The 72,089-nt window shown below is 35.2% G+C and overlaps 1 protein-coding gene, 1 long non-coding RNA gene and 4 pseudogenes across 5 annotated transcripts; 1 reads left to right on the forward strand and 5 right to left on the reverse strand.

Annotated features, from left to right (window-relative positions):
- Positions 1-1,142: 1,142 nt before the first annotated feature.
- On the forward strand, positions 1,143-4,993 carry LOC143543132 (pumilio homolog 2-like). Its single transcript, XM_077035525.1, has 9 exons — positions 1,143-1,558; positions 1,713-2,698; positions 2,793-2,934; positions 3,026-3,133; positions 3,208-3,420; positions 3,946-4,056; positions 4,135-4,329; positions 4,422-4,596; positions 4,685-4,993. Exons 1-9 carry the CDS (start codon positions 1,178-1,180, stop codon positions 4,744-4,746), a joined length of 2,373 nt encoding a protein of 790 aa, XP_076891640.1. The 5' UTR covers positions 1,143-1,177; the 3' UTR covers positions 4,747-4,993.
- A 683-nt stretch (positions 4,994-5,676) lies between these two features.
- LOC143543125 (L-type lectin-domain containing receptor kinase S.4 pseudogene) lies at positions 5,677-7,177 on the reverse strand (annotated as a pseudogene).
- A 769-nt stretch (positions 7,178-7,946) lies between these two features.
- Positions 7,947-8,345, reverse strand: LOC143543134 (L-type lectin-domain containing receptor kinase S.4 pseudogene; annotated as a pseudogene).
- A 12,474-nt stretch (positions 8,346-20,819) lies between these two features.
- On the reverse strand, positions 20,820-23,362 carry LOC143543126 (scarecrow-like protein 11 pseudogene; annotated as a pseudogene). Its single transcript, XR_013137022.1, has 2 exons — positions 23,329-23,362; positions 20,820-23,147 (listed from the first exon to the last, which is right to left on the reverse strand). The product of XR_013137022.1 is annotated as a scarecrow-like protein 11 pseudogene (transcript).
- Positions 23,363-44,637: 21,275 nt separating this feature from the next.
- Positions 44,638-47,387, reverse strand: LOC143543127 (uncharacterized). 2 transcript variants are annotated; one of them, XR_013137024.1, is made up of 6 exons: positions 47,053-47,387; positions 46,901-46,968; positions 46,753-46,780; positions 45,072-45,149; positions 44,876-44,988; positions 44,638-44,804 (listed from the first exon to the last, which is right to left on the reverse strand). It is a non-coding gene; the product is annotated as an uncharacterized LOC143543127 (long non-coding RNA). The 2 variants fall into 2 exon arrangements; XR_013137023.1 differs by having other exon boundaries at positions 44,638-44,988.
- Positions 47,388-63,823: 16,436 nt separating this feature from the next.
- LOC143543129 (aquaporin NIP1-1-like) lies at positions 63,824-66,551 on the reverse strand (annotated as a pseudogene). The gene is made up of 5 exons (XR_013137025.1): positions 66,239-66,551; positions 65,566-65,775; positions 65,285-65,482; positions 64,317-64,378; positions 63,824-64,229 (listed from the first exon to the last, which is right to left on the reverse strand). The product of XR_013137025.1 is annotated as an aquaporin NIP1-1-like (transcript).
- Positions 66,552-72,089: the final 5,538 nt, after the last annotated feature.

The raw sequence follows: 72,089 nt of genomic DNA on the forward strand, positions 1-72,089 counted from the left end.
TGTGCCCATTGAAGGTCTTGGGCAACGAATGTCGGCAGTTGAATACATAGCCATCCTTAAATACCGGCTCATGATTCCTATTTTCCCTCCAAACGAATCATGCCCCATCTGTAAAAAAGCCAGTTTGGATAAATTTGGTGAGCATGCCCTCCACTGTAAGGAATTGCCGGGGTTCAAGTATCGTCACGACTGGGTTAGAGATGTCTTATGGGATCTGCTTAGGTGTGCCTGGATCTCAGCCAAAAAAGAGGCACCTGTTAACTTTCTGACTGATACAAGAGATGGAAGATCTACACTGTGTTCTGCGGACGTTCTTGTGTTTGGCTGGGCAGGGGGTAAGCATGCGTGTGTCGACCTCACTGGGGTGTCCCCATTGGTGGGGCTGAGATACAGTGACTTCGTTCCGAGACAGGCGGTTTTGATGGCGGAATCTATGAAGGTTGCTAAGCATGAGACAGCGTGTTTGGAGAATCAGCACGTGTTCATTCCATTTTCCTTCGACACATTTGGATCCCTAGCTCCTGAGGCAGTTCGCTTTTTGGAGCGGGTGCAGAAGGTGGTCCACAGTGACTCGCAGAGCTCGAGGAACCAAGGATTGATATTTAGTTGAATAGGCTTTGTGATCCAAAATGGGATAGCGGCGCAGCTTGTTGCTCGCTTACCATTATCCAGATATAGTTTGGTTTTGTGTTTAATGAAAACGATAACTTATTTATATTATCTGTAAATTTTAGCATATGAAACACTACAAAAACGTATGAACACAACACAAAACAAAAAAAAAAACACTACTTGAAGATACTTCTAACATGTAACGGATAAACCACTTTATTTACAAATAATAATAATAATAAAATACAATAAAACAAAACCCTAGGTTCCCACTTTATAGACAAAGCCCGCAAGAAACTCTGATCTACGCCGTCAGCTCCCTTCATCCAACGGCTTAAATCACTCCATGCTTCTGCTTATCAACTCTTCTTCACTCCTCTCTTACAAACAATTACAATTTACAATTTACAATTCACATGCCCACAATTACAGATTTTTTTTTAAATCTTTCCTTAGTAAATAATTATGATCAGATGAAGTGAAACTAAACCCACAAATAAATAATTAAAAGATTATATATATAGTAGTAGTTTAGCTTAAAAAAGTTTTAGTTTTGAATTTGAAGATGATGTCTGATATTGGAATGCGATCGATGGGTTTAAACAGCGACGAGTTTAATAATATTAATATGTACCGGAGTGGGTCTGCGCCGCCGACGGTGGAAGGATCGTTGAATGCGGTTGCCGGAATATTCGGTGTGGAGTATTCGGAGGAGGAGTTGAGGTCTGATCCAGCTTATGCTTCCTATTACCATGCCAATGTTAATCTTAATCCTAGGCTCCCTCCGCCGCTCTTGCCCAAAGACGATTGGCGGCGTGGGAGTTCGGCTATTGGGGACATGAGGAAGGTCAAGAATCCTCAGGGCGTGCCCGAGTGGGGCGATAACGGCCTTATCGGCTTGCCCGGGTTGGGGAGTAGGCAAAAGAGCATTGCTGAGATCATTCAGGTTATAGTTTTTTACTTAATAGTTTAATTTGTAGGAAAGTTGTTGCCTTTATGTTTGTAATCAGTTTGTTGAAATATCATTCGTGTAGTAGTACTTGTAGGGATTGATTGATTGATTAGTAATAATATTATATTGGTTATTAAACACATTACAGGATGATATTAGTCAGGCTGCTTCTGGCTCCAGGCAACCGTCTCGTCCTGCCAGCCGTAACACATTTGATGAAAGTGTTGATCTTTCCGATTCCCATTTTGGGCATCTTCAGGGGATGTCGTCGTCTGGTTCGCACGCCTATGCATCGGCTCTGGGCTCTTCTATGTCAAGAACCACCACCCCTGACCCGCAGCTCATGGCTCGGTCTGGTAGCCCGCTGGTGCCTGCTCTTGGGGGAGGGACTGGTTTTTCCAATTTGAATATTTCAAATAATGGTATGGTGGATGAAGAGGCCCAGTTACAGGCGCGAGTTCAAAACGCTGCTCGGTATATGGGTAAAAGTGGCGGGCCGATCAATGGTCACGGGTCACCTGTGAATTCATACATGAAAGGGCCCACCAATGGTTCAATAGGGTCTCCTTCAAGTCCGTTTTTTTACGGTCTAGGTGGCAGCGGCGGTGGTGGTGGTTATATGATGAATCCTGCATCACCTACCTTGATGGCAAATCACGTTGGCGGTGTAAATATACCGCCTTTGTTTGACAATGGAGGTGGCTATGGTTTAGGACCTGATAGACTTATGGACCCGTTGTACCATCAAAATTTAAGATCAAGTGATTACGTATCGGCTTTGAATGATGCAACAATCGATCGGGAGTTACTAGCTATTCAGAAAGCTTACCTGGCGGGCCTGCTATCTCCTCAAAAGTCTCAGTATGGTCTTAACCATGGTTACTTTGGAAACTCTGGTTATGGGCTTGGAATGTCGTATCCTGGAAGCCCATTGGGCAGCTCACTTTTGCATAACTCCGCTTTTGGGCCTGGTAGTCCGGCCCGACATGGTGATCGGAGCTTACAGTTTCCATCCGGGATTCGTAATATAGTCGTTGATGAAAGTTTTGCATCTTCTTTGTTGGATGAGTTCAAGAGCAACAAAACCAAGTGTTTTGAGCTTTCGGAAATTGCGGGGCATGTTGTTGAATTCAGGTTCTATCTTGTTGCCTTTTTTATTTTTAGCATCTGATTATTACAACTTCTGTTTGCACATTTAAATGGTACACTTAAAATGTTTATTGAACAGTTCGGATCAATTTGGAAGTCGTTTTATACAACAAAAGCTTGAAACTGCTACAACAGAAGAGAAAGACATGGTTTTTAATGAAATTATGCCTCAAGCTTACTCACTAATGACTGATGTATTTGGTAATTATGTTGTCCAGAAGGTAGAGTATAGTATGCATATTTATTTTTAAGTTATCTTGTGTTTTGGGATAAATTAATCATTGATTTTTTATTTTATATTTTGTATTATAGTTTTTTGAACATGGAAGTGCTGCTCAAATAAGAGAATTGGCTGATCAGCTAACAGGGCATGTTTTAACACTTAGTCTCCAGATGTATGGTTGTCGGGTTATCCAAAAGGTAATAATTTTTTTTAACATTCGTGTTTTTTTAATTTTTATATGATAGATTGCCTTAAATTTTGTATCATGTAGGCTATTGAGGTTGTTGACCTTTACCAACAAACAAAGATGGTTACAGAGCTTGACGGTCACGTGATGCGCTGTGTACGTGATCAAAACGGCAATCATGTTATTCAAAAGTGCATTGAATGTGTACCAGAGGATGCAATTCATTTTATAATCTCTACTTTTTATGATCAAGTTGTAACATTGTCAACCCATCCATATGGTTGTCGTGTCATACAGGTAAAAGTTGATAATAATAAAAAGGGGCAATTTCATAGAATAGTAACCAAGTTTCAAAAGTGTTCCAATTAGGTCACTCAACTTTAAATAGGTCACTCAACTTTCATATTCTATTAAATTAAAGGTTTTAACATGTTCTTTTAATGCTTTTAATTTTTGTTTCACATAGAAAATCTTATCTTTTTTTTTGATGTTGACGTTGAGTGGCGGCGTGAATTTTATTTTTTATTTTTGAATTTTAATATAATTAACGTTTTTTAATTTTTTAAAAATATAACTACCTATATTGCAAATTCCGACCGCCACAGCTTATCCTCCATTTCTTTCTTAACAAACAAAAAAATCGGTGAGACTCGATTTGAAGATTTAGTGACCCGATTTGAGAAAAATATGCATGAATGACCTAATTGGAACACTTTTGAAAGTTGGTTACTATTCTATGAGATATTCCCTAATAAAAAATATCATATTTTCAATATTCGTGACTGGCTTATTTAATTTGATTTGGTTTGATTTGTGTGACAGAGAGTATTGGAATATTGTCATGACCCTAAAACACAAAGCTTAGTGATGGATGAGATATTGAAATCTATTAATATGCTGGCTCAAGATCAATATGGAAATTATGTCGTTCAGGTACATTTTTGAGATAAAACGTACATTTAAATATATGATAAAATTTGGTATATTTAACCACTGTTGATATTCTGACAGCATGTATTGGAACATGGAAAGCCACATGAACGTAAGTGTATTATAGATCAACTAACCGGGCAGATTGTTCAGATGAGTCAACAGAAATTTGCCTCAAACGTTGTTGAAAAATGTTTGACTTTTGGTACCCTCGAGGAACGCCGGACTCTTGTGACTGAAATGCTAGGCACCACTGATGAGAATGAACCACTTCAGGTTTGTCTTAAATTAAACAAAAACATTTCAACTTCTTGTTACATAAATTAAATGGCATTATATCCTCATTTTGATTCGTTTTGTGATGTCAGGTGATGATGAAAGATCAGTTTGCTAACTATGTCGTGCAGAAAGTTCTAGAAACATGCGATGACAAGCAACTTGAGATGATTCTTAATCGTATTAAGGTTCATTTAAACGCCCTCAAGAAATATACTTATGGAAAACATATAGTCGTTCGTGTTGAGAAACTTGTTGCTGCTGGAGGTACATGCATTATCTTTTGGTTTTTAACTTTTTATCTTTTAATTTATACATTTCGGATTTCTAACGAGCTCGTTTGATGACTTTCCAGAAAGGAGGATCGGGGCTATGGCGGGATGTGCTGCTGCTGCCGCCAGCGCAACTACTGCTTAATGTTACATGGAGAGTTGTATAGCTAACTGAGAGTATGGAGTATGAATGGTTTGTGTTTCTTGGTTCGTTTTTAACATCCAGCTGAGCGATAGAGAGAGATGTGATCTTTTGCAAATAAAAAACGGGTTGTAGCTATGAAACATGTACATTGTTAGTTTTGAGGATATATCATATATGTATACCTAGGACCCAAGTCTTTAGCCAAGGCTCAGAGGGTGAGACACACCCGAGGCCGCCCCTGTTGTCGTGACTGTACAAATATGTTTCCGGGTGCAGCAGAGCCTTATGGTTTGTTAGGTGTTTGCCTGAATTTTCATATCCTTTTGTATGGAACTTTATGATTATGCTGCAAAACTTGTTTTGTTTTTATTATTTGGTTGTTTTATCTTTGGTATTTCGTGTGGACTTGTAGGCATAAAAAAGACACACGGGCCGTGTGTTAAGGATCACCAGTCACCGGTAAATTACGCCAGTTGAAAAGACATTCGGAATGTATGATTTGCTTTTCATATGGGTCTTGTATGACACTTCATATCGTATGGTGTCTTTTCAGAATGTATGACTTGTTTTTTTGTACGATTCATATGGTCATTTTTCTCTGTCTTGTATGACACTTCTTCAAATCGTATGTTCCGCGTGGACCACTGCTTGTACGGCACGTTGGTGGTATCCCAATTTAGTTTGCTGTTTTAGAAACAATAGTTCGCGTTCCATCCAAAATATTTGTCAAAATCGACCGAAAATACATGTCAACATCCTAGTTTTGATTGTGCATGTATAAGTCAGATGTTTAAACATAACTATAACTTCAAAAAACATCAAAACAACTGTAAATATAAACTATCAACATTATCAACATTCTAGATATACCTCCTATCTTTATATACACAAGTACGACTACCTCAAACGCCTTGCTGAAACCATCACCCGCTAACCACTCACACCGACTTCATTTTCATCAACGAAGGCACAAACTCTTTAATCTCAACCACAAAACCACCCTTATTACCCACATCACACGATGGGCCTAACTTCTCCGGCAAGGGTACCTCCCCCTCCATATACCTAATCACCTGCCTCATACACGGCCTAACCGATGCCTCATCACTAGAACACATCAACCCAACCTTCAAAACCACCATAACTTCACTCTCATTGAACACCCCTTGCAACCGAGCATCCACCACCTCAAGCAAACGCCCTTCCCGCCACTTATCCCAAATCCAATCAACCAAAACGAGCTCCTCTGGTGACGCCTTGACCTCAACCGGTCTCCGCCCACACACCACTTCCAACAAAAGAGCTCCAAACGCATACACATCAGACCGTGTGGCGGGCTTCCCGGTTCGGGTCAGCTCAGGAGCCAAGTAACCCAATGTCCCCACCACTCCAGTAGTGATCGGGTTCGAACCATGGTCATACAACTTAGCCAAACCAAAATCAGCTAACCGACCGTTTAACTCGGAATCCAACAGCACGTTTCCGGCTTTAATGTCTCTATGAAGCACAGTTTGCTCCCATTGTTCATGCAAGTAAAGTAATCCAACTGACACGTCCTTTATAATCTTGAATCTTTGATCCCAAGTTAATATCTTCGTAGGGTTGTTAGAGCTATAAATATACTTATCTAAGCTGCCGTTAACCATGAAATCATACACCAAAAGCAACTCACCTTTATTTCTTGCCCAACCCAATAACTGAACCAAATTCCGGTGTCGTAGCCGGCCAATAGTCGAAACCTCCGACAAGAACTCCTTCTCCCCATGTTTCGATTGACGGGAAATTCTCTTAACCGCGATATCCATTTTCGAAACGGGCAGAACCCCTTTGTAAACCTTACCTGACCCGCCAAATCCAAGCAACATTTTATCACTAAACCCCTTTGTAGCCTCTTTTAATTCCTTATAAGAATAAGGGTGTGGCCCTAAATCATGCTCCCAATCTTCAACCACCAAAGTGTTGTTAAATTTCTTCGTAGTAACATAAACCGCAACGATGATGACAATAATACAAAAGGCCAAAATTATAGAAGCCATAAACCAAATTAAAAAACGTTTTTTATTCTTTTTAAATTGCAAAAGTGAAGGGAGGAGATCAAGATCCAAAGATTCTGCTGTTTGGTTCATGTTAAAGCTCCATCCGTATACATAATGCGAGCTAGCAAGAACACCCGTCGATGACGAAAACCCGACGTACATGTAATCTTGAAAAATAGGCGACAGGTCCACCGGAACAGACAAGATCGGCGTACTAGGTTTGTTTGAATATATCGAAAGTGTGACATCAAGTTGGTGTTTGTCAGCATCATAATCTATCCAAGCTTGAATCTTTTTCCCACTATGTAAACAGAGATCTTGTTTTGTCGAATTCCCATCGATAAAGAACCCGGCATTTGTTGAATTCACCGACTTCATCCGGTTGATGTTAACACCGACGTGATTATCACTAATATCCCCGAATTCCAAATCTTGAACTGTGTCAAACTCCACCGCTAAAAGATGATTAGACGCCTTACCTGTAAGAATAAAAATAAAGAATACGAGATACTTGATTCATTCATCATCAAACGGCACACAATTAGGACTGTAAACTAACCAAACGTTCGGCGGAAAGTTTGTTTATGTTTGTTCGTTTAAAGAATGAACGAACATGAACAACGAAAAAAGAATTTGTTTTCGATTGACTGAATGAACGAACACAAACAAAGGCGATGTTCGTTCAATTATGTTAATGTTTTTTCATTATAGCGTTTTTATTGACTTTTATAATCTTATCATATAGATTTAAGGCAAACCTATTAAATATAGAACACAAATATGTATATGTGTATTATGTCAATATTAATTCATATGTAAACTAAAATGTGAAAATTAATGTTAAAAAAACAGCAACACAAACTTAGTAGCCGAGCCAAACCTTTGACACATACCATTTTGCCAAATCAAATTAAACATTGTTTGTGTTCATTTGTTCTTATTCGTTTGTGTGCATGATCTGTTCACAAACAAGTTAATTTACTTAATGAACGAACACGGAAGAAATTCGTTCAGTCAGTCAGGTGTTCTTGAACTGATCATTTGTCCAACAAGACCTTATTTGGTTCGGTTCGTTTACAACCCTACATACAATATATATAGATATCGGAATGAAACCCTACTTACCAAATTGCACCGGTGAGCTCAATACTAATAAACCGTAATCTATGTTCCAATAATATTATTACCATTTAGGGTGACGTTGACAAGTCCGAGGTACTGATTAGGTTGAGCACCGACGAAATCTTTGGTCGGAGCAATAGTAAAAGCCAAACCATGACCACCAAGTTTTCGAAATCTCGGAACGATGGAGAAGACAAATGCAGTGGAGAATGAAACAACCATATTGGTATTAGGGTTTTTGAAAAGAATGGGATCAGGGTAGAATCCATGGCCGATGGCGTGAGTGCTAACGTTGGTGAGTTTAAGGATTCCATTGCCGGTGATGTCTGCGATGCCGTTTAAGGTTAAGTTGGGGTTGTGATGGTTGGGCTTGAAGGTGTTGTAGATGAAGGAGTATGAGAAGACGGGGTGGAGGAGAAGAAGCAGCCATGGGAGAGACATTTGTCGGTCATGAGAACGAAGAGAGGAGTGGTGAAGAAGAAGAAGAAGAAGAAGAAGATGATGATGATGGTGATAATGATAATGTGTTGGATCGGCAGAGAGTTAATATGGAGTTTAGAGTGAGATCATATGTTACACGTGTTTTAACACAAAGGTGTGTTGCAAGTGGGTGGGTAGGTGGACTTTCATATTGTCATGTGAGACAGAAATTTAAGATTGAGTTATTGACACGGATGGGCAGCTGTTTTTTTTTTAATAAGGGGTTTTCTATATGCATTGGGTATCCTTCGTTTTTTTTCCTGGAGGGAAATGTAACACAACTGAGTACCTTGTCCCCGGACCTGTGATCACTCGGCTCAAGTAGTATACTGGGCATTCCTTCCTATCGCAATGCCCCACGAGAAGTAGAAGTGAGATAAAGCTGCAAGGGAACCTTCTTAGAAAACAATCGAATCGAGGGTCCGGAGGAGAATTGGCCATTCAATCTTGTGAACTAATCGAGACCGGCACAAATTAAATTAACGTACTAATTGTAAGAATTAAGTATAGCAATTATGTATACAAATTACATAATTACTCTACTTGTATATATAATTACTCTATTTGATTATTACAATTAACACGTTAATTTAATTTGTATTTGATCCAAATCCTTTTCTAGAAAAGCGCCGGTCAATAGTCATGGAGAGGTTTTCTATAAGCATCGGGCATCGTGTTTTTTTTTTGAAGAGAAGTTAACATACAAATAAAATTAACGTGCTAACTGTGAGAAAAACAAATAGAGTAAGTATATATACAAACGCACGGGCGCGATAGGTGTGCAACACGTGCTGCGTCTCCGGCGGCTGATATTAACACGATAATTTAACTTTAATAATTAGAATAAACAAGCAAATGTAAACGATAATAAAACGTACCTCATATGTCTGGTCTGGATGTTCAACGTCCTCCGCATCTGCATCCACCATGTCCTGGATCTGCACCTCCGGTGCCCCAAATGGCGGAGGGACGACAAGTGGGACCGGAATGTAAGCAGGAGCCCCTGAGTAGTCATGAGACGGTCGTGCCCCTCAATCCTCCGGACTATGCGCATGCCTATGGCCCGAGTACGGTCCAGCATGCGCATCGCAACCAACAAAATCCGTAGACCAAAGATCAGCTCACCGTGACTCAAACTAATCGCAATATGCGTGATGTATGGGGTAGGGGTGTTCTTCGGGTTATTTATTCGGGTTTCGGGTTGTTTGGGTTTGAGCTCAAAACAAATTGACCCAAGAACCGACCCAAATAAGTTCGGTTGTTCGGGTTTCGGGCTATAAGGGTCGGGTTTCGGGTTTAACAAATTAAAAAAATTATCCACCTTTAACAAGAACTTAAATTATAAAAACCATATTCCAAGTGGTTATAAAACCATAATATATAGCCATATTCAACAATAACATATATTATTTAGCAAAACATGAAATTTATCATACAAGAATTCATTAGACGGATGTAGTGTTGTAGCATGTGGATTAGTACTTGTGTAGATTGAATAAACATGTTCAATACATATTTGTTTAAATACTATACTATTTAAGTTTTTGAATTGAAGATACATTCTCAACATGCTTTATGGTAATTAATACATTGGGATCCAATGTGATTGATCCAATATTAATTGGAGTCTTGAGAACAACCGAACAAGAATACATAAGGTCACTTTGTTACTTCACCATTAAACTACCCTATAAAAGTTAGGGATACATGCATCTACGTATTATAGTTCAGGTTATTCGGGTCAACCAAAATTTGGGTATTTCAACCCAAATATCGACCCGAATATTTTATCTCGGGTTCGGGTAAGGAGTTTAATGTTCGAGTGAATTCGGGTCGGAATATTCGGATCTCGGTTCGCTTCCATTCGGGCTTGTTATTCGAGTACGGTTAAAAAACAAACCCCTAGTATGGGGCACCAAGAAATGACCCTCGCCCATGCTAGTGTGAGTAAAGGGCAAAGTAGTAGTCAAACGAGTGCACAAGGTTGCAAGGCTTGCCTGTTAGCAAGCACCGCCACAAAAAAAAAAAAAAAAAGCCCACGAGGTTGCAGTTATCTACGCCCTACCCATGACTATGTACTGACCTGGCTATCAACATGTGCATGTACATGTACAACAGAGTGATATACTATAATACAATATAATGTGATGCGATATGATATAACAGAGTATAATATAGTTATAGTATAATACAATACATAACATAACATAACATAACATAACATAACATAACATAACATAACATAACATAATACTGTACACGTACCTATACAACGGATGCCTGAGGCCCCGAGGCTAGTATCAGTCTGCTCTAAACGAACACTGCCAATCGTGGTCCACCAATGCAACAACTCGTCATCCGGGGCTTGGTGTATGCTCTCTGTGATAATCGGAAGGCGTATCTCCTCCGACGTGTACAAGACAGTTTCCACGACAAACTATTCCAATGAAAGAAAATGATTGACCCCAAAAATACAGAAAGACTAAAAAAAAACAAAAAAAAAACACCTGAAATGGAACGTAGAGTAAAACTCTAGCATGAGTGTCACACCCCGACCAAAGGCGGCGGATCATGCCGGGATGCGACGGATTATCCATAAGCGCATGACACTATTTAAAACAACAGTATTTAACAACTCATTTAATTTCACAACATCAAAATGTCATATAACAATATTCATAGATAATCATAACAAAATATAACAAATAAATATATTGTTCAATTTGCTAATATCCTAATGGTCTTCGTTACATTTTCTCCAAACTCCATAATCAACTTAACGTCAAACCTGTAACATTGCATAAAATAAAGTTTATCAACACAAAGGTTGGTGAGCAATTCATAGTTTTTGAACAATATGTATATAATAAGAAACACCACAACTTGTATACGAAACAATAAATAATAGCAACAATTTTGATAAAAATGAGGTCGCTAATAAGAATACATTAGCGGCACCGTCTATAAGAGAATACCAAATAGATTCGGATTTCCAATGAGATCGTTAATAAGAATACATTAACGACACCGTGCTATAAGAGAATACAAGATAGTTCACGGATTTATGAATCAACCCTCCAAAAGCGGTAAACACATTAGCATGTAAGCATAGAACAACAAATCGAGCATTTATTTAAGTAAAGTATACAATAAAGTTTGTGGTTTATGACTCAAGTATAAAGAATTTAGTTTGAATAATGTATGCAATATCACCCCCATAACAAAAGATGGAAAACGGGGTATGAAAGTACTCACATTCAAGTATAAAACTTGGTCGGTAAAAGACGGGAAAACAGAAGGACGCGTCTAACAAGCAAAGCCTAAATAAAAGTAAAAAGCCTTGAATTAGAAAGGTTGTTTTAGGAAAGCTTTACAATAAATTATAAGAAATGTAAACAATTAAAGTTTAAGGTTTAAAATGTAACTATTTAAGAAATTATAACAATAGTCCCTCAAAAATGTGAGTTTGCTTGAAACCGGGTTAAGTATCTAGCCTTAATATTTACTCAACCTATGTTAAGTAATGAGGTGGGTAAAAATGCAAGAATGCAAGTCTCTTTATAATATAGATACTAAAACGGGTTTTAACGAGTGTTCAGGTTGTTGGTTCGGAACTTGACAATTGGTCAAACCCATAGTCAACTTTCCAAAATATTCAATGTTATGAGATAACTCATAAAAATTAAGTGAGACTTAACCAAGTATGTAGTTCTATTGTTTTAGAACTAACAACGCATGTTAAGCGGGTGTTCGGTTTTGTCGGTCCAAACTTTGTTATAAGATCAAGTTAGATCCAACATTCCCAAGTACTTAAGAAAATAATAAAAATCAGTTTATAAAGTATTTTTAAAGATTTATACAAGTCTTGATAGCTAAAAACACACTTGTGTGTCTTAAGCGAGTGAAAATTGGTTTAGTTCGGTTTGGTTCGGTTTCCATCTCACAATAAGTTCATAGATGGTTTCCACATGCCCAAATATCAAAGAACTTGTATAATAATTTATAAATGAAGATACTTAAGTTTTACAACCAAAAATTTAACAATAAAGTCTTTAAACGAAAGTTCGGTCTTCAGTTCGGGTCTGGTTTTAGGTTAAGACCGAGGTAAGATTCTACAAACCCATAACCATAGAACTTATATAAATGATTTTAGAAACTTAAATTTAACATTAAGCATGTTTAAACAGTTATTTAACAAAGCTAGTAAACAAAGTTTGGTTTACGGTTTGGAGCTATTTACGGTTAAACCGAAGCTAGTCTCTTCAAACCTATAACCATGGAACTTAATAAATAAACAATATGAGCATAAGTTAAGCATGGTTAGTAAGCAATAGTAAAGTTAGATGGTTAGATGCGGAAAATATATAACAAAGACCACGAAAGTCCTCCATGTAGCCTTGCCTTACGAGGCCCGAAACTTAACCGACCGAGGTCGGAAAAGTGACCACCAAAGGTAAAAAGGGGTGTATATTATATATATGTTGTTCCATATGCTTCAAGTATAAATTAAGAGTTAGTAACAAATAAAAATGAAAAACTACATCAGTTTGACTTTGGAAGTCAAACTTGACATAAACATGAAAATAACCTTGAATGATCTTTGAATTTGAGTGAGGGAAAGAGTAATGAGCAGGGATTGTAGTGGGAGAGGGCCTTGTATTTATAGGGGGGGCTTAAAGGGGTTAAACAAGGGGTTTAATGGTTAAAACTCGGATTTTTTGGACAATAGAACCAACAAACAAACATAACATGCAGGTCTGTCTGGTGACCCCATCGCGCCACATGATGCCCATGGAGCTCACCCATCGCGCCACGCTATGGGGGTGGGCGCCTGATATTTTCAAACTTTCAAAAATGACAGTTTTGGCCACCGGAGTTCGTTTTAAGTGATTTTAAAGCGTTTTAAAGACCGAAAAGGATGTTTTCGAGACCCAACAAGTGTAACATTATTGTAACATAAAAACCATCATTTTGATTATTTCATAAGTTTCGGTTTACAAAATGGGTCAGGTTACATGTCAAACGAATACAAAAACAAATACAACCGAGACCCGAATTTGACGGATGTCACAATGAGCTCCCGATGCGCATGGTGGGCCAAGGTAAATTATCTAGTCCATGACCGTCTTCCGAGCCCTCTCGCCACAACCCCGATAATGGAAGTCATCTGAGCCCTCTCACTATAACCGTTTATAAAGGCTCAACACATGGTCGTGTCAGGTCGCGGCCTCATCCATCAGAGCTACTAGAAGGAGATCAATGCGGTGCTACCACCTTCGAACTGCATATAATGGTAATATACTAAAACCGCATCCCCCTTAATTGGGAGCTGCTGCTGGTGCTTCACTATCGTGTCATCATTCTCCATCTTTATTTTAAATTGTATTTAAAATAATTAGTTATTTATTTTTAAAAATTAATTACTTATTTTTTAAAAAGTATTTTTTCAAGTTTTAGTTGTTTTAGAAATTATTCTAAAATTTTAATTTAAAAAGTAATTAAAAAAGTAATCCATTATAAGAAATAAAAAAATAATTATTTAAAAGTGTTATGAATAAATGGTTTTTTTTTTGTTACTATTAATTCAAAAAAGTAACTAATTAAATTGTATTTTAAAAATTAATTAGTTATTGATTTTAAAAAATTAAATAGTAAATTATTAAAAAGACTTTTTAAAAATTTTAATTGTTTTAAAATTTTAAGTTGAAAAGTAATTAAAAGAGTAACTAATTATAAGAAATTAAAAAATAATTAACTTAAAATTTTTATAAATAAATGGTTTTTTATAATATTAAAAAAAGTAATTAATTTAAAAATTAACTAATTGAAAGATATTAAAAAAACTAAAGAACAATCCGCCGCGCATACACCCGTACATGGTGGACTCCTTCATTTTCTTCAACTAAACCAAAAATGTAGATGAAACCCAATTCGTAAACACAATTCAAAACCCCAAACACGATTCCTAACCCGATTATTATCGAGTGTAAAGAGAGATTAAAACGATTAAAAACGTACATTGGTTTGTGAATACGTGATCTCGACTGGTCGTTGTTGTCAAGTGGATTAATCTTGAGCGTGTAGTGTTCATTAAGTGTTTGAACAAACTTAATTGTGTTTAATAATGATAAATCAAGTGTTAAGGGATGTTTATGATATGTTGCATTAATGATGAACTAATATGTAACATCCTAAAATTTTTAATGTTGAATAAAGAAAGTTACGTTTAGTGATTTCGCGTTATTAATTAATATCGAGTAAGGAGCGGATCATGGACTTAGATTAAGTGAGATGGGTTAAATGAGAATGGGCCTTAGGTCCATGGGCTTTAAGAGATATAAATATCCCCTAAACCCTAAACTATCATTCATTCCATCTTATCCTCTAACACTCCAAAACACACACACCACACGCCACACGCACCGCCGGCGGCCGAGGGAGAGGAACGAACAAGATCCGAGAGAGAGTGAGCGATTAGTTGTGACTAACAAGTTAAACGAGATCCAAACGAGCACAAAAAGGTATGATTCTTGATCTTTAAAGTTTAAAGATCCAAGCTTTATAGTACATATACGACCGAAAACGGTTGGGGAACGTATTGGGTAATGTCGAACCATAACAAGGGTGTTAAAATCGCCAAAATGGTTGATAGAAACCAAACAGTGGCTGAACTGGGCAACTTCGCCGCGAACTGGGCAACTTCGCCTTCAAAGCGATAACTTCGCCTTCAAAGCGATAACTTCGCCTGAGGCCAAATTCGCCTAATTGATAACTTCGCTTACGGCCAAGTTCGCCTAACTGGTAACTTCGCCTGAGGCCAAGTTCGCATAATTGATAACTTCGCTTACGGCCAAGTTCGCCTAACTGGTAACTTCGCCTAAAGCTAAGTTCGCTTAAGGTTTAACTTCGCTTAAAGCTAAGTTCGCCTAAGGTTTTACTTCGCTTAAAGTCAAGTTCGATTAGAAAATAAATTAAAAACCTAATGAAAAATGTGTTAAGACAGTTAATGTTAATAAAATTTTTCCAAGCTGACCTGGCAGCTCGACCCCAGCCAGGGGCTCTGCCCCTTGGACCCTGCTAGGGGCTGCCGCCCCTAGACCTCGCTGCCAGGGGCGCTGCCCCCGGACCCCCGTTCGTTGTGGGTAGTAATTAAGATTAGAAAGATGATATAAGTAGTGATAGTTAATTGATACGTACACTTGTTATACAGTCAGCCGTGCACAACTGAAGAAAGGGATTACGATTAACGGTGAACGTAACCGTGTTCAAGTGAGTTTCTAGCCCCACTTTTGTGTTATGTTTTCGGGGCTGTGTGCATACTCGATATGTTTGTTAATACGCTTATCCTAAGAGATAAGTGTATGCCTTATGTGAATAATGTGATATGTATGAATGATGGCTTGACGGTACGTGAACGATCTTCGGATATTGCACGTACTATCAGGTTGTAACGCTAAGTATAAGGTAAGTATGATATGTATGCTTATGTGTATGAATGTGATAAAGTTAATAAAAGAATGAAAGGATGGTTGTATGGTTACGAAGAGGGTATCGGGCCCTAATAATACTCGAGGTATGATGTATGGTTGTATGGTAATGAAGAGGGAATCGAACCCTACTAATATTCGAGAACTAGGGAACCGAACCCTACTAATATTCGAGGAAAGAGGGACCAGACCCTTATAATATATGTGATGTTAGGGACCAGACCCTTATAATATCTGTGATGTTAGGGACCAGACCCTTATAATATCTGTGATGTTAGGGACCAGACCCTTATAATATCTGTGAGGTTATAGGGCGAAAGGCTCTTTAAAACGTATGATTATGTATGTAAAGAAAGTATGAAAGTATGAAAGTATGAATGAAAGAATATAAGTTTATGTGTATTGTATAGTGTATGATTAACTAGAACTCACTCAGCGTAGCTGACTTTTAGTATGCACGTAGGTGAGTAGGATGAGGCAGCTCGCTTGAGGAGACACGTGGCACCGAATAAGAGGCTGGCATCGGAAGACTCAAGACGTTTAAGTGTAATGTTTCGTTAATTTTGAAAGACAAAATGATGTTTTAAGACAAGACGTGTTTTGTTATGAAATGTTTTATGAAAGCTTTTATATTCCGCGAATGTTTTAATTAACTCTGATATTTAGAACTGCGTTTATGAGTAAATCCAACACGAAAGTAGGGCTACCGGTAACGGGGCCTTACATAATACCTTTTCATGTCACACTAGGTTAATTAGGTCATTATTAAAACATTAAGATTGATTAAAGTTTAAACAGTTGTTTCCCTAACAAAGAAGTCGTTTATATGGAATGAACGAATTCAATGAATTGGTTGCAACGATAATCTACGTTGATTTGTGTAATGATTGGAAGTATGCTCAATGTTCTACATTCATGAAATACTCCTTCCGTCCCTTTTAAGTGTCATGTTTTGGAAAATACAGAGTTCAATGTAAATTAAATGATTACTTTTTTTACTTAAAAAATGACAATAATGCCTTTGGAAATTGGGTCCATCAATATTGTTTATTAATGCTCAATTTGAAAATTACCTAACAAATTTTGAAAGTGAACATTTTATCGGGACAAAAAAAAAGAAATATGAACACTTTTAATGGGAAGCAGGAAGTGTAATAGAAATGTGTATTGCGTTGCAAATTGTCTCGCCACGGCATTGCGTGGGTTTCCAACTAGTGTGTGTATATATTTCTATTGGTATTATATATTAACCCATTTACTTTGCATGATTATCGCTAAGGGCACTCATGGTTTGGTTTCAAATCGTGAAACTGCCCAAAAACCGGTCATTGGTTTTGGTTCCGTGATCGTTTTGCTTTGTTTTGTTTAACTTTTGATCAATTTCAAAATTTCAAAACCGTAACTAGCTGTTTGGTTCATGGTTTATATCAAAAACCAATCATATAAAACTGAACAACAAGATTTAATATATATATATATATATATATATATATATCAATCAATCATACCGAGTGGAATCCCACCAATAGCAAAACTATAAGTAGGGTTTGAGAAATGTGGGATGTTGGCACGCTGTACCTCAATCCAATGGGATAGAGAGATGGCTTCTAGACAGACCATCAACTCTAAAAACATATGTATGAGGGAATATAAGAGGAAATTAAAGTTCAACATTAATATAATTAAGAATAACACGTAGTAAAAATAATAATACTAATGCATATATAAATAAAAATAATAATATATGAAAAGAAAATAACATAATGGTGTGTGATCAAAATAAGGTAAAGAGAAGCCCTTAAGGTATTCATTTCTCCCTAAAAATCCTTAACTTTAATTCTACGTCTCCAAGAATTCATATTCTCAACCATGTCCTTGGAGAGGTTTAGGTCTAGAAAATCATGCCTAATCCTCTCATCCCAAGTCAATTTAGGTCGGCCTCTACCCATCCTCCTCTCTATATTAATGTTTTCTACCGATCTAGCAGGATTCGTCGCCTGTCATCTCTTCACATGTCTAAACCATCTCAATCTCCAATCTCTTATCTTGTAGAATATGTTAGCTACCCCTAATCTCTCTCGAAACACATCGTTTCTTATTCGGTCTAACCTTGTGTGTTCGCACATCCAGCGTAGCATTCTCATCTCTGCTGCTTCCATCTTCCGCACTTGTGCCTTCTTGATGGCCCAACAATCTGTTCTGTATAGCATTGCAGGTCTAACTGCGACCTTATAAAATTTTCCCTTTAGTTTAGTTGGAAATCTCTTGTCGCACAATATACCTGTGGCTGCTCTCCATCTACACCATCCTACCTGAACTCGATGGGCCACATCACTGTATAATTCCCCATCGCTCTGAACAAATGATCCTAGATACTTGAACTTCGTTACCTACGGAACCACTTGCCTTTAATGGCGATCTGAACGTCCTCATTGTCAATTACCCCACCAAAATCACAGTAGAGGTACTTCGTCTTAGAGCGACTAATTCTTAAACCTTTTGTTTTTAAGATTGTTCGCCACTCCTCTAGCCTCATGTTTAGATCTTGTTTTCTCTCAACAACTAACACAATATCGTCTGCGAACATCATGCACCACGGGAGTGTCTCCTGAATCGACTTTGACAACTCATCCAAGACTACTGCAAAAAGAAACAGACTCAACGCTGACCCCTGGTGAAGGCCTACCTACACGGGGAAGAAATTAGTATCCCCCACGGGCGCACGAACACTTGTTGCACTTCTGGTATACATATCCGTAATTATCTCTATATATTTCATCGGGACCCCTCTACCCTCCATCATTACCAAAGCACTTGGCGTGGCACACCGCCGTACACCTTTTCTAGGTCAATAAACACCATGTGAAGGTCACCACAGTTCACAACAAGCGTTTCATCATCTTCGAGTTCAAGATCCTCGATTCTAAAACCTTTTTCCTTGAAGGTCACACTTCTTCTCTCTATACTTTTCCATCAATCTTATTATAATGTGTATTTGCCTCTATGGAGACAAGAGCAAATTAAGAAACTTAATTTTAAATAATTTGCAATCAATAATACACAAAGTACATATATAAAAAAAAGGATAAACTTGTCTTTTAAACACATAATTCATACGGTTTATTTTAACTCTTTAAACTATTTACATTTTTGCACCCCAACTTTTGTCAAATGAAAGAATAATTACATGTTTTTTCTTTCATCTTTAACCATATATTAATTTAAATTTCAATTTTAAACCAACTCCCTCCCCCCACAATTTTAAACGACCATAACTTTTTCGTACATTAATATTTTTCTAAAAAAGTTAAACCATAAAAATGAGCATTTTATTCACTTTAATTTGAATATAATATTACTATAGTTTTATAAATTAAATAAATTACTACGTTGGATGTTTAGTCAGTTTTGATAGTCCTATGTTATCCCGTGAGTCCAACCGTTAGTAACATTTTTTTGACGTCGAAAACCAAACACTAAAACCACACCAATGACCGGTTTTAAGGGTTTAGACCGAACCATGAATACCAAATACCCGCCACATCGCGCGGGCACCCTTATAGTATATACATGTGTGTGTGGTTTGGATCAAATACAAATGAAATTAACATGATAATTGTGAGAATCAAGTATAGTAATTATATATACAGTTAGAGTAATTATGTAATTATGCTAATTGCAAGTAATTATTCTACTTGATTCTCACAATTAACAGTTTAATTTTATTTGTACGTTAACTTTTCCATATATATATATATATTATACAAACGATTTGGCTTACAATTTCACCTAAAAACTATTTAAACCGGATCCTAAACACCCCTTATTCGCCTTCACTAAATTTATAGTTTTGATTTTACAGCCTTGAGTAACAAAAAAAAAATAAACATACTAAATATGTTTTTATATAATAATACGGAGTTGGGAGATTAGTTTGTGAGAATCGAAAGGCTTGTGTTTTTATTACACACTTTTACAAGCCTGATGGAATGACAAGTTTTGGGTTTGCAAATTGTCTAACACGAATATGACTTATATATTTATTCGTGTTTTACTGTCGTAACATTCTAATCTGGCCTATTTACTAGTTTATTTAAAAGAAACAACACCAACTCATTTTTATATTAAAGCCATGTGTTTTACCTAGTGAGTGTGAGGAGTTAGTCTCGCTATGCACAAATTTAATACAATTATGTGTTACACATGATAACTGGTTTATTTTTTAAAATTTAATACAATCAAATAACGGAAACATAGATTAATATTCAACATTTTAGAAACATTACATAATTAAAAAAAAAACTTAATAAAATTACTAAAAACATAATATAATATATGAACTTCATTTTTTTACTAATTCCGTCTTTTATTATTTCAGACAGTTCAGGATTCTCTCATATCAAATGTTCGATGTTGTCCTTGAGTATTTTTGAAATGCTACCTTGGTTTCTTTTTCGAACACGCTTATTTCAAATAATCGTTTACTATGTTTAATTAATCAATCATTATTTTCTCTAAATAATATTCTAAGATTAGACCTCCATATATATGATTCATCGTTTACACTCTCTAAATGTTTCGACTAGCTTACGTTGCTATGTGCCCCTTTGAGATCAACTCAGTTGTAACACATCACACACAACCTTGTCATACTCTTCATAAGCAATATACTTCTGTTCTCTTTATTCAATTTTTACTATTTTCAAAGAGCTAAAGAGATTCTAATTACAAATTGCCAAATGTTCCATTTCATGTATTATAATTCTATCTTCATTTGTCAAATGTTGCAACTGATTCAACACCACCTGATCAAACAAACAAACAAACACCATATATGTATTCTTTCACATGATCTAACTACCTTTGGCTTGTCGAATCATGTATTCTAGCAAAATCAATAACTTGCCCAGCAACATGATCTTCTACCTAAGAACAATTATAACTTTGGTCAACAAGCCGGTTTCCATAAAGAAATTGCATACAAAATACGCCCTTTCCACCCTTGCAACATCCAGTAACCATCTTCATCAATGATAAAATCTTTATGGTAATCAGAAGCCCCTCTATCTTTAACCTTCTTCACAACCTCTCGATCAATCGCCACCTGGCGAAACCCAGTCCGTTGAATCCTAACCTGCCATTGCTTATAAGTCTCGGGTCGTTCAATCCTCTCACCTTTTTCACAAGCAATAACATTCATCGCCTCGCGTCCCCACATCGTTTTCTCAACCAGCATTCGTTCTTCATTCAAACGGTCGACAGTTGCATCGAGCATATCAAACAAAGAAGAAAAGAAAAACAAAGCCTCTAAATCTTGTCAGAAAAAACGGTACACCATACGACCCGTTCACAACCCCGTGTACAAAGATCTCTGGGTTCATTTTCCTAATGAGATCTAAAACCTTTTTCCTTGGACTATCCACTGTCACTGTTTCATCAAGCAAGTTTCTAAACCGGTAACCACAGTTCACAACAAGCATTTCATCATCGTCGAGTTCAAGATCCTCGATTCTAATCGTTTCCCATTTTTGTGCTATAGCTTTAAACTTAAACCTAACACCAAATGTTTCAGCATAGTGTGCTAACCGACGGCCTGTTTCTTCAACCCGTTGGGATGGTCGAAAACCAGGATATGGGAAGTCAATCCCAGTTATTCGAACCTCGGGTGGACCGCCAGGCCTCGTTGAAAGCTGCTGTATAAGACACGGCCATTGGAAACCGTGAAGAATTCCAAAATCTATTATGTGGAGTTTAGCTTTGTTTTGTGCAACCTGCATAATAGTCTTGTTTGAAACAAAATGGGATATTTTAGTAAATGGGAAGCATCCGAGGAACAAACGGTATGCTTTCAGTACATCAGCAGCGGACGTGGGTGTAGAAAGAAGGGCTTTGTAGATCCGGGTTCCTGACCCGGCCATACGGGCTTCAAGCCCATCAGAAAAGTAATGGGCCAGTCTTTGCATCCCATCACCTGTTGGTGAAGCATGCTCTATTATGCGTTTCAGTAGATCGGTTACACCCCTTTGATCATTGATGGAAACCGATTGTGCGCATAGGGTCAAAAGTATTCTTAAATCCACTGCTTCACTTTGTTTCCTACGACGCGGTTTCATCAAATCAGATCCCTTAGGTTGAACTTTATAAGCGTTCTGTTTGCAAACAAAATCACATTGAAAAGGATGAGTTTTGGGTCCCCCACAAAGCAACACATCATCAAACATCTCAGATCTCACAGCCGGTTCACTATAAACTGCAGACTGCTTTAAATTTCTTTCATCTTCAACAAGATTTTCAAAATAAGGATTCTTTTTGCCTCTTGATCCATATGGAATGAAGATACCGTTGGATAAAAACCTACTTGCTTCGTCTGTACCCATCTGAAATTGCACGTTAGATCGGTTACCATAAGCCTTATCTGGAAAACTTAATATACTCACGGGTGAAGTCATAAATCCATCAACCATTATACTAGTACTGCTAAACAAGTTGTAAGATGGATGGAATCTGGATTGTGAATCAAAACTGATCATTGTATTCGGTAACAAAGAAGATTCACTGATATCATAGGCATGATCTGTACCACTCATAGAGCTGCTGGTGCCAAAAGCTATGAACTTTACGGGACGATCTTGATTTTGATCTTGATATTGAACTTGACCATGTTCTTGACCATAATAATAGGTTACGGATTCTGCCGCAGGATATTGATCTTCATCTTGATGCCGATATTGAACTTGATCTTGGTCTTGACCATAATCTTGATTTTGAACTTTACCGCAATTTTGATCTTGACCGTGATCTTGAACTCGGCCATTATCTTGATCTCGACCATAATCTTGACCGTGAATCTGATCTCGACCATCATCTTGATCTTGACCATAATCTTGAACTTGGCCATAATCTTGAAGTTGACAATAATCTTGATCTTGACCATAGTCTTGATCTTGACCACAATCTTGATCTTGATCTTGATCTTGATCATTAACCATTAGAGCATTATAAAATGACTTTTCGGCCTCTTGAAGCTCGGCAGACTCTTGAAACATGCAGTTTCTATCCCCTATATCTTCCTCCATTAGCATCTGATTTATATAGTTGAGTACTATATCACTAAAATCAGAATCATCCTGAATATCTCCTACAGAATCAGGCAAGCTTTCGGGTTGATGCACAAGATTCCCATCTATAAACAACTCATTGAAATTCATTGCCTCTAGAAGACTCTGATCCAAACTCGACAAACCACTGTTCGCCTTCAATCGTCCATCCATGGCGACTATTTCAATAGAACAATTTTTATAAATACCATTCCAGGATTACTGGTGATTTTGTGTGTATATACACAGGGTCAGAAAACATTTGGAAACATCATAACTGAATTCGAACTATCAACAACTACACATATGATTCATAATGCAATAAGGTAACTGTGGGCGAGTGAGTATAAAGAGATTTACCAGAGAATAATCCTAGGAGTAGATGCGATCTGGAGAAAGTAAACGACTGATTGAAAACGTGGAACTGATTTTGGGAGTTGACTTTGATAGAAGAAACGCATCAATAATATTATCTACATGTAATTGTAACTTGTTTAATAATTAATTAATTACTCATTAAAAAACATATAAAGATTCATGCCACTGAAACATTATTATATACGGAGTATATATATATTGTTCATCTTTTAGAATTCTACTACATCTTATTGATCGTGTATTTATATACGATATGTTGAATATTATTTATTTATTTATTTATTAATTGAATTGATACTATTACAAAATATACTACTTTGGTTGGTTTTTACATTTTGAATGTTATGAATTTTTGAACGGTGAACACATGTACTCCTAAAATCAACTTATTTATAGCCTAGTTAATGAGATTCACGCCTGCATCGCCACATATCACTAGACCAAGAGACATCAGCCACTGAAACATTATTAATATCCAACTAGTTTTCTGGCCCTGCACACAGGCCCGGTTTTTTTACAGTTCTTGTGCGACGTATCTTTATATAAGGTATCATGATCAGATGGATAGGTAGCAAGCTATGGATGTCAGTTCGTGGTTGCATATTCATTGATGCAAAACTTAGCATTTCTAGAGCTAATTAATCACATTGAGATTGTGAACGTCCATATGGTTGTTCAAGTATGCTTTGTGATTGCTTTGATGGAGGCAAATCGTCTACTTACTCAAATTAGTTAGAATGGTTGTTCAGTATTATACGGGTTCACTGGTAATATATTAAAGCATGTTACCACTTACCAGATCTGCCACGATGGTGTCGTTTAGCATGATTTTTGGCGGGAAGAGCGGGAGGCAGTGGCGGAGCCAGCAAATTTTTTTACAGGGGTCAGAATGTTTTTGGGTCGGTAATCAGTTGACTATCTCTGTATAATATTTTTTCGGTCTGGTTCTAGTGTCCGGGTCAGATAATCGGTATATAATATTTTTTTGCTCTGGTTCGGTTGTTACAATCGGGTCAAATCGGATCGGGTCATATATATATATATACACACACAAAAAAAAAAGAGAAATAATACAAAATATCATATAAACCTAAAAAGTACGTGAAACTTCAATTGAAATGCATCATTAAAATACAAAATATCGAAAGTTGTTTTCTATATATATATATATATATATATATATATAAATCTAACAAATATATCATCTAGTTCGACATTAATAAGCAAGTATTTCTCATTGAAATAAATAAAAATATTGTTTAAACTTTATCACCCATTTAGTTAGGCAAATTGGACTTCACGTACTTCCTCGCCGAAAAGCATCTTTTAAAGCTTGCGATTGTGACGAGTAATACGAGACCTAACTTAAATAAACGACATACCAATGCAAATGAAGTTGGTAAGTAAAACAATGCAAATAGAAAGCCGAAACATTTTCTTGTAAAATTAAAGCTCTTAATTCACTAAACTCATCTGACATATTACTTGCATCATCGTAACCTTTTTTTTAATTAAAATAAATGTAAAGAGTTGGGCTCAAAAATTGGGTATAGATTGATGGGCATTCATGCTTAAATTTATATTGAAATTGTTTATATTAAACTCAAATTTAACTAGATAAATTTTATATATACATTTATATAATTATAATTGTAAATATGTAAATTTATTTTTATTAGGGACAGTATCAAAATATTATTGAGTCTTTTCGAAATTCCACAGGGGTCATTTTATGGCTTTTGAAATTTCACAAGGATCGGTGTCAAAATTTCACTGGGTCTTGGGATTTTAACACATACCACTAGTTTTTTTTTTTTTTTTTTTTTTTTTTTTTTTTTTTCACATAGGTTGGCCAACACTCGTACCTAAAAGGTAGGTCCATCATGTTAGGATATTTTTTGCCCATAAGAAAGCCCAACAAATTTTAGTCTACATGGGTTTAATACTACTATTATTATAGTTATTAGTAATAAAGAATATATATATATATATATATATATATATATATATATATTTGTGTTTTATTGGTTCATCCGTGCATACACACAAACCATAAATGGTTTTTTAGGCTTGTGTATTATTGATGTGGTGATATCTATCTTGGGCCCCAAGACTAATGAATCAAAAGAAGTAAAACGGTTTTCTTGGTTTTGATCGGCCGACATCACTCAACATATAAATCAAATTGCTTTCTTCATTCGTATGATTACGCAACAGAAGAGAGAAAATAATTGAGAACTTCTTTTGGATATTCCTTTGCTGCCAACAACAACAGAGACACAAAGAAATAGAAGTTTGGTGTTCTTTCTTTTGGTATTTTGTGAAGAGATAAGAGACGTTTTAAAGACCGGGTATTTTCTCGTTGGTGTTACTTCTTACTCGTTTGTTTTATTCCATATACTTGATGTTAGTTTGTACCAAGTATATGATGATTTGTGTATGCCTCTAGTTTTACCTAGAGAAGACTTTGTATTTCTATTATTGGTGATAGTGGATTTGAAGCGGCTCTAGTAGTCCTGTGGTTTTTACTTCCGCCTTGAAAGGTTTTCCACGCTAAATCTATTGTATCATATTTATTTTTAAATACCCTATATGTTTGCATCCTCATTGGTTCATTTGGGTTGGGAAAAAGTTTAGCCAAACAAAGATTAATTCAACAATTTTGTTTACCGTTCGTGGATAGGTGGTCGTTTTTCCCAACAGAGTGGTATCAAAGCTTCGGCTCTCGTTCTTGGGTTAAGGCTTGTTTGGATGGAAGCTAAAACAGTTAGGTGGTCGTTTTTCCCAACAGAAACATGTTCCGAATATTAGACTTAATTTGATATCCGCGAGCACATTAGATGATGATGGTTTCCACAGTACCTTTGGTGGTGGAATTTGGAAACTCACTCGTGGTTCGTTGATCGTGGCAAGAGATGAAAGAACTTCAAAGTTATACATGGCACATCCAAAGATTTTCATAGACTCGGTTAATTCATTAATGAATTCTGATGTGACTGATTTGTGGCATAAGAGACTTGCTCACATGAGTAAAAAGGGGATGTCTATTTTATTGAAGAAAGATGGCTTGTCCGGTGTGAAAGATGTTCATTTGAAGAAGTATTCTCATTGTATGAATGGTAAGTAAAAGAGAGTTTCTTTTCATAGTCATTCGCGTCATAAAAAAGAAAGTATACTTGACTTGGTGCATTCAGACGTATGTGTTCCTATGAAGACTAGAACACTTGGGGGCTGTTTATATTTTGTCATATTTATAGATGATCATTCAAGGAAGGTATGAGTTTATACTTTAAAGTCTAAAGATCAAGTATTTGATGTTTTTAAGCAGTTTCATTCCTAGTTGAGAGACAGACTGGGAAGAAGCTCAAGTGTATTCGTACAGATAATGGAGGTGAATAGATTGGTCCTTTAAATGCTTATTGTAGAGAGAAAGATATTCGACACCAAAGGCCACCTCCAAAGACACCACAGTTGAATGGTTTAGCAGAACGGATGAACAAAACGTTGGTTGAAAGGTTTAAATGTTTGCTCTCACTTGCAGGATTGCCTATATCCTTTTGGGGAGAAGCTTTAAATACAACGGTACATGTTATTAATCTTACTCCTTGTATTCCTTTGCATAATGATGTTCCTGACAGGGGTTGGAGTGGCAAAGATGTTTCGTATCGTCATTTGCGGGTCTTTGGATGCAAAGAATTTGTGCATATTCTCAAATATGAAAGATCAAAGCTTGACGTGAAGTCCAAACAGTGTATATTCCTTGGTTATGGGCAAGATGAGTTTGGATATAGGCTATATGATCCGGTTTTAAAGAAGTTTGTAAGAAGTCATGATGTTGTGTTTGTGGAAGATGAGAGTTTGAAAGATATTGAGAAGACACAGGTAGTTCCTCTGTACACTGATGATCTCATTGATTTGGATCCTATTCCTACTTAACATTCTAAGCCACATCACGAAGATGGTATTCAAAATGACGAACAACATGGTACCGATAATGCTGATAATCAAGAGCAAATATAGTTGGATGAGGATACATCCCGAGTTACCAGTAGATATGCCTGCATTTTGTCCCACTCAGGCGGTCTACGAGAGACCGTCAACCTTCTGACTCGTTATTCGACTGGTGAGTATGTCTTACTCACTGATGGGGGAGAGCCCGAGTATTATAAAGAGGCCATGGAACATAAGCATAAAAGAGAGTGGGTTGAAGCCATGCAAGATGAGATGAATTCCTTGTATGAGAACAATACCTTTGAGTTGGTGAAATTGCCTAAGGGAAAAAGAGCTTTGAAGAACAAGTGGGTCTACAAATTAAAGACTGAAAAACATACCTCACAGCTTAGGTACAAGGCAAGATTGGTGGTCAAAGGGTTTAGTCAAAGAGAAGGTATTGATTTTGATGAGATTTTTTCTCCAGTTGTGAAGATGAGTTCCGTCAGGGTGATCCTTGGTTTAGCTGCTAGTCTTGATCTTGAAATTGAGCAAATGGATGTCAAGATAACATTCCTTCATGGTGATCTGGAGACAGAAATCTATATGGAGCAACCTGAAGTTTTTCATGTTAAAGGTAAAGAAGATTATGTTTGTAAACTTCAGAAAAGTCTTTATGGGTTGAAGCAAGCACCGAGACAGTGGTACAAGAAATTTGAGTCATTTATGGGGAAGCAAGGCTACCGAAAGAATGCGTCTGATCACTGTGTTTTCTTTAAGAGGTTTGGTGAAGATGATTTCATCATTTTATTGCTTTATGTTGATGATATGTTGATTATTGGCAAGAATGCAGAAAGAATTATCCAGCTGAAGAAAGAGTTAAGCAAGTCGTTTTCTATGAAAGACTTGCAGCCACCTAAGAATATTCTTGGCATTCGGATTACTAGAGATAGAGCTTCAAAGAAGTTGCACATGTCACAAGAGCAATACATTGAAAAGGTGCTTAACAGATTCAAGATATCTAAAGTTAATGTGGTTAGTACATCTCTTACTCCCAACTTTAAGTTAACAGAAAAAAATTGCCCTACTTCTGAAAATGATATTGAAAAGATGGATAATGTTCCATATGCATTAGCGGTTGGAAGCTTGATGTATGAAATGGTGTGTACACGGCCTGATATTGCCCATGCAATTGGTTTTGTTAGTCGGTTCTTGTCAAAACCGGGTAAGAAGCATTGGGAAGCAGTTAAGTGAATACTTAGATATTTACGAGGTACTTCCAAATTGGGTATAACATTTGGAAATGGGGAGCCGATGCTTGTTGGTTACACGGATTCTGATATGGCAGGAAATAGGGACAACATGAAATCGACTTCTAGATATTTGATATTATTTGCAGGGGGAGCTGTGTCATGGCAGTCAAGACTACAAAAGTGTGTTGCTTTGTCTACTAGCGAGGCAGAGTATATGGCTGCAACGGAAGCATGCAAATAATTATTGTGGTTGAAAAGATTTATGCAAGAGCTTGGCTTTATGCAACAGCGCTACGTGGTTCTTTGCGATAATCAAAGTGCTATTCACCTTGCTAAGAATACTATGTTTCATAAGAGAACAAAACATATTGATGTGAGGTATCATTAGATTAGAGATGCTATTGAAGACAAGTTGTTGAACCTGATAAAGTTTATACCGATCATAATTGTTCCGATATGTTGACCAAAGCTTTGGCAAGGAAGAAGTTGAAGATATGTTACTCACTCACCGGGGTGATGAGTTCTTTCTCATAGACAAAATGGGGATATTTGTTGGGATATTTTTTACCCATGAGAAAGCCCAACAAATTTTAGTCTACATGGGTTTAATACTATTATTATTATAGTTATTAGTAATAAAGAAAAAAGAAAAATATATATTTATGTATTATGGTTCATCCGTGTACACACGCAAACCATAAATGGCTTTTTAGGCTTGGGTATTATTGATGTGGTGATATCTATCTTGGGCCCCAAGGCTCATGAATCAAAAGAAGGAAAAGGGTTATCTTGGTTTTGATAGGTCGACATAACTCAACATATAAATCATATTGTTTTCTTCATTCGTATGATTACGCAACAGAAGAGAGAAAATAATTGAGAACTTCTTTTGGATATTCCTTTGCTGCCAACAATAACAGAGACACGAAGAAATAGAAGTATGGTGTTCTTTCTTTTGGTATTTTGTGAAGAGATACGAGACGTTCCAGAAACCGGGTATTTTCTCGTTGGTGTTACCTCTTACTCGTTTGGTTTATCCCATATACTTGATGTTAGTTTGTACCAAGTATATGATGATTTATGTATGCCTCTAGTTTTACCTAGAGAAGACTTTGTATTGCTATTATTGGTGATAGTGGATTTGAAGCGGCTTTAGTAGTCCCGTGGTTTTTACTCTCGTCTTGAGAGGTTTTCCACGCTAAAATTATTGTGTCATATTTATTTTTAGATACCCTATTTTTTTGCATCCACATTGGTTCATTTGGGTCGGGAAAAAGTTTAGCCAAACGAAGATTAATTCCGCAATTTTGTTTACCGTTCGTGGCTAGGTGGTCGTTTTTCCCAACACGTCATTGGCGGGAGGAAGCTGGGTTTCGTGGGTTCGATAGTAAGTGGAATGGCGCGGGGGGGGGGGGGGGGGTGTCAAAACGCAGGTGACAATTACCGAATTCCCTTTTCTTGATTTTGTGACCATGTTTTAGCTGTAGATCAGTTCTTCATGTAAGCAATAGAAAACATGATAAATATTAAACCTATGAACCTGTTATAGCATGGAGAGTAGTAATCGCAGCAGAATATGATGTGGTTGACATGTTTGTCATCTTGATCGAGTTCCCCTTTAGGATATATAGTTAAGGATGGTGTTAGGGTTTTTGAGAGGAACCCGGTTTTTTAAGAGAGGAGACACACAAAATTATTATGTGTGTGTGATTAGGTTATGATGTTAATATTTATCTCTCTTTATATACACCCAAGGGAAACCCTTTATTAGCTAGTAAAGGTAATATGGCCTATCAACAATTAACTAATATATAATAAGGTATAATTAATTATTTTGATCTATTATTATATAAATGATAATGATGGCCATATTAATAAATATATAATATATATTTATTCTTACATTCTCCACTTGGCCGAGTAATCATTTATTATGATTATTAGATAAGCCTGATTAGGAGTTAACACTCATTTTAGCTTTAAACTTAAACTGGAGCAAAGAAATACAACCATTGAATTGAACATCAGCTTAAGACCCCCATTAATCATACTGCAGTTCTTATTTAAAACCTAAGTAATTATGATCAAAATTTCAAGTAAGCCATTAAGAACGGTTGATTTGTACATTATTCGTCTATATGTCATTATGCATGCAGAACATATTAAGAGACGTACAAAATCAAAACTGACGAGTGATCGATGTCGAAAGTTCAATCAAAAATACTTATAAACTACCTTTACTAGCTAGGGCAAGTAAGGTGTCGAATCCACAGGGAATCAGTGGAAAGTGCAAGTGGAACTCAATTTCTATTATAAAAATAATTAAAGTGGACAGGTGATGTCAAGCGGTTTAGTTGATTAGTTTGTAAACAATAATATAAAAATAACCAAACTCCAGGGTTCGGGTTTTGCAACAAGTTAAGGAATTGATAAACTTCTTTAGACGGTTTCTTAATAAAATATGTAAATCAAAAGATTTAACGATTGACTGTGTTGATCGTCAGAACTGAATCCGAACAATTGACACGGCTTAATGAACATCTAATTGATAGTTGGTTTTACTTGTTGAAACACAAAATCAATAATATGGTTAACGATAAACGGGTCAATGACGAAAGAACTTAGTCTTAATTGTTGATGACCACAAATCAATTAAATGACAAACGATTAAAGCAATCAATTAAGAAAAACCGTTTAAGCACAAAAGCAAACACAAAGAATTGATTAACCAAATGATTAATCAATTACAAATCCAAAGTTAAAGTTTAGAATAACAAAACCTAACATGCAACTCAACCCTACACCCGGAGATGGTTATGAAGCCTTTAGCCTTGCATCTTGATCTTCATGCTCTTGATGGTTGTGTTGAGGAAGGTGTTCATGGATCAATCTTGTGATTAGGATGAGTGTTGATGGTGTAAGATAGCCTCCAAGAAGTCCCAAAACTGATTATGGTTGAATGGGATCGACTTTATGGTTTTTGGGCTTTAAATATAGAAGAAAATCACCCAAAAACCCATTTTCTGTCAGACCAGACCGTAATCTACGGTCTGGCCACCGTAGCTTACGGTTAGACCGTAAGCTACGGTCTGCACACTCTGCCTTACGGTCCTGCTAGCCTAAATCTTGTTTTCTTTATAGAATCTTCGTTTCAACTCCGTTTTCCTCCCCGTTTGTGGCCACGTCTTCGTATTTCAATTCTCTATCATCTCATAGATCATTACTTTCATTTACACTCCATAGTGAATGCTAAAAATTAGCTTATTTAAGCTCTGTTAAGCTCCGCACACTTGTAACCACAAACGCACTCAAAGTAATCGTGTTCACAATATATAACTAATCAAAACACACGAATTTACACACTTGATACACATATTTTTACCCACACATCACATCCCCACACTTATCATTTGCTTGCCTTCAAGCAAACTCTCATACAACACATACACCTCGATCGACGGTTCATCAATTATCAGTATTAGTACTAGTGAGGTATAAGGTCATACCCAATTCCCAAGAATTGACACTGTCAAGGTTGATAACCCACCAAACAATTTAATGATACATTTTAAAAATATGAAACCGCCCAAACGAGTGTACTTTGTTTCCGGTTAAGACACACATGTTCATACCCCTCATAATATAATATTTCTCCTCTCGGTTTAATATCTGGACCAGCAAAAAATGTGCTAGTATCTCTCTGCCCTGTATACCAAGTATGACCACAAAGTAATAAGCTTGGAAGCAAGTCATATCTCCACCCATATAAACGCTTTGACACAAATGCAAATCATGAGGACTTAAAACGGGTTGTAACGGGGCTAAGTGTAAGGGTATGGAAGGGAATTTTTGAAGTAGCTCAGACAATACGACCGGCTTATTACAAAACAACTAAATAAACAATGGCTTAATTTATTCCAACGACTAAACAACTAAACAAACTCACTGACTTTCATTTACAACTAATACTGACTAGAACATTGACTCTTTTTGAGCTTTTCTTTTACTTTTCATCATTTTTTTTTCTTTTTTTTTCAAACTCGTAATACTTGAACATTGCAAAACACAATTTTTTTTTTCACAGAAACCATAATGCTAAATACATCCTATAGATAAATACTAAAACAATTACAAACCGATTAAGCCGGATCATCTCGCAATATAACATTGGGGTTGATTGAACGAAAGAATAGGTCCAAAAATGTTTTCTAAGGGAACCAACCCCCCGCCCCTCTCATTATCCACACCCATATATCTAACGTATGAGACCCAACCCCCAATACCCACACTCTCACTCATCCAGACGAGGCTTTATCTAATTGCCTCTATCACTTTTGCATTCATACCAAGCTAAGATCTCGAAATGCTTGAGACAACCAAGTTATATATATTATGGGTATACTGGTTACTCTCTATAATAGCACTCAAATGACATGTGTATATACTATATATTATATCTGTATTATATATAAGGAAAATCTTACACACTTACCGGAGGAATTAGGCTGCCGACATGAAACATGTATACCTGTCCCCATGACTCGTTATCCCCATCTAAACGGTTCATTTTAATTGTCTAATTTTTGAAAAACATTTGCATGGGAAGACTTTCGAGAATCTTAAAAATTGACCATGACCAAAGACCTCTACTTGGAATTAATACTAACAATTAACAAGTTACAATTTCGGCTTTTGCGCACAATCAATCTACTTTAGGCCAAAAATTTCAATTTTCCCCCATCCCCACACTTGAGGTTGACATTGTCCTCAATGTTTAAAAATATAACTTTTAGAAGAATATTAACGAGGACGGGGTTAAAAGTTACTTCTTATTAATTTTAAAACAGGGCTTAATGTGATGGGAATATCAAATTATACAATTACACTTTTAACAACGCAACTATTAAAACAAATAAACTTATGAAAACGAAATCACCTAATATAGGTAACTCATGTGCACTCGTACCGGCCTAGACGAACTTGTCTCCTCAACTCACTCAACAATATCTGCAGACTCTCACACGTGTAGAAGCATGCTTCTAACAATATTAGAATAGGCCTTTTAAACTGTTTGCAAAACTGTTGATTTTAATTACAAAGCCGAGTTAAATAAATTTCATAATTAAATTTATTAAACGAGTTAAAATGTTAAAAGACCTAACTCACTTTCATAGGAATCACGATTGTATTTAGCATATGCAACATGCCCTTTAAACCCCCCGGTAGCCCGAGTGGACGAGTGAGGTCTCGTGAGGGTTTATAGGAAACTACACCCACAAAGTTTTAAATACAACATAATATACACATACCTGACAAGGTTGGGTTGCCTCCCGATCAGCGCTAAGTTTTTGTTAAGGTCTTCAGCCAAACCGTTACTTGGTATGACGTTTACGATGGTCTAAGCGGACACTTCCCTACCAAAATCCCTGTTAAAGCTCGGTAGTTGACACACCTCGGCTCCGCTTCTTCCTTCATGTTCAAGATGTCTGATAAACAATTACGGGTCGGTGTGAGAGCATATTTACCTTCAGAATTTCCTACATATGCTCGGTAGTGAACACGTCGAGTCCACACACTCTTTCTTATCTTCGAAACATCAAATATTGATCGGGGCCGAACCGAGCATTTTCCCACCGAGTTTCTCGTGTATGCTCGGTAGTTGAGGTTTTGTGTCCATATTTTTATTCTTGTGGTGGACACATCAGAAGAACCATAACCATAACCAGAACCAATATGGGCCCATTTCTTAATACTTTGCCCACTATCCTTCACCTCCACCTTCCTCTTCCTGAAAGGTACTTTGTCTTCAACTCGGTCCACACATTCAACCATATACTCCAAAAGGTCTAGACCATCTCCCTCAACATCCTCATCAGCAACCACAACTGATGTAGTCATTGGCTTTTCGGTAACTAGAGGAATTCGTGGGGAATTATTCTCCATAGCCACCTCCTCAAATTCATTCTCTGAAAGATCAATAGCCTCATTTATTACTTCATCATTCACCACGACACAACTAGACAACTGCTCCCGATCTCGTTTAATTTGGACCAAATCTTCAAATACTTGACTCATCAATTCATCTTGGACAACATTAGACATTTCTTGAAGCTCCAACCTCTTATTAATTTGCTTCAATAACTCCATCACATTCATAATCGACTCTTCTTTGTTACCCGAGGAATCATTTTGATCTTGCTGATAATTACCTTGACATATACCACCATGATTATAATATTGAGGTAATTCCTCGTATAACAGTTGGGATTGTTCATGGTAGTAATAGTTTCCGTCCTTTTTATAACTCACAAACGTTGGAGTCTCGGGCCCATCACTATCATACTTATCTGACTCATAATATCCCTGATAGTTAGGTATAGGCGGTGGATAATTTTGGTATTGTCTGTTACGGCCCTGTTGGTTGATGTTTCTTTGATTATCACTATCTGCCTCGTAATAGATTTGGGTGTTGTACGAAGGATGTTCATGATATGGAAATGAGTGGTACATATCAGCATCTTCCACGAACTCATATCCTTCATCTGGGTCATAGACCCAACTCCCTGTCATTGTGAGTTACCTACACACATGAAACACAAGAATACCCCGCGTAAAATCAAACAAAAAAAAAACTAAACTAAACTAAACTAACACAAAAAAGAATTATAAACTAAAACTAGAACTTAGCGCATTGATTCCCCGACAACGGCGCCATTTTGATCGATGTTGAAAGGTCAATAAAAATACTTATAAACTACCTTTACTAGCTAGGGAAAGTAAGGTGTCGAATCCACAGGGAATCAGTGGAAAGTGCAAGTGGAACTCAATTTCTATTATAAAAATAATTAAAGTAGACAGACGATGTCAAGCGGTTTAGTTGATTAGCTTGTAAACAATAATATAAAAATACCCAAACTCCAGGGTTCGGGTTTTGCAACAAGTTAAGGAATTGATAAACTTCTATAGAGGTTTCTAATAAAATATGTAAATCAAAAGACTTAACGATTGACTGTGTTGATCGTCAGAACTGAATCCGAACAATTGACACGGCTTAATGAAAATCTAATTGATAGTTGGTTTTACTTGTTGAAACACAAAATCAATAATATGGTTAACGATAAACGGGTCAATGACGAAAGAACTTAATCTTATTTGTTGATGACCAAAAATCAATTAATTGACAAACGATTAAGTAATTAATTAAGAAAAACATGGCAGATGTGAAGACGGATGTGCAAGAAAGGTCGATCTCTTAGTTACGGAAAAGTATTGATTTTTTTCCGTTTAAGCACAAAAGCAAACACAAAGAATTGATTAACCAAATGATTAATCAATTACAAATCCAAAGTTAAAGTTTAGAATAACAAAACCTAACATGTAACTCAACCCTACACCCGGAGATGGTTATGAAGCCTTTAGCCTTGCATCTTGATCTTCATGCTCTTGATGGTTGTGTTGAGGAAGGTGTTCATGGATCAATCTTATGATTAGGATGAGTGTTGATGGTGTAACATAGCCTCCAAGAAGTCCCAAAACTGATTATGATTGAATGGTCGACTTTATGGTTTTTGGGCTTTAAATATAGAAGAAAATCACCCAAAAACCCATTTTCCGTCAGACCAGGCCGTAACCATAAGATACGGTCTGGCCACCGTAGCTTACGGTCAGACCGTAAGCTACAATCTGCATACTCTGCCTTATGGTCCTGCCAGCCCAAATCTTGTTTTCTTCATAGAATCTTCGTTTCAACTCTGTTTTCCTCCCCGTTTGCGGCCACGTCTTCGTATTTCAATTCTCTATCATCTCATAGATCATTACTTTCAATTCCACTCCATCAAATGCTCCAAATTAGCTTCTTTAAGCTCCGATAAGCTCCACACACCTGTAACCACAAACGCACTCAAAGTAATCGTGTTCACAATATATAACTAATCAAAATACATGAATTTACACACTTAATACACATATTTCTACCCACACATCAACGAGGAAAATTAATAGTTAATCATTCATATTACGATATGCAATTGTACATGGTCATCAATAAACCCCTCATGATTATAATCGCTTTCATATTACTTATGGGTAATAGACCTTTAGTTATAGGATCCTTAAGCATATCATGAATGTATTCGATATGAAAATTTAGATTCCTCAATTCGTTCATAAACGAATAATTAATTTCATATAAAAATTTGATGCAACACCGCTCAAATTGTTACAGTTTGTGAAAACATGATAGCTGTTAGTGCACGATTTCAGTGTCCGTAGCGATCGAATAAGTTATAGGCAGTTTAGTCTTTGTATTTAATGTATATTGTAAATAGCCTATAAATAGTTAGATTATGTCATAATTTAGGTAGAGAATATGTACATATTTAGAGAGAGATCTAGATCTAAGTAATTATGCTCTCCATAATTTATTTCCATCCACCATAATGTATTCTCTACATATTTATCAATAAAGTAATAATTTAACGTTTAGATCTTGTACATAATCGATGTATCGTATTAGCGGCTAGATCCGTAACGGGTTTTCACACGAATCAAACTATAATTATAATCCTCGTGTATTCATAGATCCAATAGATCTATATCTTTTATGTTTCTTTAAGTTATACCTTCAACTTCACTTACTATTATTATCATCATTATCCTCTGTTTTCCATGGGTTGAATTATAAGATCAGACCTTCCGATCATGTGAAATCAATGAATTGAGATGATGTTTGCGTGTAATTATGGTTGAATCGAATTGGGTTTTTGGATTTCAGCTGTGAATTGATTGGAAACTGATCAATTTCAAGGTTAGATTTTTACTTTCAATTTTCTTGATTTCTTTGTTTTTTTAGGGTAATTTGATTTTTTTACCTAATTGCTGGGCTTTTTCGTTTTTCAATCGACTGGAAGGTGTAATTAGGGTTCTTGAGTTGAGAGAATTTGGGGATTTATGGTGGTGTATAATTGGGAATTTATGTTTGTAAAATGTTCAAGTATAAAACGTTAGTTATAATACACAGCCGGTCCACGTAGGATGCCCATGTCATCTGATTTTGACAACTAGGACGTCATATTAGCTTTTACCTAACAGAGTTAGTACTCCGTTAGTCGCGGACTGGTGGAATCAACGTATGTGAAAGTTGGGACCGTTGCCAGCCAAAATGATAGTTGTGACCAACGACGACAAAAATAAAATAGTTGGGACTAATAAAAACCAATTTTCCTATTTTTTTTTTCAAATTTTAACAGAGTGTGTAACTGTTTCATATGATTACCTACAAGAGTGTTGAAAAAAAAGTCATTTTGCATCTTTTTGGGAAGTATGACCACCACGTATAAATGTCCAAATTGACTCTTGAGTTTTTACAGTTTAAATAACAAATGTGATACGATTCGATTGTGCACATACTGTATTTCTCGACAATCATAACTGATAAATCATGAGACACAAATGCAACCTTCTTCGATGACACGATACTAGTGTTAGTTGGTGATACGATCTTATTATATTATTATTATTTAAGTTTATCTTTTATTTAGTTTCTTACTGTAGTCAAATTATGTTTTCATATTGTTTATTTTTTCTATTTTTATGTCTTTGTGTTCCTATATATTGTAATCTTTGTTTGAGAAAAGGAACAAGAAAGAATTATTATCTTGGGTCTATTTTCTCTTCTTCCCTTGTGTTCTTGGGAGATTGACGGTTGTCTCGAATAAACCGTAACAATTGGTGCTTTCATTGAGCCTTAGCCCATATGGCTTTGGAAGAACTCTTGTGGGAGCATCCACAACTACCTCGTTTTACTGGATCTAATCCTGCCCTATGGATCTCTCAAGCAGAACGATATTTTCTTTTTTACAAGATATATGGCGACGAGCGGTTTCCCTATGTCATTGACTCATTTGATGATGAACCATTCTGGTGGTTTAATGGTTGGCTTCGGAGTTCAGACTTCCTCACCTGGGTTGATTTCACTACAGTAATGCTTACTCAATTCCACGCTAGTTTTGTCAATACACTTGCCAAATCTAATCATGAAACCATTGTTAATGAGGAAGTTACTCAAGGATTGGGGGATGTGACCTTAGGTGGGCATGCAACTGGTAAATATAAGCAACAAAGTTGTAATATGATGGTTAATAAAGATGCCAATCAAATCTACAACAATACAATTAGCTTGTTGGCGCCGACACCGTTAAAAGGTACAACAAGGCGACCCGTGTTGCACCTCTTGTGGTGGTCCGTTGACATTGACCCGAATATCACCGGAAGACTCGAATGGCGGCCACCATGGTGCTACGTTGAGACCGCCCCACTTGTCATTGTACGACTAGAGTAGCGACCACTATGGCAACGACATTCCGTCCTTGAGGACAAGGACGTTTTCAAGGGGTCGGGAATTGATACGATCTTATTATTATTATTATTATTTATCTTTTATTTAGTTTCTTATTGTAGTCAAATTATGTTTCCATATTGTTTATTTTTTCTATTTTTATGTCTTTGTTTTCCTATATATTGTAATCTTTGTTTGAGAAAAAGAATAAGAAAGAATTATTATCTTGGGTCTATTTTCTCTTCTTCTTTTGTGTTCTTGGGAGATTGACGGTTGTCTCGAATAAACCGTAACAGTTGGTCAAAGTTGCTAATGTAAGAATAAATATATATTACTCTCTCCGTCCCATTATAAGTGTCCTAGTTTAATTTTTCAAGTCTTTCTTGTTTAACTTTGACCGATAATATTTTTTTTTGTGTTATATAATACTAGATGTAAAATATATGAATGAATTGGGTTTTAAATATATTTTACATTGATATAATTTGCATCAAGTATTATATGACACGAACAAAAATATTTACGGTCAAGGTTGCAAAATAAAGACTTGAAAAGTCAAACTAGGACACTTATAATGGGACGGAGGGAGTATATATTTATTAATATGACCATAATTATCATTTATATAATAATATATCAAAATAATTAATTATACCTTATTATATATTAGTTTGATAATTGTTGATGGGCCATATTACCTTTACTAGCTAATAAAGGGTTTCCCCTTGGGTGTATATAAAGAGAGATAAATATTAACATCATAAACTAATCACACACACATAATAATTTTGTTTGTCTCCTCTCTCCTAAAACCGGGTTCCTCTCAAGAACCCTAACACCATCCTTAACTATACATCCTAAAGGGGAACTCGATCAAGATGACAAACATGTCAACCACATCATACTTTGCTGCGATTACTACTCTCCATGCTGTAACAGGTTCATAGGTTTAATATTTATCATGTTTTCTATTGCTTACATGAAGAACTTATCTACATGTGGCATCAGAGTGATGCTGATTAATCAGTTCTTCAATGTTTCCCTAAATATGGAATTGAATCAGAAGACATAGACTAAAACTTGATAAACCCTAATTTTTTTCGGTTTCTTTTCATGTTCTATTACGAAAACAATATATGAAACTGTTTAAAATCTCTAAAATTCATATTTAGTAAACTCTATTATTTTCGAAATCTATTAATTTCATGTTTAAAGATTTCGATTTCAGTTTTTTGTATGTGTAATTGTTAAAATTTTTGATGATGTTTTTCATGTTCATCATTATTATCGAAAAGTATACATGTGTTGGTTCAAAATCTAGATTAAAAATTGTTAATGATTATTTAGGGAAATATTTTTTCAAATCTTGGATAACTTAGAAGTTTTAATATTTTCTTAAAAGATTTGAATCCCCTTAAAATAGGAAACAAATATAATTGTTAATCATTAAAAAGATTTGAACCAAATCTTATCATTATTAATTTAGTTAATAAAGATCATGGGTTAAGGGACTAAACAATTTACGGGTTATTTAAAAAAAATCATGTATTATGGGCTTAAAACATATTATAGGTTCTAAGAGTTTACGGGCTTGGGTCATAACCCATAAACCCGAAAACTCACTAATACCAGAATCAACATTTTCCCAAAAACTCCATAAAATCATGTAAACACCCAAATACCGAAAACCCGCTAAAATATGGAAACTGACTATTCACGGGAACCTAAAATTCTCGAGAACTAAGGTTTTACAAGAAACTTAAAAATCCTTACCCCTAAACATTCTTTTGCTATTAACTAATTAAATTTTTTGTAAACACTTAAATGTTATAAATTTTTACAAAACATAAAAGACTTCACTTGAATGAATTTTTGATGTATCGTTTCTGCCCAAATGTGATGTGTTACATCAACCCTATCATTCAAGTCTAACTGAAAAGCTTTTGTTAGTTTTTGCCTAAGATGATACAAATGTCTCACTTCTGTCCAAAAGTGATGTTACATTTTTATCTAGCAAAACTAGCCCGTGCATAATTAAAATACTTTTGCCCAAATGTGACGGAATAAAATTTAATTTTGCACACATACTTAAATAAATTTTAATTCTGCCCAAAGGTGATTTATTTTTTGTTTAAGTAGAACTTTTAATTATAGTCTATTAGTTTGATGTTAATAATAGACATATCACATCTTCAATAAAATATAATGATTCTCACATTATTGATCTTTCATTGTTTTAATATCACATAACATTACTCAACATAACTTTCTTCTATAAATAACTATCTCATCCAAATCATCCACTCTAATATTAAAACATAATATAAGTTTTACATCATAAAGAGTTTCAATAATATTTAGCTCTTCTCGTTTTGATTATACCTCAAGACATTTTATGACAATCCTCCCGCTCTTTCTAGTAACAATCATTATATTGAAAATTAGAGCATAACAAATGGAATAAGTCAAACATAATGTTTCTTATGATAATCAAGAACTCATTTAAATAAATGCTATCAGTAGATTTATTCTACATTTAGTTTCCTAAGACTAATCAAAATAACTCTTAAGATGCATGCATACCTTTCAAATTCTAACTACAAGGTTAAATGGTATCGTTAAATACATCATAATGTACAAAACCATGACCCATAAAATTAAAGGCTTACACATGGACATAATGACACTTTTCTAGTGCATTACATACTAAATTTTGACTAGCACAATTTGATGCCTCAAGAATTAACTATAACACTCCGCAAGTTCCAAAATAAAATGAGTGTGTTGATAAGCAACATATGTATAAGAAAAGAAATGTCTGGTACTAGAAATAAGAAGTTATTCAACTCACACCACTAAAACCTAAAAGAGGATATTTTTAAGGTTCATAGACAAATCACAAGTATTACTTCTAGCTTTAAATTCTCTAAGAAAAAGTCTCATTGCAAAAATATGTCATTAGATTAGGCATAAGCAACAAGACTATTCATATTCCAAAAGAACAACTGACTAAAACTAATAGATGTATATTAATGATATTTAAGTCTGCTAATCCTAATATTCCCATTAACACATGATTGGTTGAGTCTAGTTCTATATGTTTACCCGAAACTAACAAATAACTAACATGAGTGTTAGTGACAAATTTAAATGTTAAGGTTATTAGAACCATGATAAACTGTCTTCTAGTTACGCTTTATGATACCTTAAATATTTTGAAAATTAATCAGAATTTAGTATCAATATTTAAGCTACATTATGACAGTTATGAGGTTTGCGTAACCAATATAAAGTCACTATTACCTTAAACTCTCATATTATTTTTTATCAATATCTGGATTGAAACATTTATAATATAAATAGAACTATATGATACTATATACATTCATAGCTTTTGTTATCATGCAAATAAAAATTTAACAAAAGTCAAATGAGACCTATAAAATTCATCCATTAAAACCAAATTTCATGACAAATCGTGACATGGTTGATGAGGGTGATTTTTCATATAATCTCATTCTTAGTGTTTTTAAATCATGTGTTAGATACCCTAAACATTACTTGGCTTAAAAATTAAGTATGGGTCCATCAGAAGTTATATTTCACTTATATTCGTTGAACTTATTCAAACGGAATATTCAGACGTAATTCTTTTATCATTTAAAAGGCTATTTACTTGTATCTAATATGTCTTCTATGGCCCATGGTCTTAAAGAGATCCATTCATATATACTTAATACTATTTCTTCTAAATATATCCCTAGGTTTATTATGAAATTTGGACGTTAATGAAATCAAATCAAGTCTAACATATATATGAGAGATTCCCACATCTCGTACATCATTGAAACTTCTCTTGTATTTTTCCTAGAGATATTAAAGATCAGTGGGAGCCATAAGTGTCTCAATCATAACTTACAAGATCTGCAAGAGGTGAGGGAGTGCAAACTTAATATTATCTCAATTACACCTCTTGTATAAGACACTACTCCATCACAACACTATTCCATCAAAACTTATCTCATTAGAATTTACTACTTATCTTACAAAAGTTTCATTGTTTCTTAAACGTGGGCATACTCCGATTACTTACTAAAATAATCCTCACCAAGATAAACTGCAACAACTTATATTATTAACTTGTTTCTTTGTTAGAATCTGATGGTCTTTAAATATTGACCATATGCATGCTAATTTTCTAAAGGTTTCTAAGGTCAGTGGGAGCCGTAAAAGTCTTTATAATGACTTGACAAGAGTACAATAGGCGGGGGAGAGAGTAATTAAATTTTACTCCGAATCTAACTCCGATTACACCTCTTGTACACCATACTGTACCAACTCTTACACACTTAGAATCTTGAAACTGATAGCAACCTAACCAAGAGCTAATTCATAAAATTGAAACTTCAAATAAACCCAATCAACTCAGGAGGTCATCTAGGTCATAAAACCTACTAACTTTGATGATTATGTAACCTCCCTAACTAAAGTTGAAATGGATGTTGGAAAGTTTAATGATCCTACCCCTTATAATTAAACCATTATCATCAGTCATAATTGACTCCATAAGTCAGGCTAACGTTTTGAGATTTGGTTGAATCACCTAAAGGTGTTCATAACTAAACTAAATCCTAACACAAACGTTAAGACATTAAGATGCATAATTGATTATTAAAGGTTAGATTCAAGAGGGAATAAATCATCAAAGAATCTTATAACCTATATTATAAAACTTTTCTTTGAGGATCATCACTGTTCAAGTAGCTTATAATAGTTAAAGAGCTACGTTAGAAGAACATTAAAACAACTTTCCCTAATAACTGGCTTACATATTTACATGCTCATAAAACAACCTGAAAGTTCTATACTGAAGGTTAAAGAACACTTAGTCTGTAAGTCAATAAAATCCATGTATGGGATAATGCAGACATCATAATGTGATGAAATATTATTACAATTATTTTCATCAAGAACAAAGTGGATTAATGTATGTACCTCAAGATGAGTGGGAGAAACTAAAAACATATTTTTCCTTACTAGTATGAGTGCCCGGGCATTGCGGCGGGTAAAATCGGTGCTGAACAAAATGTGTATCAGAACATTGATATAAATCAGCATGTGACAAACAATATATTTATAATTCTAAACAAAGAGAGAATGGTTGTCCGAAAAACAGTTTGCAATACAATAATATGTATAAACGCTGATTTAACAAGACCGCCTTAACGTAGGCTAAAGTGATGTCGAATACGTGAGTGAACGACTATTGATGTATAAGCCTATATAAAGCATCGACTCCTTTAAGAGACTATATATAAAAACATTAATCATATCTAATAAACGAACCATTCTACGCCAAAAGTATAGTATAATCTTTACACTTGGTTTGTAATACAACTAATATCAAGATGTAGATACAAATCATTCAATTGCAACTCGCTTACTAAAAGATAATTTTACAAATGATTAAAGTGCAATTTTGCTTAAACTCTTCTTAATATAATCAAACTTAGTAAAACAACTATAACAGTTTCTTGTGCTTATGTTGCAGCCTCAAAAGAAGTTATGATCTGATGGGGAGAAAAGAAACAAAACAATAGCTTTTGTTTCCATTTTACCAATTCCAGTAGGTACTTTTGATAAAACAGTTCCAGGATTATCTTAAATTCACAAAGGGCACTGACCACTGTCATCCCCAGTGAAAATTGAATAATGAAAAAAGAGAGCCCGTGGTGTGATAACTATAAAGACCCGAAAGACTAATATCATCAAGGAACTAACTAAACCAAAATAATGTGTCAATACAAACAGTCGTAATTATCTATTTTAGAAAGGTTACCAAACACAACAATTGAGAAACCGACCACAAACACTCATTTCAACACATGACCCACTGCACGCGTTAGAGGTGCCACCTTTTCAAGTGTGTTGGTTGCAAGCTAACAAGCCAAAAATAAATAAAGTTTTCATATTAATATTGAACAAAAAACAGAAAAAGATATTGCAACACATGATTGTAAAGGTGATAGAACATTCCCACCAAAAACAGGTTAGTTACGAATTTAGTCAAGCTTTAGCAATTGCATCATTGAATCCATTCTTTAGAAGTTGAGGTACTTCCAACTGTTTAAAAATAAAGATAAGTATATTTCATGTAAAAAAATAATTTTTATAGTCTTACAATAAAAGGATAGTATTCTACTCACAATTACAACTGGTGGGATGTAGGACAGGAGAGCAATGATGAAAATGCAGGCGTACAAGTTAGTACCATCCATAAAAGTCTGCAAACACAAAACACAATTGCTATAAACCATTTTATGTTTCAAAATGCTCATTTGTTTTACTATAAATAATAATAATAATAAAAATGGGAAGTTGGCAACCATTGCTTTATTCTAGTAAATTCTCCTGCAAGTGAAAGAGATTGGAAATCATGACACTAATATACCCTAGCCAGTTAAATGACAACTCAGCCAAGGAAGCCATTGGTACACCTGTACATTCAGACTTGATTTCAGCTTCTAATGATGCAAATATTCATTTGAAACATAACATGTTTTGGAAGAAAAAGATCATACCAATAACAACAGGAGCCAAAGACAGCAATAAAGTTATGGGAATCGACCGTCCAATAAATTGAGAAGTAGCAGCATTTAATAATGACAAACAAAGAATGTTTATTGTGTACTACCTTGAAGGCCTGAAAGACTAATATTATCAAAAAACTAATTAAACAAAAATAATGTGCCTCGAGCGTTAATGAGGTCGGCTCACATGTTTCATTAGGTATTCGCGACCCGTTTTGTTAAAGGGTCATGGAACCTGACCCAATGGCTGTTTATTCTTGGTTAGAATTTGGTTTTAAAAATTTAGATGTAAACGGGCTAACGGGGCAACCCATGTGTATGCAGACACTTAAAGTCGAACCCGGGCTGTTTTTTAACGGGCCATGTAACTTGACTCGGAAGATGTTTTTTTTTTTGCTTCGGGGTCAGGTTGTGTTCCGGGACTCGGCGGATCGTAATTATTAATTTCTTAATATAAATATAGGTCAAACGACCCGTGTTATTTGAACAAAAAAAATGGTCCAAAATGACTGAATTACACCTTATTTGTATATTTTTACTTTCTTTCACACTTCTTGCTAGTAAATGTAAACTTAATTCAACATATTTATATTAAATATTTAGTCTTTTGATGTCAATAACATAGTAATTGTTTGATTAACACAGAATGCTGTTTTGTAGAGTTTTTAAAGAAAACAAATTTTCATGATAAGTGTAACCTACCTTTTGTAGCAGTATTCTTATCCCTACTTAATGGAGCGGTTGAGAAAAAATAAAAAATGGCTCCATCAGATAACCTAACATGAAAGAAACTCACTATATTACCATGCAAACGGTTCAAGTTACCTATATTGGGCAAGAAGAGAAAGTACCTAGGCATTCTCTTCCCCTAACTGTGTCATCCATTTATAAATTGCAACTAAATTGGGGTTTCATAATAAAACAGAATAATATAAACTCACTTGAGATGGGAAATAAAGGTCAAAAGTGAATAAAAGAATTTGATTACTCAATAACTCAAACTGTTTGTTTATCTTACCACAATAAAATCAAGTTGCAAGTTTGCAAGTAGCCATTACTTTTTGCTAAAGAGGAAGAGGGGCTTAGTGTAAATTTCAGTATCTGTTAATCAGTTTTTGTATTATAAACTGCTAATAAGATGAAACGGATCCCAATCTATAATTGTATAACATTATGAAAACTGGTTATCTATTATCAGCAAATTCAGTATACTCACGTACTTTCTAAGATCAATTCAACAAAATTATATGCAGAAAATCAATAAAATTACTTTTACAAAAGATGCAATATGAATTACCTGATCAACTTCATTAGAAAGACTCATCCTGGTGACATATTTGTAACAATATCATAAACAAAATCAGTTAATCTAACGCCAAATGACTTTGACATTGAACTAACCCTAATTTTGCAATTGAAATTCAAGTATGATGATGATAACATACCTTAGAAGCAGAATCCTTAAATTGCAACCTTGAAAAAGTCCCCAATTTGGCGTTGATTAAGAATCCTCCTAAACAAAAAACTAAGGTGAAAATCGGTCCTACTCACCATCAATCGACAAAAAAAAAAAATGATTCATTTGTAACATACAAACCTGGGAAAGAGTTATGGCAGCCTTGGATTAATCAAAATCGCCAGGAGAGGAGGGAAATTGAAGCTTGCGGTCGGTAGAAAGGGTTAGGGCACCTTGATTATAACAACGTTTCGGTTGACTACAATAAGACATATATGATATTAGCGGTTTCCATCACGAACAATTTCAATTAACCCTCCATTGATTGATAATGAAGAACGCATTCAATTCCATTCAAGTCGCCGCATTCAAATTTCACCGGTGCAATAAAGGATCGTTGGAGGCCAAGGAAGATTGGGATTAGCCGGAGACACAAAATGCATTTAATATACCGGTGTCTCACCGGAAAAGTATCAATTACCATTTTGTCCTCCTTATATATTTTAGAGATAATATAGATATAGATGACATTCTTTTTACAATATATGTTACATAAGTCAACACATTGTTAACACATACTTTGGTATGAAATATCTCAAAGATATCCCTTACGTGATTGATATCATAACATTTTGAGATAGACCCGAATGGACGTTAGTTAGTTCCATAAGTTTTACCTCAAATGAGTTATTTCACATGTAACAAACAATATTTCTCTCCTTCAGAGGATAAAGGATCACTGAGATTATTTCCTTATGCTTTATTAAGTAGAAGCCTCATGTAGGTTCAAGTATATACTCGTTCAGACATTACTCAATTTCAACACACTAGATATGTCTAGATTAATGTGAAGCATCTAAAAGAGTATTAAAATATATTTAAAAGAAACGAAAGACTATAATTTAAAATAATAAGTGAGAATTCAAACCGGTAGATTTCTCTAAACTTTGTCATATTCAGAGATAAGAAAATGTAATTTTCGGGATATATTATTATGGCAGTAGATAAATCTATCTCATGAAGGAGTCATAATGAACTGATAACAACAACCAAAGTAATAACGACATAGTATGTTGATTAATTACAACGTTGTTGTCAATAAATGTTGTTGAATATTTATTAGTGGACTCATAAGTTTATTAAACTCCGTATAAATTATATATTGAAGACTTATTGTGATAAAGTCAGCTATTGTAGGAACCCGTTACGGATCTAGCCGCTAATACGATACATCGATTATGTACAAGATCTAAACGTTAAATTATTACTTTATTGATAAATATGGATGAATACATTATGGTGGATGGAAATAACTTATGGAGAGCATAGTTACTTAGATCTAGATCTCTCTCTAAATATGTACATGTTCTCTACGTAAATTATGACATAATCTACCTATTTATAGGCTATTTACAATATACATTAAATACAAAGACTAAACTGCCTATAACTTATTCGATCGCTACGGACACCGAAACCGTGCACTAACAGACTCCCCCTTTTCCGTAGCTGTCGAATACTTTATCCTTGAATACTTTAACTGCAAATCACCAGTCATAAACCGTGCACTAACAGACTCCCCCTTGACTGATGATTTTCGGACTTGTGTTGTAGAAGAAGAAAGTTTATTTTCAGCATCACTACCTCGAGGTGTAGAAGAATTTTGACCACGAGAACCAGTGTATTCTTTCTTTGGTTTGTCACATTCCTTTGCGAAATGTCCAAATTCTTGACAATTATAGCATTTTACTTTCAACTTGTCAAAACCCAACTTCTTGTTTAAAGCTGGAAGATCTTTTCCAGTTCTCTGCATGAATCTTTTAACTTAACGGACGATCATAGCCATGTTCCATTTTAAATCCATGATTTCCAAATCATCAGGATCTATCTGATCATAGTCCTCATCAGTTAAATCACTTGTGACAATCTTACTACTTACCAAGTTTTCGTAAAAAGACATGAAAGCTGTCAGAAAAACAAAGTTTTGCTCAGCTTCCTTCATATTAACACTAGGTGTTGAAGCAAATGGATTAGTAGTAGTTGAACTTCCAGAGCCACCAGACAATCCAGAATTACCAGCAGAATAGAAACAAACTTTTGGATCATTAAACATAGTTAATTCTTTTTCACTTGCAGCTTGGGTAAGAAAAGCATTGATTGGAGAGATCGTTGAACTAAGAGGCATACTTCCACCATAGAAAGCTGGATCTTGATTTTCCTTGGAAGATTTTTGACACTTAAGATCATATTCTCTAGCTTCGATCTTTTGTAAAAATTCAAGTGCAGTCAAGTCTTCGTTCAAGAAATAATCATTTTCTTTTAACACCATGAGAAATGTTGAATAAGAACTTGGAAGCACACTCTTAATAGTGTCAATTTTATCTGTTTCAGAAACTTCCAATTTCATCTTGTTCATTTCAGCAATTAAGTGAATAAACCTTGTAATCATCTCTTCAACTGTTTCTCCCTTCAATAAATTAAAATTTCGAAACTGAAACTTAAACATCACTTTCTTACTCTCAGCCGTGTTCCCCATACTTCTCATACGTAGATGTTGAAATAAAGAAGCACATCTCTTGATACTACCCACTTGATGAAAAATATTTTCTAGCGATGCCATAGTAAGAGTGGAATAGGCTTTTATCTCGATTTCTAAAGCTTTCTTATCTTCTTGTGAGTATTGAGAAACAACTTTAGGAGTATACCCAATAGTATCGTCACCAATCATTGGTGCTATATAAACTTCATCGAGACAATATGAGCAATCAGGGTGAACAGACCCCAAATGAGCACGAAACTGAGGTTCCCACTTGGAAAAGTCGCTAAACTTCATCAATCTAGGACATTTAGAATGTGAACCAATCTCGGTATCAAGTTGCAATATTTGTTGCATCAACATGTTCTGAGACGCTAATGCATACATACCGGCCATCTTTGAAAATTCTAGGGTTTAAAGAATCAAATAGCGAATAAGGTTAACGAATCTGTGAACAGTTATAGTGAAATGTAACAGTAGAATAACGAATCAAGTCTTAACGAAGTTAAGATTGATAGTTAACGAATCAGTCTACGAATCACAACTGAACTTAACGAATCAACCAACAAATCCGAAGATTAACGAATTAACCAAGCGAATCACCAAGAATCAATCTTAGCGAATCAAGTGATAAACAGTAACGAATCACTAAGGAATGCTTAGCGAATAAGATAACGAATTGACTACAGTTGATAACGAATCAAACTTTAGCGAATCAGGTTGTTACAACCGTTTGTAACAAACTCTGACACCTTATGCCACATGGCAAAGGTTGTTATGACACAAATCCCAAAGTGGATGCGTGTCACACGAATCGGTTAATCCAATTGACGAATCAAATAACACGAATTAGCAACTCACACGAACTGGCTAACGAATTACTTGAACAGGATAACGAATTAGCAAATTTGATGAACGAATTAAGTTAAACAGTATAGCGAATCAATGTAACGAATCATATTCATCTTGAATCTTCAAATCTTCAACATGAAATTCCAGAAATGATGAACATCAAACTACAAAAACCCAGAAATATCAAATTCGTAATACTATCTCAAATCATAACCAAATCGCACAAATGACCTATCAAACAACTCGTAACATCATCGCGAATCTAGTACACTAAACCTCGATATCAAACGATTCCAATTACCGAACCAATTATATCATAACATATACCCTGTTTCGGACTTAAACCGAAACCAAAACCAATCCACACAAAACCAATTCAAACCTCAATTCCAATTCACTAATCCGTACCAATACCTTAATCAACTCAAATCCAGTCCAATTCAACCATAATTCAATCAAATCAACATAAACTTAGTCCAAAATTCACTTAAACATAATACTAACAATATCGAACTAATTCAAACACCAAATCAAGTGTAATGAGCACCAACAGCTCTGATACCACATGTTGGAACCCGATTCGTATCAATCCAATAACTATAACTATAACAGATCTCAGATCTCAGATCTGTGAATAACCGGTTAATACGTTTATAGATCTAGCTCATAATTACTATAGATTAAGTGTTGTATATGTATATGTATTATCAATATATGTGTTAGTGTAATTCGTATAATATTAGCTTGAAGATCGAGAAAACAATTGGACAGAGGTTCGATAATTAACTCTCAATACTTAAATAAACAGTGAACAGGGGTTCACTATATATAGAAGAGGATCTGGTTCGCTAACATCCCCTAGCGAACCAGACTCTCCTTCGTTACATACATTAAGTTAACGAAACACCCCCTGATTCGTTAACATCCCCTAACGAATCAAGAGGGAATACATTTAATGTCTTAGTTCGCTAACATCCCCTAGCGAACTAGACTTAACTTAACGAACTAGATAATAAGTTAACTAATTATTACATTAAATAATAAACAAAAGGTTAACGATAATTACAAAGACTCAAGACGCAAAACCGTGCACTAACAGACACCCCCTCGTCTTGAGCTCTTTGTCTTTAAGTTATTTGAAGCGCTTGGACCGCTAGTCTCTGCAACTATGAATTCCATTTTCATGACAGACACGTACAACGCGTTGGAATTGCATAGCCAGGTCGTAATCTTCACGGCGCTCAATCAAAATTTGCTTCTTGTATAGCACGTCATTGTCTGTTTCAGATAAATTAACCAACCACATCGGGTCGATTATCTTGATCAGTTCAGTCTCCAGTCCTCGACCAAGAACAATGACGGCCTCGCCTGTACGATTGTCCTAGTACCATCGGTTGAAAGAGAGATGCATTTGTTGGGGCATCGTCTTCACCGGTACTTTCTTCATCGTCTTCGGCAGTTTAACCTTAAGCACAAGTTTCTTCCACCCGGTCTTTGGATCAATCTCATCAATGTGTTTACGTCTCGGGACCTGGGGCTTGAAGAACTTGAATCCATGATTAACCTCGAATAGTAAGTGTTGATGAAACCACTAAGCTATTCGGTAACCCCCACGATTGATAAACGGACGTCTCGCGAGGGTACGAACATCCCACCGCGGCAAAGTAATAACATCCATCATCTTTATAAATAAAATCCGTATACATCTGAATAGACGGATCATCTTCCAAACCTTCCTCATTAACTACTTCAACATCAGGCTCAGTCTCCAAAGCATTTAATTGATCATCATTCAGCCCAAACAGTATAGAAATCTGCTCCCGTGTCAAAGATCTCTCCACAAACTCACCTTCCTCTATCTCATCCTTATTCACCATGCTTATAATCACTCCCGATCCATCCATAAAAACTACCGTGTCGGCTTCAATCATCTCAATTGGTTTAGCAGCCGAGTAATCACGATACATAACAATCTGTTTTTCTGAATCATCAACAGAACTCGTACCCGCACCAGACGCAGGGTCTTGAGCTTGTTTAGTCTCACCACCAGCACCAGTCTCATCATCATCATCAGAATCTTCCTCATTATTCTTGATCTTTTTCAAAGCATCATCTTTGCAAGTTAATTGAAGAATCAGATCCTCTTGCTCTTTAATCTTCACCCCCTGAGACTCAACAATCTCACGTAGAGCCGTTGTTTCCTTATGACAGAAAGAAACATAGCTGACTAGTTTCTTCTGATTCTCCATGAGACGTTCTTGATTAAATCGATCAGCATTCATCTGTTTCTCATACAAATGGAGAAGATTTAAAAGCATTTCTGTTTGACGATGTGGTGGCATAGCATACAAGGATGGATAAATTGGTTGGATTGGACCTTGAGGCCTTGTAATTCTCATAAATGAGAGAGGAAGAGGAGGAGGAGGAGGAGGAGGAGGCCTCATTGGTATGGTTGGAGGAGTTGTAGCCACAGTAGCAGTTGGCAATGGTATTTCAGTTAATGCTAACTGAGGTATCATGCCCAACTGCTCATGTGATACCATCGTCGTCGTTAAGGTCATTACCGGAGTATCAGTCGTAATTGGCACTACCGGGCGTGGAGGCGTTGATTGACGAGGTGGTGGCACACAAATAATGACACCAGCCCCAGCAGATACACGTCGTTTCTTTGATGGCTCATCAGTTGCCACAGCTTTCCCTTTTCTTTTTCTTTCTAATTGAGCCTTAATGGTGGCGGCTAATGCAGCATCAACTGCATCTTGTTGTTCTTTAAGAGCGGCATCACCAGCACCACCATTTCCACCTTCATTCCCATCACCACCATCATTTCCATCATCATCCCCATCATCATCGTTCACACCTTCTCCCCCTTCACGCTCGGAATCCGAATCATCATGGATCCAGCGTTCATTAGGAGGACAGACATAATTAAGATTGATTATATGACCAATCATCTGTTTATCTTGTGGCCTCTCCTTTCTATAAGTTAACATACGATGCACAGTTTCAGCTGTCATGTGTTCCATATCAAGTTCATCGTTCACCAAAGTCTGATCAATAGCCAAGTTCGGAATTAAATCTTGAATAATCAGCTGCAGAAAGCGAGGATACATCAAGAACTTCTTTGACTGAAGTGTTTGCTGAACTTGTTCCTTCAAATGGTCGAAGACTAATTCTGAATAATTATACAGCTTGTTCAGAATCAAAGCAACAAATGCTGACTGCAAGCTAAGCCTACATTCATCAAACCCACCACGACGCCCACTCAAACAATGAAGTAGAACATGCATAAGATACTTGTATGGTGGACATAACCCGTTTTTATTCAGCATAGATTTACGAATGTCGCCACCATAATTCAAGCGTGTGATTAAGCCTCTAACCAACGGCCTGTCAAATTCACTTAGCATGAATACATAATTTACCCAACAAACGATAATCAAATGTCGATTAAAGTCCACCAAGGGTATCGGAATAGCATTCCGATCACATTAAGTCATAAATAATCAAGTTCACCATAACAAATCATAAATCAAATGGGTTTTTACACTCGGAAAACCCTTAAACACAAAAGTTCATAATTTAACCATAAATACACAATCATTTTTGACGAAAAACATATCGCCGTGTTCATCTATACCTGAGAAATCCAAATATATCTTAGAAATATCGAAATGTGAATGTTGAGATTTCAAAGAAAATTTGAATAGGGTGTCCTTAGGGTGAAGGAAGAAGACGAATAGTGAAGGACTGTTCTTGTTTCTTGTCTTTTATAACCTTGCACGCAACCCGAGGTACAAGTTGTACGAATCAAGAGATTCGTATGAATTTTAAATAAACGAATTAGCTCATTCGCTAACTCAGTTCGTTAACTTATGGGTAGCGAACAAGACATGATTCGTTAAATATGTATAACGAAGAGGGATGATTCGTTACAGAGTGCGGAAGCGAATTAGGTGAGCGAACTGAAAGTCAGTTCGCTAAAGAATCACCTAGTTCATTATCCATAATTAACGACTTAGTGTTAACGAATTAAACATTTTATTTAATTTTAAATTAAATAATTAAATGAATCAAATAAATGAATTAAATAATCTTTTAACTTAAAAACATTACCGAGAACCCTTTTATCCCGATAACTAAATACCTTAAAAGACATTTCATTTTTACGAAACATAACTTAAAGCCATTAAATAATTTATAAAGAAAGAAAAATAAAATCTTTTTGGTATTTTGTAAAAAAAAATTTTAAAGAATGTATGTACAAAGAAATATCTGAACATTTAAAAAATTGAACAATCTTTTTGTGTTTTTCTATGATTTTAACAAAAGCAATACATATTTTTGTGTTTTTGTTGAGTTTGAGCAGAGAATCATATTGACCAAATTGTCCTTCCATCACAGTTTTATATTTCAGCGATATTATGACTGGCGTTAAGTTGGTCATTGGTATTGTTGTCCACTTAAATCTAATAACAAATTTTCAAGTGTTTTTGTGATATGATTAATTGGTTCAATTATAGCACATAATATCAGAAACTATCAGCCTCTAATCTCGGTTCAAGCTTAATTTGATGTTTGCCAAAACACCCCAACTTGACTTAAACCATTATAGTGTTGAACAAAAATTTTGATACCAATTTAGAAATTTTGAGCAATGCATCAAGTTTCCTTTACTGTGAGTGAGTATGCACGAGTCCATCTGTCGGCTTACATACATTGTATCCCCTGAGGTCCGTTTCTTAATGGTATTAAGAAGCGCGCAAGGGAGGAACAAATGTATGACTAACAGCGGATTTTGATCAAGTCAGTAATTTGGCAGTTTGTACTAAGTACAACAGTGATCAAGTTTAATGACTTTGGGTTTGCTCTAGAAAGCGAATGAAATATTCATGCATTTGAATACCCAGATGATTAAGCCGCATAAAGACTCACAGTGTCCAGAATCCTAACGCTTGTTATTTGCTTTATTATATTTTTGGTGATCAACAACTATAAGGCTTGAGTATGTCTGTTATTACATTTCTGCCATCCTCACCGAGACTTTTGTCGAGTGATGAAATAAACTTCTTCCATGGCCATAATGACTTGTTTACAGTCACTCGTCTTATGATTTCCTCCACAAGTGTCACAGGTGAGTCTGTTTTTTTGTAGTTCGGCTTGAAGTTGTTCGAATTTTTTAGAAAGGGCTTCAAGCTGGGCCGTGACAAGAGTGTTGGAGTCAACGTGGTGTATTCCCTTTTGGGTGGGTGTAGATATTGGTGGGTTGTAAGCGAAACTCTTCTTTGCGGCCTTCTCCAGGACTTCAAATGATTCTTTAGGTGATTTGGATCCCAGGTCTCCACCAGCGATTTGGTCAATGGCCTGTTTGTTTTGACTGGATTGTGTGTCAAAGAAAGTTTGTACTTGTAACCATACACTCAGTCCATGATGTGGGCATCTTCTTAGAAGACTTTTGTATCTTTCCCATGCTGCGTGTAACGATTCATCATCATCGGTCCGGAATCCGGTAATGCTGGCTCAGTATTTGGCAGTTTTGTCGGGCGGAAAATATTTGAGGAGAAACTGTTCAACCATCTGGCCCCAAGTGGTAATGGAACCAGAGAAAAGAGATTCTATCCATTCTAGGGCTTGGCCCCTTAGAGAAAAAGGAAAGAGTTTAAGTTTGATTTGATCTTCTGAACAGTTTTGGATTTTAAAGGTTCCGCAGATTCGTAGGAATCGAGATATGTGAGAAAGAGGGTCTTCGTCGAGGAGACCATGAAATTGAACTGAATTTTCCACCATATGAATGGTGCTAGATTTGATTTCGAAATTTTCGGTGATTTCGGGTGGAGCCACTCCATTGCTGTAGCCTTCGAGAGTTGGCTTGGCATACTGGCTCATTGTTCTAGGCCGCCATCATTTCTTCGGTTTGATTTTCTCCTGATGTGGTGGCGTCTACTTATTCGTCTTTGATTGTTTCTGCGGTTTCTGTGGTCTGTTTACGAGTTCGTCGACGAAAGAGTCGTTCCGGTTTAGAAATTGGAGAAACAAGCTCACGCTCGGAAGTAGAGGACATACATGAGGTTAAATCAAAATTACACTAAAGTAAAAGTTAGCTAAAGTTAAACTAAAGGTTAGTCTAAGTTAAACTACAAATTAGGCTAAGCTATTCTAAACTATCTAAGGTCTAAGTTAATTAAGCTAAAGTAAGGTAAGGTAAATAAAGGAAAAAATTAGGCTAGCCGTAAAATTATATATTTTAATATTTTGTAAAATTCGGGAAGAAAGGGAAACTAAGTCCACGTTTTGTGGGACCATTTAAGATACTTGATAGAATCAGACCAGTTGCTTACCGATTAGAGTTACCCGATTAAATGAAAGGCATTCACGATGTGTTTCATGTATCCAATCTACGCAAGTGTTTAGCTGACGAAACTCTTGCTATGCCATTAAAAGATGTTAAGATCAACGAGAAACTTAAGTTTGTGGAACAACCAATTCAAATAGAAGATAGTATGATAAAGTTTCTCAAGCACAAACGACTCAAGCTCGTGAAAGTCAAGTGGGATTCAAGACGAGGACCCGAGTATATGTGGGAGCTCGAGTCAGAAATGAAAAAGAAGTATCCCTATCTATTCCAATAAATCTCGAGGACGAGATTATTCAAAAGGTGGGAAGGATGTAACACCTCGTCTTTTACCCTATAAATTTAAGCCTAAATATACTAACTTAGAAAGTATAGGGACCAAAAATGAATATTTTGAAAACTTCACCCATCGCGATACGCGACGGGGCATACATAAGCCCATTGCGTAGCACGATGGCCTTGTTGAGTCAGTAGACACGTGTCCAACCACGTGTCAACATGTGGCACGATATGACATGCCACGTGTCACCACCAGATAAGGCGGCGTTAAATTGCGGCGCCGCGGTACGCGACGGGGTAAAGGAACCCTTCGCGTACCGCGACGGGGTCCAGAATCAGCCTATAAAAGGGGGTGACGGGTATTGAGCTCTCCTCATCCCATCACACCTCCATTTACCCACACTTAACCTCAAAAGGCGTGCCCCGTTACCGTAACAAGCCGACGTGCCATTTTCTCGTAGTTCGTGCAAAGAACGAAGTTATAATCAAGCTAGCAATCGTAAAATCGAGTAGATCAAGATCCTGCCTTTTTCTTATTATCAATCTAAGTATCCAAAATAAGGTAGAAGTTATGTTTAAGTTATTTGAATTATAGCTTAGACGATCAATCAAGGCTATGGCCTTTAACCTTGAAAGGTTTTACAAACATTCTATAAACATTCATAAACAAGTTTTCATAAACATTACTTCATAACTAAGTAATGTTAATCAAAGATATATTTTGACGGGCATGTAGTAACTGTAAGGGTGATATCACTAGTAGTAAGTTTCTTGCCTAAGAAAAAGTAATTCGTACAAATCCCAATCAACCGAGGGACCCGTTTGCTTACCTGGAGAAACTTACCAACGTGTTACAAACTATAAGCCAAAGCATGCTACATAAAACGTCACATAAAAACTAAGTGTTTCATTCACAATCAAAGATAAACGATTTCAAGGTTAAGCTTAGCAATCATAGCTTAATCAAAACATCATTCAAGTATTTATACAAACCTATTAAGTATAGGTTAAATATCATTCACAATCAATCAATCAATCAATCAAGGTTTCCAACACCGACGGTACAGGTGAATATGTTAACCTTTTCAATCAGTCAAAACATATTTATACTCGAAAAGATGAACAGGTGTTTGTCTTAACGAGTCAGTCAATGTTTACATGAGATTATGTTATCTCTAAAACGTTATAATACAAAATAGAGAATAAAATCAACTCAGACCAAATACACATATGTCTGGATCCAAACATAACCGTTCAGCCTAATCATTCAAAGGCTACGTGGCCGCGGGCTAATGGTCATAACTAGTTTCCCATTAAGGGCTACGTGGCTCGGGAATAATTGTGTGTGGAGGGCAGTGGTAGATAGACCAGAAGTAGAAATGCTTCTGCTGAGCTTGTAGAGAAAACTATATTTGTATTGTAATGTCATTCAAATGTTTTATAGAGTCGTGTGTGTTCACCAGCATATAGCTGACATATTTTTCCAACCCATTGCAGGTAACTAAGCATAAATAGCATTAACAAGGATTGGAGTCTTAATGAAGATAGAAGCGCGTTCAAGATGGCTCCGTTTTTGATAACTAAAAATCCTTGTAATACGAAACATACATTTTGTAAACTAAATACTCGGGTGTTTAATTCCCAAGTAAATTTTCAATGCAAATTAATATTATATTCAAACTTAAAGTCTTCCGCTAAAATTAACCCAATACTCTGATATATTTACAAAACATGTACCAACTTGTGGTCACACGCCTAGGCCCCTAAATCGGGGTGTGACATGTTGTGTCCGTACTGAAAGGTAAGGTAAGCAATTTGACTCATCTGAATGGGTTGATTCGGGTTGCATTTTATCATTAACAAGTTGAAAGTTGATTTAGTTCTACTTATTAATTTTATAGATCGCCTTCTTTAGAAAATGATATCATCCAACTAAACTTTATAAAATGATTCTAGAACCACATAATACATTAATGTTCGTTCACTCAAGCATTTCATCAATCGTGATACACCTAGCATGTGGCACATGTTATCGATATAAATAACAGTTGTTAGACAACAACATCGACTGGCAGCACTGGTTAGGGCTGTGCATAAATAGGGCCGGACCGAAAAACCCGAGAACCCGGACCGAAAAAGACCGAAACCCGAATATATAATATCACAACCGGTTATGTATCGGGTCTAATATTCAGCTCAGTTCGAGTTCGGGTCGGTTATCGGTCCAAGAACCGGGTTAACCCGACTATTTTAGGACCGACTCGATGCTTAAACAAATGCATTAAAAATTATAATATTGGTTACTTTATTTACCAGATATATTGATTTTGTTTCCACTTTCGATTATGATCGATGACCTATTTAAAATAGGAATAGATAATTATCAATCAAACAATGTTTAAAAATCAAATTAACATAACCCTAAAACATAATCACTAATCAATAACGATTAATTCTTCAGCAACTTTTTTTTCAAGAGCAAAGGAGGTCATAAGGTATTATGTAAATCGTTTTAATTATGATGTCATTTATGTGATTACGTGCTTGATCAAAATAGTTATCATCAAAGACATTAGAATTGAATAATTAAATATCTGTGAATTAAACTTTTATTCTCATGTGATGTATGCATCATACATCAGTTAATTGTTAATTGTGATTTGACTGTATATCATTTTTTAACTTTAATGATTTTGTCTTATGATGTTACTGTGCAATCATAAAACAATAATAAGTCTAATTCATGAAAAAGCAATGAAAAAACAATAATGTTACTGATGCAATCATAAACAGTAATGTTACTGAGAAATCCATTGAGGTTATATATGAAATGTTAATAATTTAATAATTGAAAATATAACCACTTTAATGATTAGTTGAATCTGTTAAACTGTTAGTTTTAGCGGTAAACAAAGCATGATAAAGCTGTTGGTTAAACTTTTATTTTTGTTAGCAAGTTGTTAGTTATTACATAAATAATTATTTTTTTTAAATATTTTTAACGTTGCTTCTAAGAAGACCAAATCTGCTGTTTGGCTTGATTTTGACAAGTTTGAAGATGAAGAGGGGAACAAAAGAGCAAGATGCAAGCATTGCTCGACTGATTTAGCAGCAGACCCGACTCTGAATGGCACATCGGCGTTGAGTCGACACTCCAAGAGATGTGAAAAACACCCAGATTACCAGAAAAATCAACGCAACATATTCCTAAAAAAGAATGATGATGTTGAGGGTGGTAGAGTTGAAGTCAAGAGTTAGAAATTTTGTATTGAAGCATGCAATAAGGCTATAACTGAGATGGTAATTCTTGACGAGCTCCCGTTTTCATTTGTGGAGCGTGTGGGTTTTAGAAGACTTTTGCAAGCTTTTAATCCAAATTTTAAGGTACCCAGTAGGACCACTGTTGCAAGGAACAATGGTAATCGATACTTAGAGGAAAAGGCAAAGCTAAAGTCCTTTTTTGCAAATACTAAAAGAAAGGTGTGTCTAACCACCGACACATGGACGTCAATACAGAATGTCAACCATATGAGTGTCACGGCTCACTTTATCGATGACAATTGGGTGTTGCACAAGAGGTTAATAAACTTTAAGGATATCACTAGTCATAAAGGAGAAGACATAGGCAGGGCTCTAATTCAGTGTCTAAAAGAATGGGAAATTGACGACATCTTAACCATTACACTAGATAATGCATCAGCAAATAATACGGCGATAGAGTTTGTAAAAGGTGGGTTACCCAACCTATTTGGCGACGGAGATATTTGCAAGTCCGGTGTATAGCACACATTATCAACCTTATTGTGAAGGATGGGTTACGTGATGGAGCCCACCCTCGGATAAGAAACTCAATTCGGTATATCCGACATTCTCCTAAAAGACTAGAAACGTTTAAAAAATGTGTTAAAGCAGAAAAGATTGATAGTAAAGCATTGTTATGCTTAGATATGCCTACCAGATGGAACTCCACATATGAGATATTGAATAGGGCTGAAAAATTTGAGAAGGCGTTTTACGCGTTTGATTTGGCACACCCAAATTATAGAACTGAATTGCATGATCAGATTCCTAAAATTACAGATTGGAGTTACGCGAGAAACTTAAGGAATTTATTAGAATTGTTTAAGAAAAAAACCACTAACGCTTCAACTACCAAACATGTGACTGTTAACATGTTTTATACTGAAATGATGGATATCTACAATCATATAAGAGACATGAAAGATATAGATATGGAATCTAAACTTATGGCTAAAGTGATGCAGGATAAGTTTGAGAAATATTGGGGTACTAATAACAAAGGTTTTAATAGCATCCTCTACTTTGCTGCTATATTAGATCCTCGATCTAAATTGGGTGTTTTGTCATCTGGCTTTGAGTGTTTTTTAAGGTTGAACAAAGGAAAGAGATAAAAGAACAACTTAAAACTAGAGTTGGGATAGCTGTTAAATTTATAGCAGATGAACTTGAGATATTTTTTAAGCATTACGAGCGAAGAAGTGAAAGGTCGAGTTCGAGTCAAGTTTCACAAAGGGCAAGTAACGTTGAACATTCTGCACGTGGATCGAGTGGTTTTTTTAGTCGGTATAAATCTACTGGTGGTTCTAGCTCGTACGAAACTAAAACAGACTTTCAGAAGTATCTTGACGATATCGAGAGCCTGATTACGAGGGATTTGATATTCTACAATGGTGGAAAGCTTCGTCTTCTAAGTACCCGACAGTAGCGAAAATGGCGAAAGGTACATTTACTACTTTACTTAATTTATTGTTAATTATTTTTTTCCTATTAAATAATAAATTTACTTGTCTTCCATTATAATATTTCTAGATATACTAGCTATCCCAGTTTCTAGTGTTGCTTCGGAGTCTGCTTTTAGTACCGGCGGAAGAGTTGTGGATCCGTATAGAAGTTCTTTGGCCCTCCTCTTGTTGAGGCATTACTATGCACGGGGGATTGAATTGGTTCGTCAAGCAAGAAGATAAACGATACCGAAGACCAACAGACTTTGACGCTATTGGAAAAGGTAAGTTGTATATACACTAGAAACGTCCTTATGCAGTCCGTTATGTTGATGTATTTATTTTTATTAATATAATATTTTTTCTATTGTAGAAATTTGTGAGAAATCGGATCCAAGTAACATGAATGCCGAGGTCGAATGATCGATGGATGCGGATGAATATGGAAGATTGAAGGCTGTTTTTTTTTATTATGTGTTTTTTTTATTGTCAAGTTACTATTATTTTGTTGAATTTGACTTTAATGTTTTTGGGTTTTATTTGACTTTAAGTTTTTTAGTCTTATAATCTATGAACCCAAATTCTTGTTTATAAGTTTTTTAGTCTTGTATTATAATGGTATTTTAAGTATTTAGTCAACTCATAATACATAAATTTCAATGGATATAATTAATAAAATCGTCAAAATGAGCTTTAAAATAATTTAAAGATTTTTAATCACAAGTTCATTGGGTTTTGTATTATATTATGATTTTCCTATTTATAGTCTATAGATGGAAGTAAAATGGTTTAAAAAAAATAAAATACTCATTCACACTTTGATAAAGATGTAAAAATTATGTTAAATATTTAAAATACAGTAAAATAGGTGGTAACATAAATCTCATAATTAGTTAATTACAGGTAACATATCTACTTAATATATATAAATATATGATATATCTAATTCAAATATTCCTAAAAAATATTAAAATCCTGAATAATATATCTCTAAAAAAAATCAAATGCATGTATGTAAATAACCCTAAAAAAAATCGGTGTCTCCTCCTGCATAAATTGCTATTTGCATAATTCATTCTAGTACTCTAAAGCCACATTTTCGCAGAGAATCAAGGATTTTGAGAGATAATAAAGGTATGTTATATTAGATTCTAAACAGTTGTTTCTTTTTAATTTAATATCTTGTATGTTTTTCTTGTTGATTTTACATAGATGGATCCAGTGAATGTAAGAAAAAGATCAAGTTATAATGTTTGGACCGACTTTGAGAAGTTAATTGATGAGGACGGAATGAAAACAGCAAGATGCAAGTATTGTTCTTCAGTTTTCAATGCGGATATGAAGAAGAATGGAATAGGCTTGTTGATAAGACATCATAAAATCTGTCCATTACGCTCGGGTAATTCATAAATCAATTAATCGAGGGCTGCGGATGTCAACACCTTTGATTGCTTACTTTTGTTTACATTAGTTGGATTGTTTTCTTGTTTTTTCATGTTCAATTTCCATTAGTTTTTAAGTTTCATTGGTGAATCATTTTCATTAGTTCATTAATATCCATCGGATGTTCATCAGATATTTCATCGAACAGTTGGCAGGCGTACTTAATTGAACAATAAATAGGGCCTATGATGATCAATTAAGCACCAAAATTGTGAAATCACAATGTACTAATCAAGTAATAAGGATGAATCATGGACCAAATTCAACACACACTTCAGATTTTGGAAAAAATAATAATCTAGAATGAAGATAAAAGAACAAAATTACCTGATAATGAGCTTCTCTATTGGTATAAATCATCCGACCTTTTTGTATGTATCCACCGGAAATTATATCTTGTTTGTATGAACTTCATATCCTCATCCATGCTAAGCTATACCACAATCAATTGTTTGTTCGGTCCTCTTTGCAAAGAACCGAGAGACCAAACATGATAATAACCGATAACCGATTATCCATGTCGGTTCATATATCGGTCTTTAAATTCCTTTTATGTCGGTCATCGGGTCGGGCCGGTCCTCTAACGGGTCGGGTCGGGTCGGGTTTATTACTTTGCACAGCCCTAGCACTGGTGATCCAGTTGTTACTTCCAAAATGAAATAACATTATAACAGAAACAACAAACGCACAATTTTGCGTCTAACTTCTATATCATTGAACTCTTTGAATATTTCTACATGCATTATTCATTTCATACAAAGTGTAAAATTGGATAAAACAATCCAACACAAAAACAATAATGTGAGAAGCAACCATCATACATGTGATATTAATTTGTTGAAAGAGATAACGAGTTCAGGTCAGCTTCGTGTATTTGTGCTAAATCCGAATGGAGAAGGGCATATTTGTGCTCCAAATTTTTGGAGGAGAGGTGAACTCTTGACAATCTCACGTACGGGCCTGTCAGTGTATCTTATGGTACCATATGCCCAAGCCCCGGATATGGCTCCTAGTATCGGTCCAAGTATGTAGACACCATAAGCCTTGGTATTGGTTTGATACAATGGCCGGGCCTAGGGTCCGCGCTGGGTTCATTGATGCCCTTGATATTGGTCTTTACAAAAAAAATGTTTCAGATTCTTTATATGAATAATATAAAGGAGAAATGTGACTATATATAGCTCAAAGATATATATTGTACCCTGCAAACAAGGCATTCAGTAAAATGGTTGATCCAATGGCAAGTCCTGCTGCTTCTCCAATCTTCATTGGCATAATTCAAATGATAATAATCAACTTATATTCTAAATTTTATTGAAATTTAAAAGAAATAATAATTTTATATATAACAGTTACAACTTGCAAGTTTGAAGTCTATAATACATTCCAAACATTGGTTCACGTGGTCATTTTTTTTAATTCTTTTTTCTTTTAATTAACTGAGCACGTTATATTTTTTGGATTTTTTCATTTGGGACCGTCGCAGCACATGAGCTTGGACGTTATAAAATTAAAAAAAAAACAGAAAAATGAGCGGGTTTCAATACCCTTCTACTTACACTACGACTGTATTTATGGGTATTCTCTTTTGTTATTTGATATAGTGAGTATATCGAAATAGAAAATCTTTACGTCCGCCACATTATTTAAGTAAAGTTTTTTCAAATGTAAATGAATCTTTAAATGTTTATTTAGAAGTGTGAGTTTGAGGAGGATGAAGAAAAGGGTGTATTTGTTGGATGATGTACTCCGAATCCTTGCAGCTAATTAAATCGATACCAAGTGAATTCTAACATGATTTGAACCACATTACCTCTAGCTTTCATACATGTTCGACTAACATATACCAACCGTGAATCACAAACCAAATTTCTTAGTTGACAAACATATATTTAAAAAAGCAATTTGTAGACGCATAAATTAGAGAGCAATTTGTAAAATTAAAGTAAACTTGTAATTTTATATATATATTACTGTATTAACTTGTTCTTAAAAATGCAAAAGAAAGTCAACTCAACTTAAATACTTTTTCCTTAGGATTTTATTCATTTTATTCGATGCATTTTTTGAGCATGGTAATTTTAACGGAATGGGTATCTTTATCTTTTGGTTTTACCCAATCCGACCCTATCAATAACTTGCTATGAGTTGTATTTACTTGGTACTAACCGCTCGATCATCCGTGGCGACACTTGAGATAACGAACATGAGATAGAATGTAATAATGAATTCCAACACCAAAGATTGGAGGTCGGATCCTGAGGGGACGGTTGCTCCTAGATTATTATTGTTCGAGTTGAATATCAACAGTAAGGTTCCGCTTGCTAGAGTTGATCCAAGGAGTTGAGCAATAATGTATGAAGGTACCTACACAACAATACTAATAAACTTTGATCAACATGCATGCCAAAATGTAGCATTCAATTAATTATGACATGTTAGCAAGTTACATGTTTCATAGGGAATCTCTTGCAAGAGGCAAAAGCAATGGTGACAGCACTGGAAATGTGGCCCACGGTGTAAACCATCACCATCACCACCAACCCCCATACAATGGCAATTCCTGTTTGACCAATCGCATGATCCCTCTTGGTGTCAACTACCACCACGCCACAACCGGCAAATACCATGAAGTATGTCCCCAAAAATTCCGCTTTTAACTATCAAAAAAATAAAACGATTATAAGTAGGGGTTTAACGATCCAAACCATTCGTGAGTTACTCGAGATTGGTTCGCTAAGAACTCGAACTGATCCGAGCTTAGGCCTGAAAATAAATTTGTATTAATAAATGGGCCTGAGCCCGAGCTTTACTTATTGAGCTTGAGCTGTCTCGCAAGCCTGGTTTATACCAGCTCGACTTGTTGACACAATTTTAAGCATAATATACATGTATGCATGAATGTTATGTGTACACAGCTTTAAGCATAATATAAATAGATCGATCTCATCAAAGCAGAACTTATAAGACGAAATCTATCAGGAGAGATCGAGCACATTGGCATTAATAATATTCTATCAATCATTAGCTTATGTATATCATTTGACAGGGTTTTAAGATAATGTCTAATCTACCATGAGTACATGCAACAACACCTACATGCATGATCACAAATAACAGTACCTTCTGGAAAAAGGGAAGAGTGAAAATCGTGTTTTGATGGTGCGAAGAAAGTGCCGTTGCGTCTTTTATGTCAGGTGTCTCCGCCACAACATTAATCTCAGCCATCACAAAACCTCAGTGCCTTTAAATGTTGGGTATGTGATATCAGATGTTTTGGGGGACATATATATAGTCCATTTTAAACTGTTTGCAAAGGGAATATTTATATACAAAAAGTCAGACCTATTTTATCAGACGACTTATTAAGAAAGAAAATATAACACACACACATGTAGAGACTGATATCCATTTTGTACGTTTGGGAAAAAGTTTGTATATGGGTTAGCCGGGTAGGTCATGTTATTCATGTGCCCTCTCCGTTGTGCTATGCGGACATCTTCATGTGAAGGGTTTATCATATTATTATCACAAGATAACCCACTATTACAATGGGTATTAGTTATGTAAATATTCAGGTTAAACTTTAGACCATACTAAGCATATGGGACATATGAGACTGTACTCAAATTTATAATAACCTAAAAGTTTTGAAGTGAGTGAAGAGCCTTAATTCACTCGTGAAGTCGAGGATAAACAGCAGTAGATCAGTTCACTCAACCGATATTAAACTGTTTGAACCGCTAAGATTGATATAGAACGCTACGTACTATATCATTCAACCATGATGATTGCAAAATGTCCAAGCACTTTGCCTTTAGAAAAAATAATCAATGATTAAATAACAAGAAACATGAAATCTAGTATATGCTGTTTAGGGTTACAATTTCATCTATATGATAGGGAACTGAACTTGAAGTTGTTTATCATACTTCTTGATCTTGAAAATTTTCCAAAATATGCATTCATTAATTACCCCAACTCCAGATTAATCCTTTTTGTATAACTAGTTCTTGATCATCTTTGAAATCAAGATCAAGAGGTTTTTGTTGGTGTGTTTAAGGTTTTAAAAATTAATACAAATTAATGAACAACCAGCATGCATCTTTATAAAAGTTTTGGGATCAAATGAACATAATTTTCTAACTAAAAATTGTGTTTGATTGATATGTGTAGTACTTGAATTGAGGGGGTTACTAAAATTGGTATTATTCTTGTAAAAATGTTGGCTTACTTACTTTTATTGTTAATGTGGTTAACAAGAAGAATAGGTTATTACGGGTTTTGTACAAGTTGAGGGGCTAGAGATGAAGGTTAAGCTAGCTTAATGGTTTATTTAAGTTTGGAACTTTGACTTCTAAAGTTAAACGTCACTAAGTGCGTCATGTTTTAAATAAAATAGTCTATAATTTATTTACAATACTGTTTCAAAGGAAGTGGTAATATTTTATTATAAAAAATATATATGATTTTTAATGACTATCATCCGTAGCACTTGGGTTGAGTTATTTTACTAACGTCAAAGAAAATGATTGGAAGTGTGAGAAGTTATAATTAATTGACATGTATTAAGTAGGAATCAAAGGAAAAATGATATAAAACTAATAGTACACATTTTCTCTCTTCACATGCTAGTCATATGTTAATTCTTTCATCATTTTTATGTTTCTTTAAGTTTTTCATATGATGATAAGAATTCATAGAGACGTAGGATTAAAGTTAAAGACTTCTAGGAGCAATATATAGATTCTCACTAAATAAGCTTCTTAGGTGGTTCATTCTAGAAAGTTGTATAGTTTCAATGCTAAATGATATATTATTGCAAGATTTTAAATTGATTATTTTAAACTTGGTATTACGACCACTAGTATTATTCTTACCTATTCTTTAATCAGTTAACCTATATATATATATATATATGTATATATATGTCTATATAGGAGATGATTCATGCAAGAAGTAAAGTTACAGCGAGAACTGCGACAAGTTTATCTGAACCACTCATTTAATTTTTAATATTTAATCACTAAAATATATGAAAAAATGTTTTAAGTAATATAAATGAATTATCTCTCCAATTAATATATATAATTAAACCAATAAAAGTTACAATTCTAACTATTATAATTAATCTAATCACAACAATAAATCCATAAAACAATAAATTAATCTTTATAATTTTTTACTCTATCTCTTGAATTCACCTTACACAATTAAATTTTTTTCCTACATATTTTTAATTTTTTCGTACACTTCTAAATATGTTTCCTACACATTTTTAAGTTCTTCGTACGTATGTTTTTCTTCCTACACGTCTTCAAATATTTCCTACGCATATTTAATTTGTTCCTACACATATTTAATTTTCTCATATACATCTTGCTTTATATCCTACACGTTTTTAATTTTCTTATACACAACATATTTTTTCCTACACATCAACAATTTCTCCGTACACTTTTTTCTTTCGTCATACACATCTTCAATTTATTCCTACGCATCTTCAAAATTTTCCTACACATTTTAAATTTTCTCATACACAACTTCACTTTTTTTACCTACACATCTTTAATTTTCCCATACACAATTTACTTTTTTTTTCCTACACATCTTTATTTTTCTCATACACTTCTTATTTCTTTTCCTACAGATATTTTCAATTTATTCGCACACATTTTTTTCCGTCTTACACATCTTCAAATTATTTTTTTTTTTCAAAATAACAGTCGATGATGAAGATACTATTTTGCTTAAATTTTATAAATTAAAAACTTTTTATTGGTAAGAATAGGACAAAATTAAATCTTACTCTAACATATAATAAAATAAATAAATTGTAACTTACAGATTATAAATTCTTGAGTTTTTATTTAGAGATAGATGTGATAAATTAAATGATGAATTATTTTATTCTACCTAAACTACCTTATTATTATTTATTTTAAAGTCTTTCAAGTTTTATTAATTATAATAAATGCAATAATTTTTCAACAATTGATTAATAATTTAATGGTTGAGATCACTTCTCGCACTTCTCTCTATAAAATCATCTCTGAAATGAACCTAAACCTGTCTATATATATATATATATATATATAAGGGAGGGATATTTTGAGAACTTGATGAGTTTTAAAAACTTTAAGAACTCAATTTTGGACCACACATTTAATTATTGTATGAAATATGTGGCTGAGATTAAATTTAATTAAAAAATAAATCAGGAGAGAGAATAAGTATTTATGATGATTACACAAGTTTAAATGTTAGTTACACATGTGTAATAAGTCGATTCGGTGTGTAAAAAAATACTGTAATATTTTGTACATTACTTACACTTACGTATTACACATGTGTAAAAAAAATTCAAAAAAAAATTATTACGTTGAGTTCTTTCGAGTTCTTAAAGCTAAAAACGGTTCTCAAAAGAAATCAATCACACATATATATATATATATATATATATATATATATATATATATATATAGTTTTTGAGCTGGAGGTCTCTCTGGAATCAACATCTCTATGATTGATTGATTGATTGATTGTTTTTTTAAAATAAAATTCACCATAATAACAAGCGTATTTTTATCTTTATTATGATGTAAGGCCCCGCACCCGGTAGCCCTACTTTAACGTCGGATTTACTCATAAACGCAGTTCTTACAAATCAGATTTCATTAAAACTTTCGCGGAACGTTAAATTCAATTATTCATTGCAAAACATTTAATCTTTTTTTAAAACCAACTTAAAACATCATTGTTAAAACACCACTTCCTTCGTCTTCAGAGCTAGTCGTTCAATCCATACCATGTGTTATCCTCAAACTAGCTTTGTAGTCCGATCACCTGCGTGCATACTAAAAGTCAGCTACGCTGAGTGAGTTCTAGTTAATCAAGCAACTTGTCATACAACCACTACAGGCATTTATATAGGTGTCCGAAGGCACATAATCCACTTTCTAACCTGTTACTTCTTAACCACTTAATTACCCCTACAGCTTAGCCACGTATTACTCATACAGCTTAGCCACTTATGCCACTTTAATAATGAATCACGTTATGCCACTTTGACACTTTAATAACGAATAACGTTATGCCACTTTGCCACTTTAATAACGAATAACGTTATGCCACTTTGCCACTTTAACGCTCTTACTAGACCCCTATCCACTTCTATATCACTCTACCTCTACTTGTCTATAACCCACTTCCTATCAGTACATTATTTACATAATAAGCAAGTCACATCATAGCAATCATACACACTAATAACCACTTGACAATCACTATCCTTGGCGATCCGTGCAATATCCGAAGATCGTTCACACACCGACAAGCATTATATAATAGCTACCTTTATAACATCTATAGCATACACTTACCACTTAAGGTAAGTGTATTGACACTTCACATCGAGTATGCACACAGCCCCGAAAACATAACAAAGAAAATGGGGCTAGAAACTCACCTGAATGCGGTTACGTCTTCTTGCTAATTACTCCCTCTTAAGCTGTGTGCGTCTAAATGTTTAATAAATACAATATTAAGTACCGCTCTAGTCCTTCTCATTGCTACTTAATTAGCCTTACGCGTCTAAGCCGGTTTTACTTCATTGAATCTTTACCGGTTAGTTAATCGTTACACGTTAACCTTTAAAGGTGTCTTCATTAATTATCAAAGTCCAAGGGCTACTATGTAATTTTATCATTCTATCACAAGTCCAGGGACCATTCTGTAATTCTTCCAAACTTCTAGTTCGTTATCCAGTGATTAACGAATTGGGGTTCATTCGTTACTTCAGTCTCCCATGACGAACTGGCTAGTTCGTTACTTTATAACGAATCGACCTTTATAGCGAACTGAACCCTATAACGAATTGTACCTTTAACGAACTGGTCCTCTTCAGGAACTGGCCCTTCTGTAGCGAATTGAACCTTAACGAACTGGGGGTTCATTTGTCAGTTCCCTCTTAATGAACTACTTAACGAATTGGGTTTAACTCGTTATTAACTCCTTAACGAATCAGGGCTAGTTCGTCAAACCTCCGTTAACGAATTACTTTTAATTCGTTAATTCCAGATAGCGAATTAGGGTTAAGTCAGAGTGTCAGAACATTCTCTGACATCCTCGTATCCACAACTCCGGCGCCGCCATCACCGGAAAATCGGGATCTCGCCGGAAAAACGAGATCTCGCTTGTTTCACCACCGTTTTCGCCGTTTTTCATCTCGTTCAATCCAGATATGAGCTAGAGTGATCCCTAAGCTCATCTTAGGCTCGGTTTAAACCCGATTCCACCCGGATCTCATGACATCAACGGTTTAACGGTGTCGGCTCGTCGTTTCGTGACTAAATCTAACGGGTTTGGATCTTTACAATATCATACTATCATTACCTCGGGTTGAAGCTCGGTTTCTTCTTCTATTTCGACTAGAGAGAGAAAGTAGGATGAGAGAGAGTTAAATATGTGTTTTGGGTGGTGTATGGAATGGAATGGAATGGAAATGAATGGATTAAATGGGTAAATAAGGTTTATATATTTATGGATCATGGGCTTAGCCCATGGTCTTTCCTCCTTTCCTCATAACTCAAGTCCATAACCCATATTCATTTAACCCAACACTAGCTCGACTCATGACATCAAATATTGTTATAATAACCGAACGAAAATTTGGGATGTTACATATGAGTATGATTTTGTTATATAAAAATAAAAAAAATATATTTATGTCATTGTGCCTTTTTTGCTTACCATTGTGTCTTTGTTCGTCATTGTTTTTTCCTCTTTGTCAATGTGTTTTTTTGGCAGTGTGTCTTTCAACTGATCATTGTGTTTTGTTTTTAAATACTAATAACACCGTTGTGTAATAATACGTAAATATAATGAAAAATACCAATAACTTATCTAATACATAAAACACAATGATTAATACATATTACACAATAACCTGAAATGTAAAACACAATAATGTATA

This window comes from Bidens hawaiensis, unplaced genomic scaffold (genome assembly GCF_021521415.1).
Source record: "Bidens hawaiensis isolate Kalapana, Puna unplaced genomic scaffold, B.hawaiensis_p1.1 tig00013069_1, whole genome shotgun sequence".
Lineage (NCBI taxonomy): Eukaryota > Viridiplantae > Streptophyta > Magnoliopsida > Asterales > Asteraceae > Bidens > Bidens hawaiensis.

Coding starts and splice junctions, on each gene's coding strand:
- LOC143543132 (XM_077035525.1), top strand. CDS start 1,178: ATGATGTCTGATATTGGAATGCGATCGATGGGTTTAAACAGCGACGAG. Junction 1,559..1,712: donor GCATTGCTGAGATCATTCAG/GTTATAGTTTTT, acceptor AACACATTACAG/GATGATATTAGTCAGGCTGC. Junction 4,597..4,684: donor GAAACTTGTTGCTGCTGGAG/GTACATGCATTA, acceptor ATGACTTTCCAG/AAAGGAGGATCGGGGCTATG.